Genomic DNA, 72,089 nt, shown 5'->3' on the forward strand with positions numbered 1-72,089 from the left:
TGTATGAGAGAAACGCGCATCGCTCGGCCCCCGACCTCCCACCGTAACCGGGAACTCCCCGAAATTTTCCTCCCCCTCGCTTCTACCATGGTTTTTTCCGTCATGGAAAGCCCAAAGAATGTCATGCAGCTGCGTCTCCGGCCCGCCCAGGACGAAAAGCCCATTTTCTGTCATGATTTTTTGTCATAGAAGTAGGAGCCCACCACATCGATGATGATACCGGGTTTTGTCACAATTATCGTCATAGAAGTGTCATATGTATGACAGAAAAAAAATTCGTTCGGCCCAAAATGTCACGGATGTGTCTTTTTTTTGTAGTGAGGGTCCATGGGCTTTCTACGGGCTGTACGATCCATGGGCCTTCTACGGTCTGTACTATCCATGGGCCTCATATGGGCCATAGGATCCATGGGCCTTCTACGGGGCGTATCATCATTTCGCCAATCATGGGCTGTACTATTCGTGGATCATATCGGGCCGTTAATAGGCCGTATTTGATAACTCTATTAAAATGGCCCAACGAGGTTTTTTGACATGAAAACGGCCCAACGTATTAACGGTCCGCAACGGGCCGACTGTAACGACGGGCTGAATTTGGCCCATAAGCAGAAAATGATAGTAACGGGCCGTATGTAACCGAATGCTGCAAATGAGCCCAAGAATCAATGGGCCCTGAGAAGGCCGAAAGATAACTTGGGCTGGAAACGGCCCAATCGAATAACGGGTCATTAACGGGTATAAAGTGATACACTGTTCATTACGGGCCAGTTTCACCACGGGCCGTTAATGGGCCAAGTGTTACAAAGGTCCTCATATGGTCCGAAAGAAGTCATGGGCCACCCATGGGCCGGAAGTTAAAACGGGCTGAATCATATTGCACGACCCAAAATGACCTCACTGGGCCTAATTCGGGTAGGGCGTAACGGGCCCTGGGTTAGTGGGCTATAAATGGGCTATATGCGAACATGCCGTTAACAGGCTTTCTGTGGGCCGGCCCGCCACCTTTTGACCAAGTCAAACGGGCCGACCTTTTCACAGGAATGGGCCTCTGTTGGGCCGTGCCATGTGTCGCCGTATCATAGGCGCCTTCGGTCCAATGATCAGATGACATCTGTCCCAACGGTGAGACAACACGTGTTTCCTCCGGCCAATGATGATTTTACACATGGAAAATCCCCATTGGTCGGGGCTGTTAACGGGTTATCGGATCCAAAACCCGACCCGATAGCTTAACGGCATTCCATTACGGTGGATGCCATGTGTCGGTCACCCTTGATGAAAGCACTTCTGTGACGCGCAATTTATCGTCATGGAAGTGGACACTTCCGTGATGATAATTTTGGTAATGTCATGGAACACTTCTACGACAGCACAGGTATGACTATCTTGATTCTGTCATAAAATCGTCATGGATGTACATGCATGAAAAAAATGTGACCTACTGTGACAAACACGTATCATCACGGAAGTGTATTTTTTTGTAATGCTGGTGTCCCCTCTGGCAAGTTGCTAAGGTTTCTCGCATCCCACAGAGGGATCGAGGCGAACCCGGAGAAGATCAAGGCCATCAAAGACATGAGCCCGCCACAGACCCTCAAGGAGATGCAAAAGCTGGCAGGACGGGTGACCGCGTTAGGGCGTTTCATCTCGAAGCTAGGCGAGCGCGCCTTACCCTTCTTTAAGCTCATGAAGAAGAAAGGCCCCTTTGAGTGGACCCCGGAGGCCGACCGGGCCTTCCAAGACCTCAAGAAATACCTCACCAGCCCCCCGGTGATGGTGGCGCCACGGCCTCTCGAGCCTCTAGTACTCTACCTCACCGCCACCCTGTATTCCGCCAACGCGGCGCTGGTGGCGGTTTGGGAGGAGCGCAAAGACAAGGGTGTGCCGCACCAAGCCAGAGCTGATGCAGCGCAGGGTCAGGAAGGCACACCGGGGCCATCAGCGGCGGAAGATCAAGCTCGGCAGGGCAACATCGCGGAAACTCCTAAGGATGGCCAAGTCTCAGGAAACCCTCCACCTCAGGATACGCCACAATCTCCGCAAGACCCGAGCCTCATCGGTGTGCCAGCCCTCGCCGAGCACCCGGTGTACTTCGTCAGCATCGTATTGCGGGACGCAAGGGCACTCTACGCCATGCCGCAAAAGCTCCTGCTCGCACTTTTGGTGGCCTCGCGCAAGCTGTGACACTACTTCTAGGGGCACCCCATCAAGGTCATCTCGTCTTACCCATTGGAGAGGGTACTCAGGAGCCCAAACTCAGCCGGAAGGGTCGCTGAATGGAACATCGAGCTGCAAGCATTCCAGCTAGAGTTCAGCACCACCAGGGTCATCAAGGGAGCCTCGCTCGCCGATTTTTGTGGTAGAATGGACAGATGCCTCGGCTCTTGAGGAAGGAGAAGACCGGTCCACCTCCCCAGGAAGTGTGGCGCCAAACAGCTGGGTCATGTATTTTGATGGTGCCTTTGCGCACCAGGGCACAGGGGCTGGAGCAGTGCTCATCTCGCCCACTCAGGACAAGCTTTACTATGCCGTGCAAATCTACTTCCAGCATGGCGAGAAGGTCTCCAACAATATCACAGAATACGAAGGCCTCATAGCCAGCCTAAAGGCTGTGGCGGCTATGGGGGTGAGGCGCCTTACCATCAAGGGCGACTCGCAGCTCCTCGTCAACTTCTCCAACAAAGTGTACGAGCCAAAGGACGAGCACATGGAGGCCTACCTTGCAGAGGTGCACAAAATGGAAAAGCAGTTCGTAGGCTTGGAGCTGCAGCACGTGCCCCGCGGCACCAACAAGGAAGCCAACGACATCGCCAAGAGAGCATCCAAGTGGAAACCGCAAGATCCCGGTGTCTTCGAAGAGCGGCTCTTCAAGACGTCAGCTACGCCACCTCTTTCAAGAATGACTCAGTCTCGGGAGGAGCTCCCACAGCCCCCGGCCATGGGAGCCCCAGCTTGCGGCCCAACCTCAGGAGCTCAGCTACTCTTGGCGCTCGAGCCCCAGGAGGAGTGCTGGACCAAGGGGTTCAAGGAGTACCTGATGCACGGGACACTGCCGGAGAAGGAAGAAGACATGGAGCGCGTGGCCCGACAAGCCATGGCATACTGCATTCAAGACGGCGAGTTGTACAGGAAACGGCCGAACAATGTCACGCTACACTGCATCTCCAGCGATCAAGGGAGGGAGCTGCTGATTGACATACACGGCGGGGACTGTGGACATCACTCATCATCACGGACCCTCGTCGGCAAGGCCTTCCGCAGCGAATTCTATTGGCCCACATCACTCAACGATGCAGCCAAGCTGGTGAAGTCCTGCGAAGCTTGCCAATTCCACGCCAAGCAAATCCATCAGCCTGCTCAGGGCCTCCAAACCATCCCGCTCACGTGGCCTTTTGCGGTCTGGGGGCTAGACATCCTAGGCCCGTTCCCACGAGTGCCAGGGGGCTACCTTATCTCTGAGTCGCCTTCGACAAGTTCACCAAGTGGGCGTAAGTGGAAGCCGTCCGGACCATCCCAGCCGGCTCTGCTGTCAAGTTCATCAAGGGCCTCTTGAGCCGCTTCAGGGTCCCCAACTGCATCATCACAGATAACGCCTCGCAGTTTACTAGTAACCACTTTAAAACCTACTGTGCTAACCTTGGAACGCAGATCTTCTACGCTTCGGTGGCCCACCCCAGGAGCAATGGTCAGGCTGAGCGCGCCAACGCTGAGGTCCTGAGGGGCCTCAAGACCAGGACCTTCAAGAAGAAGCTGGAGGCCTGCGACAGGGGCTGGCACGACGAGCTCCAGTCCGTGCTATGGTCCATCCGCACCACCACTACCAAGCCAACGGGCGAGACTCCGTTCTTACTCGTCTACTAAGCTGAAGCAGTCCTCCCTCACGAGGTCAAGCATCGCTCCGCGCGGGTCCTGGCGTTCGACGAAACGCAGCAGGATGCCATGCGGGGGATGGGTCTCGTGATGGGGGAGGAACATCGTCACGAAGCTGCATTAAGGGCGGCAAGGTACCAGCAAGCGCTGCGGCGTTACCACTGCCGCAACATTCGCTCCAGGATGCTCAAGACGGGTGACCTGGTCCTGAGGCAGGTCCTCTCCAGGGAAGGGTTGCACAAGCTCTCACCCATGTGGGAGGGCCCATTCAGGGTCGTCCACGTCTCCAGGCCTGGCGCCGTCCGCCTGGAGACGCAAGAGGGGACACCTATCCAAAACACCTCGAACATCCAGCACCTCCGGAAGTTCTACCCATGAAGGAAGGCCCAGTGCCTGTGAAGCAAGGCCCTAGAGCCCGTGAAGAAAGGCCCAGAGCCTGTGAAGGAAGGCCTAGAGCCTATGAAGAAGTCCCGGTGCCTGTGAAGAATCGCCGCCCGTGACACTCTCACGTAATAATGAGTTGGGGATGTACACGCCCCGGAGTCTCAGGAGCGCCAACCTCAGGCCCTGGGGCTCCCTCCCACGCCTAGTGGACATCACTTAGCTCCGCGCTGGTGAGAAGACTTGATGACTACATTAGGTGCTGGACGCGGCTTTTCATTTGCTTTCCGCAGTTGGCTCATTTCTCCTTAACCAAAGTTTGCCTTTGGCGTTCCTTGCTGATTTGGTTCCTTCGCCTTTTACCGCGTTTTTCGGCTCTGGTTTGCTCATGATCTCTCTCTCGCATACCTCGCAAGGGGGCTAGGCAGGTGCCCTCATGAGCATTTTTCTTCTCTCTGCCTTCTTGCGAGTCACCCTCATTCGAGCCTGGAAGCTGGCACATCTCTCCTAATCCGTTCCTCTCGGGTATCGCGATGCAAAGCGCCAAGTCAAGGTTCGAGTGAATGACAAATCCTCTAGCGCACCCCTAACAATTTTTTGCAGTTTCTGAGCAAACGCAGTCATCTCGTGAAGGAAACGGCGTCCCAAACGCGCCAGGTTAGGTTATATTTGCACAAAATAACAACACGGCATGGGAATAACACGCACGTTGCATTAACCAAGAACCACAGTTCGATACACGCCCCTCTGGGCCCATACTGGTTTCATTTTCTGATTCAGGAAAAAAAGGAAAAAGCTAAACAAAGTGGCGTTTCAGCAATCCGTGGAGGCAGGCCCTCAGCGACGCCCTGAGCCTAGCCAGACCCCTCCTCGCGCTTCATGGAGGTGCGGCGACGAGATGACCCGCTGCCTCCTTCGAAGCGGGCGCGGCGGCACGGCGGCTGGTCGTAGCCACCGCTGCTGGAGCTTTCACTGGAGGAAGAGCCACCGTAGCTGGAAGAGACACGGTCGCCGCCGAGGGCAGGCTCTCCCTCATCCTCGTCGCGACCGTCACCAAGGCCAAGCACCTCCTCACCGCCGTTCGTCTCGGGGCAGCACCCGACGCGGCGGCCATCTTCCCCGAACACCCTCACATAGAGGGTCGACCCACCGTCATACTTGAAGTGGAGTGTGCACCGCCTGCCCAGGCCGCGCGTGCGGGCAAACGTCTGCCAGCCGCGGCCAAGGCTATGTTGCCCGCGGCGGAAGTCTCGACCGTGACCCAGGAGGCCTTGCTGCAACAACCATCCGCCTGCAACCAGAGGCCGCCTGGACCAGGGGCCGGCAGTTCATCGACAAGGAAGCGCGGAAGCTGGAGCCAGTTGCCGGCCAGGTTGTCCGACCAGACAATGAATTGCGGCAACACCTCCGCTGAATGGAAGCACGGGCGGGGAGGCCGCGCCACCATCGCGCGCCTCCCATCGTCAGCTGGACCGCCATGGTTTGGACGGTCCCCTCCGCATGCCGCGCCGCCGCCTCGACAGTGGGCCACGGCGGGGGTCGCAGCGTGCTTGCGCGGACGGCCGCGACCGCGCTTGGGCGCCGGGGAACCGGGGACCTCGTGAGGGGCCTTCCCCTTCTCGGTAGAGAACTTCCTTCGTGGTGCCATCGGAGGCACTGCAAGCAATGAATCAAAGAAGAAGTGAGCAAGCAAGGAAGAGATGGGCAACGGGGGCTCTGCCCCCTCCCCATTTATAGCAAGAGAAGGCCAACCGGCGTCTCCCACGATCGCAGGTAATGATGGTTTCCCTTGCATGCCGCAGGGATTTGTCAAGTCGTGCAGTCGTCAAGGCAGCGTGGGGAAGCGTAGACGCCCACGTCCAATCAACCGCCACGCATCGACCGAGGCCACAAGCTTTTGGGGACCGCGATGCTCCGAACTTGACCCTTGGCTTCACCATGAAGCCAAGCTCGCGCGCACCTTGGGCCCGGGGGCTACTGTCGACATTCTGGGAACGGGGTTCCCCAGACTTGCCTGCCTGCGGCCTGCGGCGTGGCGGAGCCAGCAGGCCGCACGGCCCATCTTCACCAACAATGCATCCAAGACCCTCGCGAGGGTCCAAGCCTCGCGAGGCGGACGACGCAAGACCTCCTCCCGAGCGGCCTAGTCAGACAGGCTCGCGAGGGGCGGAGATATCAAGGCGAGGCGAACCTCACGAGGCTCTCATGACGTGAGTCATGACGATCGACACCAGGCGAGCGCCAGGCGGACGCCAGCGCGTGCGGCGTCCTTGTTTCCTCTTTGGTGCAAAGGAGGCAAGCGCAGCCGCGGAGTACCGATGCATCATGCAAAGGTTGGCATTTCGGTGCAACAAGACCAAGACCATGGACTGGAAGACGGAGGTCATCGTGGAGCCCAAGACGGCGTCACCACCAGAGCCTTTCACAGGCGAAGACCGCTTTTGTCAGGATAGCTTGTACTTGCTGTCCCCCTTCAAATTGGCCCGCTATTGTTGGCTCCCTTCCTGCTCGATATTTGGGAAGAGTGTTGGAAATATGCCCTAGAGGCAATAATAAATTGATTATTATTATATTTCCTTGTTCATGATAATCGTTTATTATCCATGCTAGAATTGTATTGATAGGAAACTCAGATACATGTGTGGATACATAGACAACAACATGTCCCTAGTAAGCCTCTAGTTGACTAGCTCGTTGATCAATAGATGGTTACGGTTTCCTGACCATGGACATTGGATGTCGTTGATAACGGGATCACATCATTAGGAGAATGATGTGATGGACAAGACCCAATCATAAGCCTAGCACAAAGATAGTGTAGTTCGTATGCTAAAGCTTTTCTAATGTCAAGTGTCATTTCCTTAGACCCTGAGATTGTGCAACTCCCGGATACCGTAGGAGTGTTTTGGGTGTGCCAAACGTCACAACGTAACTGGGTGGCTATAAAGGTACACTACAGGTATCTCCGAAAGTGTCTGTTGGGTTGGCACGAATCGAGACTAGGATTTGTCACTCCGTGTGACGGAGAGGTATCTCTGGGCCCACTCGGTAGGACATCATCATAATGTGCACAATGTGATCAAGGAGTTGATCACGGGATGATGTGTTACGGAACGAGTAAAGAGACTTGTCGGTAACGAGATTGAACAAGGTATCGGGATACCGACGATCGAATCTCGGGCAAGTATCGTACCGCTAGACAAAGGGAATTGTATACGGGATTGATCGAATCCTCGACATCGTGGTTCATCCGATGAGATCATCATGGAACATGTGGGAATCAACATGGGTATCCAGATCCCGCTGTTGGTTATTGACCGGAGAACGTCTCGGTCATGTCTGCATGGTTCCCGAACCCGTAGGGTCTACACACTTAAGGTTCGGTGACACTAGGGTTATAGAGATATTAGTATGCGGTAACCCGAAAGTTGTTCGGAGTCCTAGATGAGATCCCGGACGTCACGAGGAGTTCCAGAATGGTCCGGAGGTAAAGATTTATATATGGGAAGTCTTGTTTTGGTCGCCGGAAAAGTTTCGCGCATTATCGGTATTGTACCGGGAGTGCCGAAAGGGGTCTGGGGGTCCACCAAGGGGGTCCACCTGCCCCGGGGGGGCCACATGGGCTGTAGGGGTGTGCGCCTTGACCTATATGGGCCAAGGGCACCAGCCCCAAGAGGCCCATGCGCCAAGAGATAAGGGAAAGGAAGAGTCCTAAAGGGGGAAGGCACCTCCTAGGTGCCTTGGGGAGGATGGACTCCTCCCTGGCCGCACCCTTCCTTGGAGGAAGGGCCAAGGCTGCGCCCCCCTCTCCCTTGGCCCTATATATAGTGGGGGGGAAGGGAGAGCAGCCATACCTAAGCCCTGGCGCCTCCCTCTCCCTCCCGTGACACATCTCCCTCCTCCCGCAACGCTTGGTGAAGCCCTGTTGGAATCCCGCTACTTCCACCACCACGCCGTCGTGCTGCTGGATCTCCATCAACCTCTCCTCCCCCCTTGCTGGATCAAGAAGGAGGAGACGTCGCTGCTCCGTACGTGTGTTGAACACGGAGGTGCCGTCCGTTCGGCGCTAGGATCATCGGTGATTTGGATCACGACGAGTACGACTCCATCAACCCCGTTCTCTTGAACGCTTCCGCGCGTGATCTACAAGGGTATGTAGATCCACTCCTCCCTCGTTGCTAGATGACTCCATAGATAGATCTTGGTGACACGTAGGAAAATTTTGAATTTATGCTACGTTCCCCATCAGTGGCATCATGAGCTAGGTCTATGCGTAGTTTCTATGCATGAGTAGAACACAAAGTAGTTGTGGGCGTTGATTTTGTTCAATATGCTTACTGTTACTAGTCCAATCTTGATTCGGCGGCATTGTGGGATGAAGCGGCCCGGACCGACCTTACACGTACTCTTACGTGAGACTGGTTCCACCGACTGACATGCACTAGTTGCATAAGGTGGCTAGCGGGTGTCTGTCTCTCCCACTTTAGTCGGATCGGATTCGATGAAAAGGGTCCTTATGAAGGGTAAATAGCAATTGGCATATCACGTTGTGGTTTTCGCGTAGGTAAGAAACATTCTTGCTAGAAACCTATAGCAGCCACGTAAAACATGCAACAACAATTAGAGGACGTCTAACTTGTTTTTGCAGCATATGCCTTGTGATGTGATATGGCCAAAAGGATGTGATGAATGATATATGTGATGTATGAGATTGATCATGTTCTTGTAATAGGAATCACGACTTGCATGTCGATGAGTATGACAACCGGCAGGAGCCATAGGAGTTGTCTTAATTTATTTATGACCTGCGTGTCAACATAAACGTCATGTAATTACTTTACTTTATTGCTAACCGTTAGCTGTAGTAGTAGAAGTAATAGTTGACGAGACAACTTCATGAAGACACGATGATAGAGATCATGATGATGGAGATCATGGTGTCATGCCGGTGACGATGATGATCATGGAGCCCCGAAGATGGAGATCAAGAGGATCAAAGTGATGATGGCCATATCATGTCACTATTTGATTGCATGTGATGTTTATCATGTTTATGCATCTTGTTTGCTTAGAACGACGGTAGTAAATAAGATGATCCCTCATTAAAATTTCAAGAAAGTGTTCCCCCTAACTGTGCACCGTTGCAAAAGTTCGTCGTTTCGAAGCACCACGTGATGATCGGGTGTGATAGATTCTTACGTTCGAATACAACGGGTGTTGACGAGCCTAGTATGTACAGACATGGCCTCGGAACAGATGCGAAACACTTAGGTTGACTTGATGAGCCTAGCATGTACAGACATGGCCTCGGAACACAAGAGACCGAAAGGTCGAGCATGAGTCATATGGTAGATACGATCAACATGAAGATGTTCACCGATGATGACTAGTCCGTCTCACATGATGATCGGACACGGCCTAGTTGACTCGGATCATGTAATCACTTAGATGACTAGAGGGATGTCTATCTGAGTGGGAGTTCATAAGATGAACTTAATTATCCTGAACATAGTCAAAAGGTCTTCGCAAATTATGTCGTGGCTCACGTTTCTATTCTACTGTTTAGATATGTTCCTAGAGAAGATTTAGTTGAAAGTTGATAGTAGTAATTATGCGGACTAGGTTCGTAAACTGAGGTTTGTCCTCATTGCTTCATAGAAGGCTTATGTCCTTAATGCACTGCTCAGTGTGCTGAACCTCGAACGTCGTCTGTGGATGTTGCGAACATCTGACATACACGTTTTGATGACTACATGATAGTTCAGTGCGTAATGCTAAATGGTTTAGAATTGAGGCACCGAAGACGTTTTGAAACGTCGCGAAACATATGAGATGTTTCGAGGGCTGAAATTGGGATTTCAGGCTCGTGCCCACGTCAAGAGGTATAAGACCTCCGACGATTTTCTTAGCCTGCAAACTAAGGGAGAAAAGCTCAATTGTTGAACTTGTGCTCAGATTGTCTGAGTACAACAATCGCTTGAATCGAGTGGGAGTTGATCTTCCAGATGAAATAGTGATGGTTCTCCGAAGTCATTACCACCAAGCTGCTAGAGCTTCGTGATGAACTATAATGTATCGGGGACATATATGATGATCCTTGAGATATTCGCGATGTTTGACACCACAAAAGTAGAAATCAAGAAGGAGCATCAATTGTTGATGGTTTGTGAAACCACTAGTTTCAAGGAGGGAAAGGGCAAAAAGGGATGCTTCATGAAACGGCAAATCAGTTGCTGCTCTAGTGAAGAAACCCAAGGTTGAACCCAAACCCGAGACTAAGTGCTTCTGTAGTAAAGGGAACAGCCACTGGAGCAGAATTACCCTAGATACTTGGTAGATAAGAAGGCTGGCAAGGTCGATAGAAGTATATTGGATGTATTATGTTAATGTGTACTTTACTAGTACTCCTAGTAGCACCAGGGTATTAGATACCGGTTCGGTTGCTAAGTGTTAGTAACTCGAAATAAAAGCTACGGAATAAACGGACACTAGCTAAAGGTGAGATGACGATATGTGTTGGAAGTATTTCCAAGGTTGATCAAATATCGTACGCTCCCTCTACCATCGAGATTGGTGTTTGCGTTGAGCATAGACATGATTGGATTATGTCTATTGCAATACGGTTATTCATTTAAAGAGAATAATGGTTACTCTGTTTATTTGAATAATACCTTCAATGGTCTTACACCTGAAATGAATGGTTTATTGAATCTCGATCGTAGTGATACACATGTTCATGCCAAAAGATAGTAATGATAGTACCACCTACTTGTGGCACTGCCACGTAAGTCATATCGGTATAAAACGCATGAAGAAGCTCCATGTTGATGGATCTTTGGGCTCACTTGTTTTGAAAGGTTTGAGACATGCGAACCATGTCTATTGGTGTATATGCATGAAGAAACTCCATGCAAATGGACCGTTTGGACTCACTTGATTTTGAATCACTTGAGACATGCAAATCATACCACATGGGCAAGATGACTGAAAGCCTCGTTTTCAGTAAAATGGAACTAGAAAGCAACTTGTTGGAAGTAATACATTTTGATGTGTGCAATCCAATGAGTGCTGAGGCATGTAGTGGATATCGTTATGTTCTTACTTCACAGATGATTTGAGTAGATGTTGAGTATATTTACTTGATGAATCACGAGTCTGAATTATTGAAAGGTTCAAGTAATTTCAGGGTGAAGTTGAAAGATCGTCGTGACAGGAGGATAAAATATCTATGATATGATCATAGAGATGAATATCTGAATTACGAGTTTGGCACAGAATTAAGACATTGTGGAAATTGTTTCACAACTAATACAGCCTGGAACACCATAGTGTGATGGTGTGTCCGAACATCATAACTGCACCCTATTGGATATGATGCATACCATGATGTCTCTTATCGAATTACCACGATAGTTTATGGGTTAGGCATTAAAGACAACCACATTCACTTTAAATAGGGCACCACGTAATTCCGATGAGATGACACCATATGAACTATGGTTTAGAGAAACCTAAGCTGTCATTTCTTAGAAGTTTGGGGCTGTGACGCTTATGTGAAAAGTTTCAGGCTGATAAGCTCGAACCCAAAGCGGATAAATGCATCTTCATAGGACACCCAAAACAGTTGGGTATACCTCCTGTCTCAGATCCGAAAGCATTAAGGGATTGTTTCTAGAATCGGGTCCTTTCTCGAGGAAAAGTTTCTCTCAAAGGAATTGAGTGGGAGGATGGTGGAGACTTGATGAGGTTATTGAACCGTCACTTCAACTAGTGTATAGCAGGGCACAAAGAGTTGTTCCTGTGGCACCAACACCAATTGAAGTGGAAGCTTATGATATTGATCATGAGACTTCAGATCAAGTCACTCCCAAACCTCGTAGGATGACAAGGATGCGTACTACTTCAGAGTGGTACGTAATCCTATCTTGGAAGTCATGTTGCTAGACAACAATGAACCTACGAGCTATGGAGAAGTGATGGTGGGCCTGGATTCAAAAATGGCTTGAGGCCATATAATCCGAAAGAGGATCCATATATGAAAACAAAGTGTAGACTTTGGAAGAACTACTTGATGGTCATAAGGCTGTTAGGTACATATGGATTTTAAAAGGAAGACGGACAATGATGGTAAGTATCACCATTAAGAAAGCTCGACTTGTCGTTAAGATGTTTTCCGACAAGTTCAAGGAGTTGACTACGATGAGACTTTCTCACTCGTAGCGATGCTAAGAGTCTGTTGGAATTATATTAGTGATTACTGCATTATTTATGAAATCTTGCAGATAGGATGTCAAAACATTGTTTCCTTGACGATTTTCTTGAGGAAAGGTTGTATGTGATACAACCGGAAGGTTTTGTCAATCCTGAAATATGCTAATAAGTATGCAAAGCTCCAGCAATCCTTCTAAGGACTGGAGTAAGCATCTCGGAGTTGGAATGTATGCATTGATGAGATGATCAAAGATTTTGGCTGTATACAAAGTTTATGAGAAACTTGTATTTCCAAAGAAGTGAGTGGGAGCACTATAGAATTTCTGATGAATATATGTTGATCAAAAATGATGTAGAATTTCTGGAAAGCATATAGGGTTATTTGGAAAGTGTTTTTCAATGGAAAGCCTGGATTAAGCTACTTGAACATTGAGCATCAAGATCTATAAGGATAAGATCAAAACGCTTAATGGTACTTTCAAATGAGCACATACCTTGACATGATCTTGAAGGTGTTCAAGATGGATCAGTCAAAGAAGGAGTTCTTGCCTGAGTTGTAAGGTATGAAGTTAAGACTTAAAGCTCGACCGCGGCAGAAGAAAGAGGAAGGACGAAGGTCGTCCCCTATGCTTTTGTCATAGGCTCTCTATAGTATGCTATGCTGTGTACCGCACCTGAAGTGTGCCTTGCCATGAGTCAGTCAAGGGGTACAAGAGTGATCCAAGAATGGATCACAGGACAGCTGTCAAAGTTATCCTTGGTAACTAGTGGACTAAGGAATTTTCTCGATTATGGAGGTGGTAAAAGAGTTCGTCGTAAAGGGTTACACCGATGCAAACTTTGACACTAATCTAGATTATTCTGAGTAGTAAACTTGATTCGTATAGTAGAACAGTTATTTGGAATAGCTCCAAATAGAACATGGTAGCTGCATCTGGGAGATGACATAGAGATTTGTAAAGCACACACGGATCTGAAAGATTCAGACCCGTTGACTATAACATCTCTCACAAGCATAACATGATCAAACCCAGAACACATCGAGTGTTAATCACATGGTAATGTGAACTAGATTATTGACTCTAGTAAACTCTTTGGGTGTTTGTCACATGGGGATGTGACCTTGAGTGTTAATCACATATCGATGTGAACTGGATTATTGACTCTAGTGCAAGTGGGAGACTGTTGGAAATATGCCCTAGAGGCAATAATAAATTGATTATTATTATATTTCCTTGTTCATGATAATCATTTATTATCCATGCTAGAATTGTATTGATAGGAAACTCAGATACATGTGTGGATACATAGACAACACCATGTCCCTAGTAAGCCTCTAGTTGACTAGCTCGTTGATCAATAGATGGTTACGGTTTCCTGACCATGGACATTGGATGTCGTTGATGATGGGATCACATCATTAGGAGAATGATGTGATGGACAAGACCCAATCCTAAGCATAGCACAAGATCGTGTAGTTCGCATGCTAAAGCTTTTCTAATGTCATGTTATAGAGATATTAGTATGCGGTAACCCGAAAGTTGTTCGGAGTCCCGGATGAGATCCCGGACGTCACGAGGAGTTCCGGAATGGTCCGGAGGTAAAGATTTATATATGGGAAGTCTTGTTTTGGTCGCCGGAAAAGTTTCGCGCATTATCGGTATTGTACCGGGAGTGCCGAAAGGGGTCCGGGGGTCCACCAAGGGGGTCCACCTGCCTCTGGGGGGCCACATGGGCTGTAGGGGTGTGCGCCTTAACCTATATGGGCCAAGGGCACCAGCCCCAAGAGGCCCATGCGCCAAGAGATAAGGGAAAGGAAGAGTCCTAAAGGGGGAAGGCACCTCCTAGGTGCCTTGGGGAGGATGGACTCCTCCCTGGCCGCACCATTCCTTGGAGGAAGGGCCAAGGCTGCGCCCCCCTCTCCCTTGGCCCTATATATAGTGGGGGGAAGGGAGGGCAGCCATACCTAAGCCCTGGCGCCTACCTCTCCCTCCCGTGACACATCTCCCTCCTCCCGCAGCGCTTGGTGAAGCCCTGTTGGAATCCCACTACTTCCACCACCACGCCGTCGTGCTGCTGGATCTCCATCAACCTCTCCTCCCACCTTGCTGGATCAAGAAGGAGGAGACGTCGCTGCTCCATACGTGTGTTGAACGCGGAGGTGCCGTCCGTTCGGCGCTAGGATCATCGGTGATTTGGATCACGACGAGTACGACTCCATCAACCCCGTTCTCTTGAACGCTTCCGCGCGCGATCTACAAGGGTATGTAGATCCACTCCTCCCTCGTTGCTAGATGACTCCATAGATAGATCTTGGTGACACGTAGGAAAATTTTGAATTTATGCCACGTTCCCCATCAAAGAGGACCAGGGCCTCTATAAATAGGACTAGCCACCATAGTAGAGAGAGAGATCATCAGACCTAGAGAGATCATCAGACCCAGAGAGATCATCAGACCCAGAGGGCTCATCAGACCCCGAGATACACACAAGTCCGAAAGCACAAGAACACCTCAACCTCAGGAGGCTGTTCTTCCCCTTGTATTGTTCATCATCAGCCCAAGAGGCAATCCACCACCACCACACTGGAGTAGGGTATTACACCACAACGGTGGCCCGAACCAGTATAAACCCCGTGTCTTTCTGTGTTGCGTGTTGATCGAGTTCGTCCGCAAGATCTTAGCGAGCTAGAGAGTAGATCGGTAGGAGGGAAAGACTTCGCGCGCACCCCAGTGTTCAAACCTTAAGGGTTAGCCGGAGCCCCACATCCGATAGTGATGCAGCAAAGTAGCGTAAGTATTTCCCTCAGTTTTTGAGAACCAAGGTATCAATCCAGTAGGAGACTACACGCAAATCGCCTAGTACCTGCACAAACAAATAAGAACCTTGCAACCAACGCGATAAAGGGGTTGTCAATCCCTTCACGTCCACTTTGCAAAAGTAATATCTGATAAAGATAATAAGATAAATATTTTTGCTATTTTTGTGGTATATAGTGGAAAATAAAGATTGAAAAATAAATAGTAAACTAGAATTGTAGATTGAAAACTTATATGATGTAAAGTTGTCCCGGGGGCCATAGGTTTCACTAGTGGCTTCTCTCAAGATAGCAGATATTACAGTCGGTGAACAAATTACTGTCAAGCAATTGATAGAAAAGCGCATAATTATGAGAATATCTAGGCATGATCATAAACATAGGCATCACGTCTGTGACAACTAGACCGAAACGATTCTGCATCTACTATTATTACTCCACACATAGACCGCTATCCAGCATGCATCTAGAGTATTAAGTTCATAAGAATAGAGTAACGCATTAGGCAAGATGACATGATGTAGAGGGATAAACTCAAGCAATATGATATAAACCCCATCTTTTTATCCCCGATGGCAATAATACAATACGTGCCTTGTTGCCCCTGCTATCACTGGGAAAGGACACCACAAGATTGAACCCAAAGCTAAGCACTTCTCCCATTACAAGAAAGATCAATCTAGTAGGCCAAACCAAACTGATAATTCGAAGAGACTTGCAAAGATATCAAATCATGCATATAGGAATTCAGAGAAGAATCAAATATTGTTCATAGATAATCTTGATCATAAATCCATAATTCATCGGATCTCGACAAACAGACCGCAAAAAGAGTTACATCGAATAGATCTCCAAGAAGATCGAGGAGATCTTTGTATTGAGATCCAAAGAGAGAGAAGAAGCCATCTAGCTAATAACTATGGACCCGAAGGTCTATGGTAAACTACTCACACATCATTGGAGAGGCTATGGTGTTGATGTAGAAGCCCTCCGTGATCGAATCCCCCTCCGGCAGATCGCCGGAAAAGGCCCCAAGATGGGATCTCACGGGTACAGAAGGTTGCGGTAGTGGAAAAGGTGTTTCGTAGCTCTCCCCGAAGGTTTGAAGGTATAAGAGTATATATAGGCGAAAGAAGTAGGTAAGTGGAGCTGCAAGGGGCCCACGAGGGTGGGGTGCGCGCCCTCCTGCCTCGTGGCTTCCTCGCTACTTTCTTGACATCCACTCCAAGTCTCCTGGATTGCGTTTGTTCCAAAAACGATCCTCGCGAAGGTTTCACTCCGTTTGGATTCCGTTTGATATTCCTTTTCTGCGAAACACTAAAATAGGCAAAAACAGCAATTTGCACTCAGCTTTCGGTTAATAGGTTAGTCCCAAAAATAATATAAAAAGGTATAATAAAGCCCGTTAGACATCCAAAACAGGTAATATAATAGCATGGAACAATCAAAAATTATAGATACGTTGGAGACATATCACCATTATTCTCTGATTTAAATGAATAACCGTCTTGCATCAAACAAGATCCAGATATAATGTTCATGCTCAACGTTGGCACCAAATAACAATTATTCAGGTCTAAAACTAATCCCGATGGTAGATGTAGAGGTAGCGTGCCGACGACGACCACATCAACCTTGGAACCATTTCCCACGCGCATCGTCACCTTGTCCTTAGCAAATCTTCATTTAATCCGCAGCCCCTGTTTCGAGTTGCAAATATGAGCAACAGAACGAGTATCAAATACCCAGGCGCTACTACAAGCATTAGTAAGGTAGACATCAATAACATGTATATCAAATATACCTTTCACTATGCCATCCTTCTTATCCGCCAAATACTTGGAGCAGTTCTGCTTCCAGTGACCAATCCATTAGCAGTAGAAGCACTCAGTCTCAGGCTTAGGTCCAGACTTGGGCTTCTTCCCTTGAGCAGCAACTTGCTTGCTATTCTTCTTGAAGTTCCCCTTCTTCCCTTTGCCCCTTTTCTTGAAACTAGTGGCCTTGCTAACCATCAACACTTGATGCTCCTTCTTGATTGCTACCTCCGCAGCCTTTAGCATTGCGAAGAGCTCAGGAATAATCTTTTCCACCCCTTGCATATTATAGTTCATCATGAAGCCTTTATAGCTTGGTGGCAGTGATTGAAGAACTCTGTCAATGACACTATCATCAAGAAGATTAACTCCTAGCGGAGTCAAGTGGTTGTGGTACCCAGACATTCCGAGCATGTGTTCGCTGACAGAACTATTCTCCTCCATTTTGCAGCTATTGAACTTGTTGGAGACTTCCTATCTCTCAACTCGGGCATTTGCTTGAAATATTAACTTCAACCCTTGGAACATCTCATATGCTCCATGATGTTCAAAACGTCTTTGAAGTACCGATTCTAAGCCGTAAAACATGGCACACTGAACTATCGAGTAGTCATCACCACGTGACTACCAGGCATTCACAATGTCTGCAGTTGCTGGCGCAGGTGGTACACCTGGCGGTGCTTCCAGGACGTAAGTCTTCTGTGCAGCAACGCAGATAATCCACAAGTTACGGACCCAGTTCATGTAATTGCTACCATCATCTTTCAACTTAGATTTCTCTAGGAACACATTAAAATTCAAGGGAACGGTAGCACGGGCCATTGATCTACAACAACATAGACATGCAAAAACTATCAGGTACTCAGTTCATGATAAATTAAAGTTCAATTAATCAATTACTTAAGAACTCCCACTTAGATAGACATCCCTCTAGTCATCTAAATGATCATGTGATCCATATCAACTAAACCATGTCCGATCATCACATGAGATGGAGTTGTTTTCAATGGTGAACATCACTATGTTGATCATATCTACTATATGATTCACGTTCGACCTTTCGGTCTCAGTGTTTTGAGGCCGAATCTGCATATGCTAGGCTCGTCAAGTTTAACCCGAGTATTCTGCACATGCAAAACTGGCTTGCACCCGTTGTATGTGAACGTAGAGCTTATCACGCCCGGTCATCACATGGTGTCTCGGCACGACGAACTGTAGCAATGGTGCATACTCAGGGAGAACACTTATACCTTGAAATTTAGTGAGGGATCATCTTATACTGCCACCGCCGTACTAAGCAAAATAAGATGCATAAAGGATAAACATCACATGCAATCAAAATATGTGACATGATATGGCCATCATCATCTTGTGCCTTTGATCTCCATCTCCAAAGCACCATCATGATCTAAATCGTCACCGACTTGGCACCTTGTTCTCTATCATAGCATTGTTGTCGTCTTGCCAACTATTGCTTCTACGACTATCGCTACCGCTTAGTGATAAAGTAAAGCAATTACATGGTGATTGCATTTCATACAATAAAGCAACAACCATAAGGCTCCAGCCAGTTGCCGATAACTTTTACAAAACATGATCATCTCATACAACAATTTATATCTCATAATGTGTTGACCATATCACATCACAACATGCCCTGCAAAAACAAGTTAGACGTCCTCTACTTTGTTGTTGCAATTTTCACGTGGCTGCTACGGGATTCTAGCAAGAACGGTTCATACACCTTCTATCACAGAACCGAAGGCAAGTATTGTTGCTAAGAATGGATCCTTTCTAGAGAAGGAGTTTCTCTCGAAAGAAGTGAGTGGGAGGAAAGTAGAACTTGATGAGGTAATTGTACCTTCTCTTGAATTGGAAAGCAGTTCATCATAGGAAACTGTTCCCATGATGCCTACACCAATTAGTGAGGAAGCTAATGATGATGATCATGAAACTTCAGATCAAGTTACTACCGAACCTCGTAGGTCAACCAGAGTACGTTCCGCACCAGAGTGGTACGGTAATCCTATTCTAGAAGTCATGTTATTATACCATGACAATCCTAGGAACTATGAGGAAGCGACGATGAGCCCAGATTCTGCGAAATGGCCTGAGGCCATGAAATCTGAGATGGGATCCATGCATGAGAACAAAGTATTATCTTTGGTTGACTTTCTCGATGATCGGCAAGCCATAGAGAATAAATGGATCTTCAAGAAGAAGACCGATGTTGACGGTAATGTTACTGTCTACAAAGCTCGACTTGTTGCGAAAGGTTTTCTACAAGTTTTAGGAGTTGACTAGGATGAGACCTTCTCACCCGTAGTGATGCTTAAGTCTGTCCGAATCATGTTAGCAATTGCTGTTGGGGATCGTTGCAGAAATTCAAAAAAATTCTACGCATCACCAAGATCAATCTATGGAGTAATCTAGCAATGAGGGGAAGGAGAGTGCATCTACATACCCTTGTAGGTCGCTAAGCGGAAGCGTTCAAGTGAACGGTGTTGATGGAGTCGTACTCGTCGTGATCCAAATCACTGATGATCCTACTGCCGAACGGACGACACCTCCATGTTCAACACACGTACAGCCCGGTGACGTCTCCTACGCCTTGATCCAGCAAGTGGAGAAGGAGAGGTTGGGGAAGACTCCATCCAGCAGCAGCATGACGGCATGGTGGTGGTGGAGGAGCGTGGTACTCCAGCAAGGCTTCGCCAAGCACCACAAGAGACAAGGAGGGAGAGGGGTAGGGCTGCGCCAAGAAGGAGATGTTCTCGTGTTTCTGGCAGCCCAAAACCCCCACTATATATAGGGGAAAGGGAGGGGCTGTGCCCCCACCTAGGTTTCCACCCCTAGGGGTGGCGGCCAGCCCTAGATCCCATCTAGGGGGCGGCCAAGGGGAGAGATAGGGGGGCGCACCACTAGGTGGGCCTTAGGCCCATCTGAGCCTAGGGTTTCCCACTTTTCCCTTCTCTCTTCGCCTTGGGCCCTGGTGGGGGGGCGCACCAGCCCACCTGGGGCTGGTCCCCTCCCACACTTGGCCCATGCAGCCCTCCGGGGCTGGTGGCCCCACTTGGTGGACCACCGGGACCCTCCCGGTGGTCCCGGTACATTACCGATAAAACCCGGAACTTTTCCGGCGACCAAAACAGGACTTCCCATATATAAATCTTTACCTCCGGACCATTCCGGAACTCCTTGTGACATCCGGGATCTCATCCGGGACTCCGAACAACATTCGTAACCACGTATATCTATTCCCTATAACCCTAGCATCATCGAACCTTAAGTGTGTAGACCCTACGGGTTCGGGAACCATGCAGACATGACCGAGACAACTCTCCGGTCAATAACCAACAGCGGGATCTAGATACCCATGTTGGCTCCCACATGTTCCACGATGATCTCATCAGATGAACCACGATGTCAAGGATTCAATCAATCCCGTATACAATTCCCTTTGTCTAGCGGTACGATACTTGCCCGAGATTCGATCGTCGGTATCCCGATACCTTGTTCAATCTCGTTACCGGCAAGTCTCTTTACTCGTTCCGTAACACATCATCCCGTGATCAACTCCTTGGTCACATTGTGCACATTATGATGATGTCCTACCGAGTGGGCCCAGAGATACCTCTCTGTTACACGGAGTGACAAATCCTAGTCTCGATTCGTGCCAACCCAACAGACACTTTCGGAGATACCTGTAGTGTACCTTTATAGCCACCCAGTTACACTGTGACGTTTGGCACACCCAAAACACTCCTACGGTATCCGGGAGTTGCACAATCTCATGGTCTAAGGAAATGACACTTGACATTAGAAAAGCTTTAGCATACGAACTACACGATCTTTGTGCTAGGCTTATGATTGGGTCTTGTCCATCACATCATTCTCCTAATGATGTGATCCCGTTATCAACGACATCCAATGTCCATGGTCAGGAAACCGTAACCATCTATTGATCAACGAGCTAGTCAACTAGAGGCTTACTAGGGACATGTTGTTGTCTATGTATCCACACATGTATCTAAGTTTCCTATCAATACAATTCTAGCATGGATAATAAACGATTATCATGAACAAGGAAATATAATAATAACAAATTTATTATTGCCTCTAGGGCATATTTCCAACAGTCTCCCACTTGCACTAGAGTCAATAATCTAGTTCACATCGCCACGTGATTAACACTCACAGGTCACATCGCCATGTGACCAACATCCAAGAGTCTACTAGACTCAATGATCTAGTTCACATCACTATGTGATAAACACTCAAAGAGTTCTGGGTTTGATCATGTTGTGCTTGTGAGAGAGGTTGTAGTCAACGGGTCTTTCCATATTCAGATCCCTATGTATTTCGCAAAACTTTATATCGTAGATGCTGCTACCATGTTCCACTTGGAGCTATTCCAAATTGTTGCTCCATTATACGTATTCGATATCTCTACTCAGAGCTATCCGGATAGGTGTTAAGCTTGCATCGACGTAACTCTTTGTGTCGAACTCTTTATCACCTCCATAACCGAGAAACATTTCCTTATTCCTCTTAGGATAATTTTGACCGCTATCTGGTGATCTACTCCTAGATCACCTTTGTACCCTCTTGCCAGACATGTGGCAAGGCACACATCAGGTGTGGTACTCAGCATGGCATACCGTATAGAGCCTATGACAAGATCATAGGGGACGACCTTCGTCCTTCCTCTTTCTTTTGCCATGGTCAATCTTTGAGTCTTACTCAACTTCACACCTTACAACTCAGGTAAGAACCCCTTCCTTGACTGATCTATTTTGAACTCCTTCAAAAACATGTCAAGGTGTGCGTTCTTTGAAAGTATCATCAGGCGTCTTGATCTATCTCTATAGATCTTGATGCCCAATATGTAAGCAGCTTTATCCAGGTCTTCCTTTGAAAATCACTCTTCAAACAAACCGTTTATGCTTTCCAGAAATTCTACATTATTTCGGATCAACAATATGTCATCCACATATACTTATCAGGAATGTTGTAGTGCTCCCACTCACTTTCTTGTAAATACAAGTTTCTAACAAACATTGTATAAACCTAAAAGCATTGATTACTCCATCAAAGCATATATTCCGACTCCGAGATGCTTGCTCTAGTCCATAGAAGGATTGCTGGAGCCAGCATACCTTTTAGCATCCTTAGGATCGTCAAAAACTTTTATTGTATCACATACAACTTTTCTTACGAAAACTTGGTAAGAAAACTTGTTTTGACATCCATCTGTAAGATTTCATAATCGAAAAATACAGCTAATGCTAACATGATTCCGACGGACTTAAGCATCGCTACGGGTGAGAAATTCTCATTGTAGTCAACTCCTTGAACTTGTGAAAAGACTCTTTCCCACAAGTCGAGCTTCATAGACGGTAACATTACCGCCCACGTCCGTCTTCTTCTTAAAGATCCATTTATCTCAATGGCTTACCGATCATCGGGCAAGTCCACCAAAGTCCATACATGGATCCTATCTCGGATTTCATGGCTTCTAACCATTGTCGGAATACGGGCCCACCATCGCTTCTCCATAGCTCGTAGGTTCATTGTTGTCTAACAACATGATATCTAAGACAGGATTACCGTACCACTCAGGAGTAGTACATATCCTTGTCGACCTACGATGTTCGATAGCAACTTGATCTGAAGCTTCATGATCACTATCATTAACTTCCTATTCAATAGACGTGGGCGCCGCAGAAAACATCTTTCTGTGTTGCATCACTCTCTGGTTGAAGTAAAGGTTTGACAACCTCATCAAGTTCTATCTTCCTCCCACTCAATTCTTTCGAGAGAAACTCCTTCTCGAGAAAGGACCCGTTCTTAGCGACAAACAATTTTCCCTCGGATCTGAGATAGAAGGTATACCCAACTGTCACCTTTGGGTATCCTATGAAGATGTGTTTGTCCGCTTTTGGGTTCGAGCTTCTCCTGCTAAAGCCTTAAGCATCACAGCCCCAAACATTAAGAAACGACAACTTTGGTTTCTTGCCAAACCAATGTTCATACGACGTCGTCTCAACGGACTTAGATGGTGTCCTATCTAAAGTGAATGCAGCTGTCTCTAAGGCATAACCTCAAAATGAAAATGGTAGATTGGTAAGAGACATCATAGATCGCACCATATCTCATAAGGTTCGATTACGACGTCCGGACACACCATTACCTTGTGTTGTTCAGGTGGCTTCAACTACGAAACAATTCCACAATGTCTTAAGTGATTGCCAAACTCATAACTCAGAAAATCCCCTTTTGATCAGATCGTAGGAACATGATCTTCTTTGTTATGGTGATTCTTAACTTCACTCTAAAATCGCTTGAACTCTTCAAACGTTTCAGACTTTGTGCTTCATTAAGTAGATATACCTATATCTACTCAAATCATCAGTGAAGATGAGAAAATAGCGATATCCACTGCACGCTTCAATTCTCATTGGATCACACGCATCAGCATGCATGATCTCCAACAAGTCACTTGCCCGTTTCATTGTACCTGAAAACAGGGTCTTAGTCATCCTGCCCATGAGGCATGGCTCGCATGTGTCAAGCGATTCGAAATCAAGTGAATCCAAACATCCATGGAGTTTCTTCATGCATCTTATGCCAATATGACTTAAGTGGCAGTGCTACGAGAAAGTGGTACTATCATTATTAACTCTACATCTTTTGGCGTGAACATGTGTATTACCACGACCGAGATTCAATGAACCATTCACATAGGTGCATGACCATGAAAGGTATCATTCATGTAAATAGAATAACCATTATTCTCTAACTTAAATGAATGACGGTATTGCAATGAACATGATCTAATCATATTCATGCTCAACGTAGACACCTGATAACATTTATCTAGGTTCAATACTAATCCTGAAGGCAGATGGAGCGTGCGATGGTGATCTCATCAACTTTGGAAATACTTCCAACACACATCGTCACCTCGCCCTTAGCCAGTCTCCGTTTAGTCTGTAGCTTTTGCTTCAAGTCACCAGTAATAGCAACTGAACCGGTATCCAATACCCAGGTGCTACCAGGAGTACTAGCGAGGTACACATTAATAACACGTATATACTTTGTTGAAGTTGCCAGCCTTCTTATCTACCATGCATTTGGGGTAATTCCGCTACCAGTGACCGTCCCCTTTACAATAGAAGCACTTAGTCTCGGGTTTGGGTTCAACCTTGGGTTCCTTTACTGGAGCGGCAACTGGTTTGCCATCCATGAAGTTTCCCTTCTAGCCCTTGCCCTTCTTGAAACCACTGGTCTTATTAAACCATCAACACTTGATGCTCCTTCTTGATTTCTACCTTTTGCGGTCTTAAGCACCGCGAACAGCTCCGGGATCAACTCCATCCCTTGCATGTCATAGTTCATCACGAAGATCTAGTAGCTTAGTGATATTGTCTAGAGAACTCTATCAATCACTATCTTATCTGGAAGTTTAACTCCCACTTGATTTAAGTGATTGTAGCACGCAGACATTCTGAGCACATGCTCACTAGCTGAGCTATTCTCCTCCATCTTGTTGGCAAAAGAACTTGTCAGAGGTCTCACACCTCTCAACACGGGCATGAGCCTGAAATCCCAATTTCAGCTCTTGGAACATCTCATATGTTCTATGGCGTTCAAAACGTCATTGGAATCCCGATTCTAAGCCGTAAAGTATGGTGCACTAAACTATCAAGTAGTCATCAGGATGTGTCTGTCAGGTGTTCACAACATCCACAGACGATGTTGTAGGGGTTTGCACATCGAGCGGTGCATCAAAGACGGCAGCCTTCTGTGTAGCAGTGAGGACACTCCTCGGACTACGGACCCAGTCTGCATCATTGCTTACAATATCTTTCAACTTAATATTTCTCTAGGAACGTATTGAAACAGGGAGCTACAACGTGAGCTATTTATCTACAACATATTTGCAAAGACAATTTAGACTATGTTCATGATAATTGAGTTCATCTAATGAACTCGCACTCAGATAGACATCCCTCTAGTCATCTAAGTGAAACATGATCCGAGTCAACTAGGCAGTGTCCGATCATCACGTGAGACGGACTAGTCAACATCGGTGAACATCTTCATGTTGATCATATCTTCTATACGACTCATGCTCGACCTTTCGGTCTTCCATGTTCCGAGGCCATGTCTGTACATGCTAGGCTCGTCAAGTCAACCTAAGTGTTTTTGCTGTGTAAATCTGGCTTACACCCGTTGTATTCGAACTTTAGAATCTATCACACCCGATCATCACGTGGTGCTTCGAAACAACGAACCTTCGCAACGGTGCACAGTTAGGGGGAACACCTTTCTTGAAATTTTAGTGAGGGATCATCTTATTTAAGTTACCGTCGTTCTAAGCAAATAAGATGTAAAACATGATAAACATCACATGCAATCAAATAGTGACATGATATGGCCAATATCATTTTGCTCCTTTTGATCTCCATCTTCGGGGCTCCATGATCATCGTTGTCACCGGTATGACACCATGATCTCCATCATCATGATCTCCATCATCGTGTCTTCTTGAAGTTGTCTCGTCATCTATTACTTCTACTACTATGGCTAACGCTTTAGCAATAAAGTAAAGTAATTACATGACGTTTAAGTTGACACGTAGGTCATAAATAAATTAAGACAACTCCTATGGCACCTGCCGGTTGTCATACTCATCGACATGCAAGTCGTGATTCCTATTACAAGAACATGATCAATCTCATACATCACATATATCATTCATCACATCCTTTTGGCCATATCACATCACAAGGCATATGCTGCAAAAACAAGTTAGACGTCCTCTAATTGTTGTTGCAAGTTTTTACGTGGCTGCTATAGGTTTCTAGCAAGAATGTTTCTTACCTACGCGAAAACCACAACGTGATATGCCAATTTCTATTTACCCTTCATAAGGAACCTTTTCATCGAATCCGATCCGACTAAAGTGGGAGAGACAGACACCCGCTAGCCACCTTATGCAACTAGTGCATGTCAGTCGGTGGAACCAGTCTCATGTAAGAGTACATGTAAGGTCGGTCCGGGCCGCTTCATCCCACGATGCCGCCGAATCAAGGTAAGACTAGTAATGGCAAGCAAATTGACAAAATCGACGCCCACAACAACTTGTGTTCTACTCGTGCATAGAAACTACGCATAGACCTAGCTCATGATGCCACTGTTGGGGATCGTAGCAGAAATTCAAAAAATTTCTACGCATCACCAAGATCAATCTATGGAGTAATCTAGCAACGAGGGGAAGGAGAGTGCATCTACATACCCCTGTAGATCGCTAAGTGGAAGCATTCAAGTGAACGGCGTTGATGGAGTCATACTCGTCGTGATCCAAATCACCGATGATCCTAGTGCCGAACGGACGGCACCTCCGTGTTCAACACACGTATAGCCCGGTGACGTCTCCTACGCCTTGATCCAACAAGGGGAGAAGGAGAGGTTGGGGAAGACTCCATCCAGCAGCAGCACGACGGCGTGGTGGTGGTGGAGGAGCGTGGTACTCCAGCAGGGCTTCGCCAAGCACCGCAAGAGACGAGGAGGGAGAGGGGTAGGGCTGCGCCAAGAAGGAGATGTTCTCGTGTTTCTGGCAGCCCAAAACCCCCACTATATATAGGGGAAAGGGAGGGGCTGCGCCCCCACCTAGGTTTCCACCCCTAGGGGTGGCGGCCAGCCCTAGATCCCATCTAGGGGGCGGCCAAGGGGGGAGAGAGGGGGGCGCACCACTAGGTGGGCCTTGGGCCCATCTGAGCCTAGGGTTTCCCCCTTTTCCCTTCTCTCTTCGCCTTGGGCCCTGGTGGGGGGCGCACCAGCCCACCTGGGGCTGGTCCCCTCCCACACTTGGCCCATGCAGCCCTCCAGGGCAGGTGGCCCCACTTGGTGGACCACCGGGACCCTCCTGGTGGTCCCGGTACATTACCAATAAAACCCGAAACCTTTCCGGCGACCAAAACAGGACTTCCCATATATAAATCTTTACCTCCGGACCATTCCGGAACTCCTCGTGACATCCGGGATCTCATCCGGGACTCCAAACAACATTCGCTAACCACGTATATCTATTCCCTATAACCCTAGCATCATCGAACCTTAAGTGTGTAGACCCTACGGGTTCGGGAACAATGCAGACATGACCGAGACAACTCTCCGGTCAATAACCAACAGCGGGATCTGGATACCCATGTTGGCTCCCACATGTTCCACGATGATCTCATTGGATGAACCACGATGTCAAGGATTCAATCAATCCCGTATACAATTCCCTTTGTCTAGCGGTACGATACTTGCCCGAGATTCGATCGTCGGTATCCTGATACCTTGTTCAATCTCGTTACCAGCAAGTATCTTTACTCATTCCGTAACACATCATCCCATGATCAACTCCTTGGTCACATTGTGCACATTATGATGATGTCCTACCGAGTGGGCCCAGAGATACCTCTCCGTTACACGGAGTGACAAATCCTAGTCTCGATTCGTGCCAACCCGACAGACATTTTTGGAGATACCTGTAGTGTACCTTTATAGCCACCCAGTTACGTTGTGACGTTTGGCACACCCAAAACACTCCTATGGTATCCGGGAGTTGCACAATCTCATGGTCTAAGGAAATGACACTTGACATTAGAAAATCTTTAGCATACGAACTACACGATCTTTGTGCTAGGCTTAGGATTGGGTCTTTTCCATCACATCATTCTCCTAATGATGTGATCCCGTTATCAATGACATCCAATGTCCATGGTTAGGAAACCGTAACCATCTATTAATCAACGAGCTAGTCAACTAGAGGCTTACTAGGGACATGTTGTTGTCTATGTATCCACACATGTATCTGAGTTTCCTATCATACAATTCTAGCATGGATAATAAACGATTATCATGAACAAGGAAATATAATAATAACCAATTTATTATTGCCTCTAGGGCATATTTCCAACAATTGCCACATTTTATGATTATGAAATTTGGCAAATGGACGTCAAAACTGCATTCCTTAATGGATTTCTTAAAGAAGAGTTGTATATGATGAAACCAGAAGGTTTTGTCGATCCTAAAGGTTCTAACAAAGTGTGCAAGCTCTAGCGATCCATTTACGGACTGGTCCAAGCATCTCGGAGTTGGAATATACGCTTTGATAGTGTGATCAAAGCATATGGTTTTATATAGACTTTTGGAGAAGCCTGTATTTACAAGAAAGTGAGTGGGAGCTCTGTAGCATTTCTAATATTATATGTGGATGGCATATTGTTGATTGGAAATGATATAGAATTTCTAGATAGCATAAAATGATACTTGAATAAGAATTTTTCAATGAAAGACCTCGGTGAAGCTGCTTATATATTGGGCATCAAGATCTATAGAGATAGATCAAGTCGCTTAATTGGAATTTCATAAAGCACATACCTTGATAAAGTTTTGAAGAAGTTCAAAATGGCTCAGTCAAAGAAAGGGTTCTTGCCTGTGTTACAAGGTGTGAAGTTGAGTCAGACTCAATACCCGACCACTTCAGAAGATAAAGAGAAAATGAAAGTCATTCCCTATGCCTCAGCCAGAGGTTCTATCATGTATGCAATACTGTGTACCAGACCTGATGTGTGCCTTGCTATAAGTTTAGCAGGGAGGTACCAAAGTAATCCAGGAGTGGATCATTGGACAACGGTAAATAACATGCTGAAGTACCTGAAGAGGACTAAGGATATGTTTCTCGTTTATGGGGGTGACAAAGAGCTCGTCCTAAATGGTTACATCGATGCTAGCTTTGACACTGATCCGGATGACTCTAAGTCACAAACCGGATACATATTTATATTGAATGGTGGACCTGTTAGTTGGTGGAGTTCCAAGAAAAGCGTCGTGGCCGGATCTACGTGTGAAGTGGAGTACATAGCTGCTTCGGAAGCAGCAAATGAAGGAGTCTGGATGAACAAGTTCACATCCGATCTAGGTGTAATACCTACTGCATCAGGTCCAATGAAAATCTTTTGTGACAATACTGGAGCAATTGTCTTAGCGAAGGAATCCAGATTTCCAAGAGAACCAAACACATGAAGAGATGCTTCAACTCCATCCGCGATCAAGTCAATGAGGGAGACATAGATATTTGCAAAATACATAAGGATCTAAATGTTGCAGACCCATTGACTAAGCCTCTTCGACGAGAAAAACATGATCAGCACAAAGACTCCATGGGTGTTAGAATCATTACAATGTAATCTAGATTAATGACTCTAGTGCAAGTGGAAGACTGAAGGAAATATGCCCTACATGCAATAATAAAGTTGTTATTTATATTTTCTTATATCTTGATAAATGTTTATTATTCATGCTAGAATTGTATTAACCGGAAACTTGATACATGTGTGAATACATAGACAAAATAGAGTGTCCCTAGTATGCCTCTACTTGACTAGCTCGTTAATCAAAGATGGTTAAGTTTCCTGACCATAGACATGTGTTGTCATTTGATGAACAAGATCACATCATTAGGAGAATGATGTGGTGGACAAGACCCACCCGTTAGCTTAGCATAATGATCGCTAAGTTTTATTGCTATTTCTTTCTTGGTGACTTATACATATTCCTTTGACTATGAGATTATGTAACTTTCGAATACCGGAGGAATACCTTATGTGCTATCAAACGTCACAATGTAACTGGGTGGTTATAAAGATGCCCCACAGGTGTCTCCGAAGGTGTTTGTTGGGTTGGCATACATCGAGATTAGGATTTGTCACTCTGAGTATCGGAGAGGTATCTCTGGGCCCTCTCGGTAATGCACATCATGATAAGCCTTGCAAGCAATGTGACTAATGAGTTAGTTGCAGGATGATGCATTACAAAATGAGTAAAGAAACTTGCCGGTAACGAGACTGAACTAGGTGTGAAGATATCGACGATCGAATCTCGGGCAAGTAACATACCGATGACAAAGGGAATGACGTATGTTGTCATTGCGGTTTGACCGATAAAGATCTTCGTAGAATATGTAGGAACCAATATGAGCATCCAGGTTCCATTGTTGGTTATTGATCGGAGATGTGTCTCGGTCATGTCTACATAGTTCTCGAACCCGTAGGGTCCGCATGCTTAATGTTTGATGACGATTTGTATTATGAGTTATGTTTTTTGGTGACCGAAGATTGTTCGGAGTCCTGGATGAGATCACGGACATGAAGAGGAGTCTCGAAATGGTCGACAGGTAAAGATTTATATATTGGACGATAGTATTCGGACACCGAAATTGTTCTGGAGCATTTCAGGATTTTATCGGAGTACCGAGGGGTTACCGGAACCCCCGGGGGAAAGATATGGGCCATATGGGCCATAGAGGGATGGGAAGGCAGCCCACAAGGGGTGGCGCCCCCCCCCATGGGGAGTCCGAATTGGACAAGGGGTGGGGGCGCGGCCCCCCTTTCCTCCTCCTCCTCCTACTGCTTCCCCCTTTCCCCTTCCAGTAAAAGCGAAGGGGGGCGAATTGGACTAGGGTTCCACGTCGGACTCCTCCCACTTGGCGCGCCCTAGGCCAGCCTCCTCCCCTCTCCCTCCTTTCTATACAGGGGGGCAGGGGGGCACCTCTAAGTACATCAATTGTTTCTTAGCCGTGTGCGGTGCCCCCCTCCACCGTTTACTCCTCCGGTCATATTGTGGTAGTGCTTAGGCGAAGCCCTGCACGGATTACATCACCATCACCGTCACCATGCTGTCGTGCTAACGAAACTCTGCCTCGACACTTTGCTGGATCAAGAGTTCGAGGGACGTCATCGAGCTGAATGTGTGCTGAACTCAAAGGTGCCTATAGGATCTAGAAGTAGATGTGTCTAGAGGGGGGGTGATTAGACACTTAGTGCTAAAGTTGCAATTTTTAAGCTTTTTCGGTTTAAGTGGAGTTTAGGCACAATTTCAACACACACAATACATATCAAGCAAGCATGCAAAGAGTATATGAGCAGCGGAATGTAAAGCATGCAACTTGCAAGAATGTAAAGAGAAGGGTTTGGAGAATTCGAACGCAATTGAAGACACGGATGTTTTTCCCGTGGTTCGGATAGGTGGTGCTATCCTACATCCACGTTGATGGAGACTTCAACCCACGAAGGGTAACGGTTGCGCGAGTCCACACAGGGCTCCACCCAAGGGCAACGGTTGCGCGAGTCCACATAGGGCTCCACCCACGAAGGGTCCACGAAGAAGCAACCACCCACAAAGGGTCCACGAAGAAGCAACCTTGTCTATCCCACCATGGCCAACGCCCACACAGGACTTGCCTCACTAGCGGTAGATCTTCACGAAGTAGGCGATCTCCTTGCCCTTACAAACTCCTTGGTTCAACTCCACAATCTTGTCGGAGGCTCCCAAGTGACACCTAGACAATCTAGGAGACACCACTCTCCAAGAAGTAACAAATGGTGTGTAGGTAATGAACTCCTTGCTCTTGTGCTTCAAATGATAGTCTCCCCAACACTCAACTCTCTCTCATAGGATTTGGATTTGATGGAAAGAAGGTTTGAGTGGAAAGCAACTTGGGAAGGCTAGAGATCAAGATTCATATGGTAGGAATGGAATGTCTTGGTCTCAACACATGAGTAGGTGGTTCTTTCTCAGAATATATGAGTTGGAATGATGTGTGTGTTCTGATGGCTCTCTCATCGAATGAGAAGGAGGTGGAGGGGTATATATAGCCTCCACACAAAATCCAACCATTACACAGTTTTCCAATCTCGGTGGGACCGAATCAATAAACTCGGTCGGACCAAAAATGTAAACCTAGTGACCATTAGTGATTTCGGTGGGACCGACTGGATCAACTCGGTGGGACCAATGTGCTAGGGTTAGGGTAAATCCAAAACTCGGTTTGACCGATTACTCAAACTCGGTGGGACCGATTTGGGTAATAAGTGAAACTGAGATTTGGTCAAGCAAACTCGGTGGGACCGATTGCATATCTCGGTGGGACCGAGAATATTGCAATGGGTAACAGAGAGTTTGCAAGCCCATCTCGGTGAGACCGAGATCCCATCGGTGAGACCGAACTGATTAGGGTTTGGCAATGGCTTATGACAAGTGAAACTCGGTGGCGCCGGGTAGGAAGAATCGGTAGGACCGAGTTTGGCTTAGGGTTTAGGTCATATGTGGAAGTGGGAAAGTAGCTGAGGATTTTGGAGCATATCATTAAGCACATGAAGCAAGAGGCTCATTAAGCAACACCTCATCCCTCCTTGATAGTATTGGCTTTTCCTATGGACTCAATGTGATCTTGGATCACTAAAATGTAAAATGAAGAGTCTTGAGCTTGAAGCTTTAGCCAATCCTTTGTCCTTAGCATCTTGAAGGAGTTCCCACAACCTTTAGTCCATGCCACTCCATTGTTGAACTTATCTAAAAACATACTAGATCGAAATGTTAGTCCAACAAGAGATATGTTGTCATCAATTATCAAAACCACCTAGGGAGCACTTGTGCTTTCAATCTCCCCCTTTTTGGTAATTGATGGCAACATACATCAAAGCTTTGGATAAAGATATAAAGAACAGCAAGTAAAGCTTTGGAAGGACATGTAACAAGCATAGGCTCCCCCTTCATGTATGCACTCATGTAAATATGAAATATAGAGACATGTGAGAGCATAACCATGACAGAGTGGGCAATGTGTTACATGCATCTTGGCCATATGCATCAGAGCAAAAGATTTTCAAGGAAAATACCTTCATACTCATGAGTCCTTCTTGCAAATAGTATGTACATAAGCAAGAGCTCCTCATACTCATGATTTTGATGCATATACTTACCTTGTGGTCTTGAGTTGGCTTATGATGGAATGAACCTGCACAAACAAGGTTAGATAACACAGGTACGTCCACTAGCCAGAGCAGACCAAAGAAGCCACAAGAATACCAAGACTGGGATGACATGTAGAGAGTGAGTACTAGGTACCACATTGGATTCAACATGTCCCCAAGAATAAAGATATGCAATGAATTTGACTGATTTATTTCCCTTAGGTGTCTTGCTCCCCCTGAATCTTACATGGGATATTGGGAGAAGATAGGAAACAGAAAATCAGAGCTGAAAGATATGAACAGAACTTAATTCAAGTGAGTTCATATGAACATGTCTTTCCCCCCCAAAAAAAGACACGTGGCATCTCTCCTCTTGAGCATCAAGCATTTGGGATCCTTGAGTATTTTCTCTCCCTGGAAATCTCTCTCTCCCCCTTAACAACATCTGGGATCCTTGAGACTTTCTCTCCCCCTTGAGGTCTCTCTCTCCCCCTTAATACTTTCTCTCTTGTAGGTTTGGTCCTTGAGACTGTTTCTCTCCCTTGATGTAATCTCTCTCTCCTACAAGCTTTGATGTGATCTCTCTCTCCCCCTTTGACATCAATTTTCAAGAAGGTTTTTCCTGGAATCCGTCGAATAGGTTTGGTCCTTGAGATTCAGCACAAAGCAAAGGATAAAATTGTGATGCTTGTGGAGGACAAAATTCATTGAGTGGAGCTGGATCAGAAGAAATGTAGAACAAGTGGCAAACTGTTTTTCTGATTGCAAAGTCGGTGGCACCGAGTGGCATATTTCGGTGGTACCGAAAAGATTCGGTTGGACCGAAATTTGCAAGTCGGTGAAACCGAGTTTACACAGAGAAAAACACTTGTCACCTGAGCTCACTAGTCAAGTAAGATCTCACAAAGATTTGCAATGAATTAGCTGAAAGATTTGCAAGGAATTTGATGCAGAAATATGCAGAACAAAAATCAAAAAGAAAAGAGTGAAAGTTTCTAGATGAAGTTTTTTTTGTTTGAAAGAGAAGGAAACAAATATGCAAGGGACAAATGCAATAACTCAGAAAAGAACACAAGAGAACTTCATCTAGAATTGGGCGGTGACATAGTCACCTATGTTAGAGTATATTGACTTAGGAGTCAAGTGAGAAAACTTGATCATAGGTCATACTCATCGTTTAAGCTCAAAATGGGGTTACCATTTTTCGTTTAAGAATCTTGATGTATTCACATCTTGTTGAGTTGCTTTGACTCATGTCTTGGAGTAAAGCTTCTCTAAGATGGAATGACATACCTTGGGTGGTGATGTGGTTCTTGCTCATGTAGTTGAACTTGTGTGGGTGCTCAAGGTTGATGTAGCTCATCAAGAGTTGGGAGCACCACTTGGAGTTTGAGTTCATCTACCTACATGGGTTAGTTCTTGCAAGGAAGAGCACTTGTGTATCCAAAAATGACAATCATGAAGCTTAACATAGAATTTGTCAAAGGATATGTTTGAATGGTTTTGTGCTTCCTCGTCTTCAACCACTATTGTGTAGAGTCTTGGTCTTGTAGAGATTGCTCAAGGTATGAGTGAGTCGCAATCTCATGGAATTAGATTCAACCAAGCACCTACATGGGTTAGACAACATGCAAGGTGCAAATATATCCAAGACATAAGATAGTTATCATAAGAGATATATCATGGATTAGTCATAAGCTCATGTCTTGCATGTATCCAATGGAGTTTCTACTCCAAGTTCGAAGCATCAATGATGTTCAATTCTCCTCTCAACCTGCAAAACACTTTCTCATCAAGTGGTTTAGTGAATATATCCGCTAATTGCTTGTCGGTGCGAACATGCTTAAGATTGATGTCACCCTTAGCAACATGATCTCGAATGAAATGATGACGAACTTCAATATGCTTAGTTCGAGAATGTTGTACAGGATTATGACCAATTTTGATAGAACTGTCATTGTCACAAAGCAGTGGAACATGTTTCACATAAATCCCATAATCTTTAAGAGTTTGGGTCATCCAAAGTAATTGAGCACAACATGAACCAGCGGCAATGTATTCCGCTTCGGCGGTGGATAAGGATACCGAGTTTTGTTTCTTGGAAGACCAAGACACAAGAGATCTACCAAGAAATTGACAAGTACCCGAAGTGGACTTTCTATCAACCTTGTCTCCGGCATAATCCGAGTCAGAATAGCCAACAAGATCAAAAGAAGACCTCTTAGGATACCAAATGCCAAAATTTGGTGTATGGATTAAATATCTCACTATCCTTTTCACAGCCTTAAGATGACAATCTTTAGGAGCAGCTTGATATTGTGCACACATGCACACACTTAACATAATATCGGGACGTGAAGCACATAGGTATAACAATGAACCAATCATAGAGCGATAAACCTTTTGATCAACAGGTTCACCATCTTTGGTCAAATCATTATGTCCACTAGTAGGCATGGGTGTAGACATACCTTTGCATTCTTGCATATTGAACTTCTTGAATAAGTCCTTGGTATACTTTGTTTGAGAGACAAATGTACCTTCCTTAGTTTGCTTGATTTGCAACCCGAGAAAGAATTTGAGTTCACTCATCATAGACATCTCAAACTTCTCTGACATTAGCTTTCCAAACTTTTCACTAAAGAGAGGGTTAGTTGAACCAAATATGATATCATCAACATAAATTTGGCATACAAATAGTTCTCCATTAACCCTTTTAGTAAAAAGAGTAGAATCAATTTTACCAATTTCAAAACCACTTGTAGTAAGGAACTTGGTCAAGCATTTATACCACGCTCTAGGAGCTTGTTTAAGACCATAAAGAGCTTTGTGAAGTTTGTAAACATGATTTGGTTTCTTAGGATTGATAAAGCCGGGAGGTTGTTTGACATAAACTTCCTCCTCTATTTCACCATTTAGAAAAGCACTTTTAATGTCCATTTGGTACAAGGTGATATTATGGTGATTAGCATAGGCAAGTAAGATGCGAATGGACTCAAGCCTAGCAACGGGAGCATACGTCTCACCATAGTCCATACCTTCAACTTGTGTGTAACCTTGGGCGACGAGACGTGCTTTGTTGCGAACCACTTGTCCATCTTCATCTTGCTTGTTACGAAACACCCATTTGGTACCAATGATGTTGTGGTTGTTGTCGGGCTTCTCGACCAATGTCCAAACTTGGTTTCTCTCAAAATTATGTAGCTCTTCATGCATAGCGTTTATCCAATCCGGATCTTCCAATGCTTCTTCAACCTTCATAGGTTCAATGCTAGAGATAAATGAATAGTTTTCACAAAAGTTAGCTAAACGAGTTTTTGAGCGAGTGATTCTCCCGGTTTGTATATCATTGAGGATTTGCTCGACGGGATAATCTTTGGCAATTCTTGCTTGAACTCGTGAGAGCTTTTGCTTGGGTCTTCGTTGAACATCTTCTTCATCTTGTTCTTCTTCTTGGCCTTCTTCATTGTTGACGTCGTCGTTCTCTTGTCGTGGTGGAGAAGGAGGTTGTTGATGTTCGTCTTGACGTATTTCCTCGTTTTCTTCATCTTGTTGTGTCCCACTTGTGGATGCTTCCGTGTCGATTCTTGGTTCACCTTGTCGTGAAGTAGAAGCTTCCACTTGGATGGATGAAGTACTTTCCTTCACCTCCGTTGGACGAATTTTGCCAATGGACAAGTCTTGAATTGCTTCTGAAGGGTCTTTATCTCCTACATCAATTGGCAATTGCTCTACTTGCGAGACATTAGATTCATCAAACTTCACATCTACCGTCTCTTCAACCTTTCGGGTGAAATTGTTGTAGACACGGTAAGTGTGAGAGTTTGAGCCATAACCAAGTAGAAAACCTTCATGAGATTTAGGAGCAAACTTTGAACGACGATGCTTATCAAGAATGTAGCACTTTGAGCCGAATACTCGAAAGTATCCAACTTGAGGCTTGTTATCGGTGAGGAGCTCGTATGCCGTCTTGCCGAGTAGCTTGTGAAGATATAAGCGATTTGTTGCGTGACAAGCTGTCTCAACCGCTTCTGCCCAAAAGTGCTTTGGCGTCTTGTATTCATCAAGCATCGTTCTTGCCATTTCGATGAGCGTCCGGTTCTTCCTCTCAACAACTCCATTTTGTTGAGGTGTGTACGTAACCGAGAACTCGTGTGAAATCCCTTCTTCGTCAAGAAAGGTGTCCACATTTGCGTTCTTAAACTCCGTTCCGTTGTCACTCCGAACCTTCTTGATCTTCACATCAAACTGATTTTGGGCTTTCCTAGCGAAGTTTCTGAAGATCTTCTGGACCTGCGACTTGTCATTAAGAAAGAATACCCACATAAACCTTGTAAAGTCATCAACTATAACTAGACCAAAAGAATTTCTACCGAGACTCTTGTAGGCGTTGGGACCAAAAAGATCCATGTGAAGTAGCTCGAGTGGCCTCCTTGTGGTCATGATGTTCTTCACGGGATGTCTTCCTCCAACCTGTTTACCTGCTTGACAAGCACTGCAAAGTCTATCCTTATCAAATATGACATCGTTGACTCCAAGGATATGATTTCCTTTAATAAGCTTGTCAAGGTTTCTCATGCCAACGTGACCTAGTCGTCTATGCCACAACCAACCTTTTGAGGATTTAGCAACAAAGCAAGTTTTAGGTTGTGCCTTTTTAGAGAAATCGACAATGTAAAGATCTCCTCTACGCATACCCATAAAGACCATTTTATGATTGTCTCGACGAAATACTTGGCAATCTACCTCAGTAAATAGGACATTCAAACCGAAATCAGCAAGTCTAGATACTGAAAGTAAGTTGTAGCCAAGAGATTCAACGAGCATGACATTTTGAATGGAACTATCATGTGAGATGGCCACCTTACCAAGGCCAACCACTTTACCCTTTGAATTATCACCAAAGGTGACATATTTTCGAGGGCCGTTGTTTTCAGCGAGCTCACGAAACATCTCTTCATCTCCGGTCATATGATCAGCACATCCACTATCAAGAACCCATTCCTTTCCTCCTGATTCATATCCCCGAAGATTTGCCATAAGAGCAAAATGTCTCATTGCATCATCAAGATCGAAGTCACTATCATCATCATCATCATAATATTCATGTTCATCATGATCTTGTGACTCATCATTTCCTAGAGAGGGTAATTCATTAGATAAATGATCAAAGTGGTTACTTTTATGAATTCTTATAGCTTTGAGTATGATATCATTAATGATTCCAACATCTCCTTTAGCATGCTTAAGATTGGCAAGTTCAAAAAGACATTTACCAAAACTAGGATCACTAGAGTTCATCTTACTCAAGGCAATAGATTTATGGAGAATTTCATCCAAAGTTTTCAAGGAATAATCAGGAAATCGTTCCTCAAGAAATTTCCATATGGTATAGGCACAATTGTGAGTAGGCAAACTAGCAATCAAATTTTTGGACAATCCTCTAATGATGAGCTCAATAGTTCTAAGATTGCGAATCATGTCAATATCTTCATCTAGGGTAGGATGCAAGGGATCAATATGGGGTGCACAAGGGCTAGCAATATACTTGTTGAAATGATATTGATTGAATATTACAAGCATCTCATTTTCCACTCATGAAAATACTCTCCCTCAAGAATAGGCACTCTATGTCTAAGACTCCCTAATGTAGACACATCCATCTTCCTCCAATGGTGATTAAACCAAGGCAATGGAGACCAAAGCTCTGATACCACTTGTAGGATCTAGAAGTAGATGTTTCTAGAGGGGGGTGATTAGACACTTAGTGCTAAAGTTGCAATTTTTAAGCTTTTTCGGTTCAAGTGGAGTTTAGGCACAATTTCAACACACACAATACATATCAAGCAACCATGCAAAGAGTAGATGAGCAGCGGAATGTAAAGCATGCAACTTGCAAGAATGTAAAGAGAAGGGTTTGGAGAATTCGAACGCAATTGAAGACACGGATGTTTTTCCCGTGGTTCGGATAGGTGGTGCTATCCTACATCCACGTTGATGGAGACTTCAACCCACGAAGGGTAACAGTTGCGCGAGTCCACACAGGGCTCCACCCAAGGGCAACGGTTGCGCGAGTCCACACAGGGCTCCACCCACGAAGGGTCCACGAAGAAGCAACCACCCACAAAGGGTCCACGAAGAAGCAACCACCCACAAAGGGTCCACGAAGAAGCAACCTTGTCTATCCCACCATGGCCAACGCCCACACAGGACTTGCCTCACTAGCGGTAGATATTCAGGAAGTAGGCGATCTCCTTGCCCTTACAAACTCCTTGGTTCAACTCCACAATCTTGTCAGAGGCTCCCAAGTGACACCTAGCCAATCTAGGAGACACCACTCTCCAAGAAGTAACAAATGGTGTGTAGGTAATGAACTCCTTGCTCTTGTGCTTCAAATGATAGTCTCCCCAACACTTAACTCTCTCTCATAGGATTTGGATTTGATGGAAAGAAGGTTTGAGTGGAAAGCAACTTGGGAAGGCTAGAGATCAAGATTCATATGGTAGGAATGGAATGTCTTGGTCTCAACACATGAGTAGGTGGTTCTTTCTCAGAACATATGAGTTGGAATGATGTGTGTGTTCTGATGGCTCTCTCATCGAATGAGAAGGAGGTGGAGGGGTATATATAGCCTCCACAGAAAATCCAACCGTTACACAGTTTTCCAATCTCGGTGGGACCGAATCAATAAACTCGGTCGGACCGAAAATGTAAACCTAGTGACCGTTAGTGATTTCGGTGGGACCGACTGGATAAACTCGATGGGACCGATGTGCTAGGGTTAGGGTAAATCCAAAACTCGGTTTGACCGATTACTCAAACTCGGTGGGACCGATTTGGGTAATAAGTGAAACTGAGATTTGGTCAAGCAAACTCGGTGGGACCGATTGCATATCTCGGTGGGACCGAGAATATTGCAATGCGTAACAGAGAGTTTGCAAGCCCATCTCGGTGAGACCGAGATCCCATCGGTGAGACCGAACTGATTAGGGTTTGGCAGTGGCTTATGACAAGTGAAACTCGGTGCCGGGTAGGAAGAATCGGTAGGACCGAGTTTGTCTTAGGGTTTAGGTCATATGTGGAAGTGGGAAAGTAGCTGAGGATTTTGGAGCATATCATTAAGCACATGAAGCAAGAGGCTCATTAAGCAACACCTCATCTCTCCTTGATAGTATTGGCTTTTCCTATGGACTCAATGTGATCTTGGATCACTAAAATGTAAAATGAAGAGTCTTGAGCTTGAAGCTTTAGCCAATCCTTTGTCCTTAGCATCTTGAAGGAGTTCCCACAACCTTTAGTCCATGCCACTCCATTGTTGAACTTATCTGAAAACATACTAGATCGAAATGTTAGTCCAACAAGAGATATGTTGTCATCAATTATCAAAACCACCTAGGGAGCACTTGTGCTTTCAGTGCCGTACGTTCGGTACTTGATTGGTTGAATCGAGAAGACGTTCGACTACATCAACCGCGTTATCCGCTTTGGGTCTACGAGGGTACGTGGACATGCTCTCCCCCTCCCGTTGCTATGCATCACCTAAATAGATCTTGCATGATCGTAGGAATTTTTTTGAAATTGCATGCTGCGTTCCCCAACAGAACCACCAAAGAGCGTTTTTGAGCGGGCGATCTCTTCATGATAACTTCATGCTTGTGCAGTGCACGACCTGCCGCCTGCATGCATTTCGGGACCCCATAGTTCTAGTGAAACTAGACATCTCCAAAGCGTTCGACACCATCCAGTGGTTGTTCCTTCTAGATGATCGTAGGAATTTTTTTGAAATTGCATGCTGCGTTCCCCAACAGAACCACCAAAGAGCGTTTCTGAGCGGGCGATCTCTTCATGATAACTTCATGCTTGTGCAGTGCACGACCTGCCGCCTGCATGCATTTCGGGACCCCATAGTTCTATGAAACTAGACATCTCCAAAGTGTTCGACACCATCCAGTGGTTGTTCCTTCTAGATGATCGTAGGAATTTTTTTGAAATTGCATGCTGCGTTCCCCAACAGAACCACCAAAGAGCGTTTCTGAGCGGGCGATCTCTTCATGATAACTTCATGCTTGTGCAGTGCACGACCTGCCGCCTGCATGCATTTCGGGACCCCATAGTTCTAGTGAAACTAGACATCTCCAAAGCGTTCGACACCATCCAGTGGTTGTTCCTTCTAGATGTCCTTAGAACAAATGGGCTTTGGGGCACGATGGAGAGCTTGGATCTGTGGCATCCTATCAACATCAGCAACCAGGATCGCGGTCAATGGGGTGCTTGGGGAGACAATCTTCAATTGTTGTGGCCTAAGACAGGGGGATCAATCTCCCCTATGCTATTCATCTTGTGCATGGTGCCGCTCCACAGATTATTCCATAAGGCAATGGCCGCCGGCATCCTCGCACCCCTCGCATGCTCGGGTGTCATGTAGCGGGTATCGATGTTTGTGGACGATGTCACAATCTTCCTCAAGCCGAAAAGGACAGATTGGTCACATGCAATTCCATTCTACGCATCTTTGGTCGGGCTTCTGGACTACAAGTCAACATGTCAAAGAGTGCCGCATTACCGATACGCTGCTCCCAGGATGAGATGGCCCTAGTGCGCGCCACTCTCGGCTGTTCGAGCACTACCTTCTCGTGCAAGTATCTGGGTCTTCCATTGTCCATCAGGAAACACATGGTGGCGTAGTTCCAGGGACTCGTGGACCAGCTCGCTGATAAGTCTCCGTCGTATCGATAATTTTTTATTGTTCCATGCCAATATTCTACAACTTTCATATACTTTTGGCAACTTTTTATACTATTTTTTGAGACTAACATATTGATCCAGTGCCCAGTGCTAGTTCCTGTTTGTTGCATGTTTTTTATTTCGCAGAAAATCCATATCATATGGAGTCCAAACGGGATAAAACTTACAGAGGTTATTTTTGGAATATATATGATTTTTGGGAAAAAGAATCAACGCGAGACGATGCCCGAGGGGCCAACAAGGATGGAGGCCGCGCCCCTGGTCCTTGTGGCCACTCCTTAAGGAGGTTGGTGCCCTTCTTGTGGCGCAAGAGAGATAATATCCGGATAAAAACCGTGTTAAAATTTCAGCCCAATCGGAGTTAGGGATCTCCGAGAATTTAAGAAACAGTGAAAGGCTAGAATCTGAGAACGCAGAAACAAAAGGAAATAGAGAGAGAGAGAGAGAGAGATCGAATCTGGGAGGGGCTCCCACCCCTCCGCCACCACGGAAGCCAAGGACCAGAGGGGAAATCCTTCTCCCATCTAGGGGGAAGGTCAAGGAAGAAGAAGGAGAAGGGGGGCTCACCCCCCTCTCTCACGGTGGCGCCGGAACACCACCGGGGCCATCATCATGACCGCGATCTACACCAACAACTTCACCACCTTCATCACCAACTCTCTCCCCCTCTATGCAGTGATGTAACACCTCTTCTCCCTGCTGTAATCTCCACTTAAACATGGTGCTCAACGCTATATATTATTTCCCAATGATGTATGGCTATCCTATGATGTTTGAGTAGATCCGTTTTGTCTTATGGGTTGATTGATGATCGTGATTGGTTTGAGTTGCATGTTTTATTATTGGTGTTGTCCTATGGTGCTCTCCATGTCATGCAAGCGTGAGGGATCCCCGTTGTATGGCTTGCAATATGTTCATGGTTTGCTTATTGTCTATGTTGCGTGAGTGATAGAAACACAAACACGGATAAGTGGGTCATGGCGTATCAAAAGAAAGAGGACTTGATACTTTAATGCTATGGTTGGGTTTTACCTTAATGATCTTTGTAGTTACGGATGTTTGCTAGAGTTCCAATCAAAAGTGCATATGATCCAAGAAGATAAAGTATGTTAGCTTATGCCTCTCCCTCATATAAAATTGCAATAGTGATTACGGTCTAGTTATCGATTGCCTAAGGACAAATAACTTTCTCGTGACAAAAAGCTCTCTACTAAAACTAACTTAGTTGTGTATTTATCTAAACAACCTCTAGATTTTATTTATGTGATATTTATTATTTTGCAAACCTATCCAACAACACCCACAAAGTACTTCTAGTTTTTTTGACTGTAAGTACTTCTAGTTTCATAGTTGTTCTAGGTAAAGAGAAAGTAGAGCGTGCGTAGAGTTGTATCAGTGGTCGATAGAACTTGAGGGAATATTTGTTCTACCTTTAGCTCCTCATTGGGTTTGACACTCTTACTTATTCAAAGGGGCTACAACTGATCCCCTATACTTGTAGGTTATCAAGAACTTTTTCTGGCGCCATTGCCGGGGAGCAATAGCGTGGGGTGAATATTCTCGCATGTGCTTGTTTGCTTTATCACTAAGTAGTTTTTATTTTCTGTTCTAAGTTGTCTTCTATCTTCAGTTATGGGTAGGAAACGCAAAAATACCCAAAAAAAATAGTTGTAGCTACTAAACCAATGGTTGAAGAACCACCCAAAATCTATCATACTACTGAAGCTTTCTACTTGGATCATCTTTGATCCCTATGTGCTCGTGTTGAAACCCCAACTGGCTTAGTTCAGGGAAAATCTTTAGATGAGCATGCTTGTTATGTGCGACACTGCTTATCTCAAAAGGGAAACTTTTACGGGATCAAATTCACCGTTTGCAATGCTATGCTTGGAATTTATGTGAAATATATGATGTTACTTGTTGTTCTGAAGACCCTAAGAAACACCTTCCCTACCAATGTGAGTTTAGTGATAATGGAATTGTATCTTCGTATGCTAAGGGTGTTTATAATTACTATGATGTTCAACAAATTGAAGAATTTGTTGCTTTTAAGGGTGCTTATGAAATTGCTTCTTTGATTGAAACGTATGATGCTACTCTTTACAAATCTGAAATTTTTTCCATACTTAAATATTGTTATGATAATTATGCTTCTAATGCCTATGTTAAACCATATATCGAGGACTCCTCCGGTTTCCAAGAAGAGGCTAACATTTTGCAGGAGTCTATGGAAGAAGAAATTGATGAAACTATGAGCTCATTGGATGAAAGCGATGATGAGGAGAGCGAAGAACAAAAGGAGGAAGAACAGATTAGCTACCCGTGCCCACCTTCTCATGAGAGTAACCCTCCAACTCATACATGGTTCAATGTCCCTTCCTTCTTACCGAAGGATGAGTGCTATGATAATTGCTATCATCCCGTTGATTCATTTGAAACATCCCTTTTTGATGAACTTGATAATTGCTATGCTTGTGGCCAAGATGCCAATATGAATTATGCTTATGAAGATGAACTTGCTATAGTTCCTTATGTTAAGAATGAAATTGTTGTTATTGCACCCACACATGATAGTCCTATTATCTTTTTGAATTCTCCAAAACTACACTATATCGGAGAAGTTTGTTCTTGTAAGGATTATATTGATGGGTTGCCTTTTAATGTTGCACATGATAATTTTGATGAATTTTATATGCATGTGTTTGCTGCTCCTACTTGCAATTATTATGAGAGAGGAACTACAGCTCCACCTCTCTATGTTTCCAACACGATAAAATTGCAAGAAATTGCTTATACTATGCATTGGCCTTTACTTGATATGCATGAATTGTTCTTGTATGACATGCCGATGCATAAGAAGAGAGTTAGACTTCGTCATTGCATGATATATGTTGCTTTTTGCTCATTACTAAATGCCAAATCATTTTTAATTAAAATTAGCTTTTGATATACCTTGGGATCCAGATGGATTCATTACTTGAGCACTTTATGCCTAGCTTAATGGCTTTAAAGAAAGCGTTGCCAGGGAGACAACCCGGAAGTTTAGAGAGTCATTTCTTTCTTTTGAGTGCATTTATAAAGTTTAAAAACAAAAAATATAGAGGGGAACTTAAAAACGTTTTCATAAAAGAGAAGCGATTGGAAGTTATGCATTGGAGAAGTGAGGGTCGACCTTGAACACTTGTGTTCATGCTCATGGAAACAATGTAGAATTTTTCATGAAGATTCTCACAAAAATAATTATCCCCTTGTATAAATCCATTGTATAATCTTTACCTAATATTAAAGGGAGGATTGTTTCTCCACTTTTTTGGTCAAGCGCGGTTTTGTACGTCGAGTCACAAATTTCGTACGTCGCTCCTGAGTTTTTTTTGAAAACCATCCACACACCCTTCCTTAGTTTTTAATTTTAGTAGAAAAATGTAAAAAAAAGGACCCAAAGGAGGATCGAACAGAGGACCTCCAGGTTTAGGGCTAAGGTCCTAGCGACTCACCCTTACAGTGTTTGGTGTTGAAAAGTAGCGCTACACTATAAATATACACTGAACATTTTTTTAGTATATAGTGAATATTTTTTTCAAATGTAATTTTTTAACTAGCAACAAAATTCGGAAATGTTTGAAAAAAGTGATTTTAAAATACACACTGAAGTTTTTTTATTATACAGTGCACGTTTTTCAAATACACACTAAATAATTTTCTAATATATGGTGATTTTTTTAAATGCACACCGAACAAATTTTCTATATACAATGAACTTTTCTTATATACAGTGAAGAGTTTTCAAATGTATACGGTGAACTCTTTTTATTACGTAAATTTTTTCTATACGGTGAACTCTTTTTATTACGTAAATTCTTTAAGAACATGAATAAATTTTGGAATTACGTACTTCTATTGAAAAAAGATACGAACATTTTCTAAAAAATTGAACAAATTTTGAAATTCTGATTGAAAGGTCCGAAAAAGTCGGCCGTCCAAACACCACCTTCAGCGAAGCGACAATGTTTTGACGCTCACAAGGATCAAATAGAATCGGCGGTGTTTCGTACACCGAGTCACAATTTGTGTACGTCATTCCTTCTGCAAACAAGCCTTGGCGAATACTCTTCTCTCATGGACCCGGGCCTACTTGAGTTCCATTCTTTTTTTGGAAAATCAGCAAAAATATGTGCATTAGTGGGATTCAAACTGGCTACATGAGGTGCAAATCCCACCACATTAACCAACTACGCCAGCCGACTCTCATGGAATACTCCCGCAAAAAAAGACTCTCATGGAATAAAATGAGCTATATCGTATTTATACACCACAACAGATGACATTCTTTTCGTCCCAATCCCAAACGATTCACACTCACACTTGCACTTGCAATACTGCATCTTTTTGTTATTTTCTTCAAGTAATTGTCGGTTCAATTCAGATTACAAGCTGAAAGTACTATGAGATCTAACTATAGCTTCACCAATCAACCATTACTAATGGATTCAAACAACAATGTTGGCGCCACATATCCAAATTGAGACCAGAGCACACACAAGTTGATAGTGTGCCTATTCATTTACTGAACCTTGTGCAGTCTAAGTTCATATATATTTCACTGGTGCAGCTAGAAGAGAGAAGTAGGCAACTACTGATTTGGCTGATTTGGTAGAGCCAATCAAGGCAAGCAAGCGTGGTTTCCACGCAACTAGCAAACGATAGATCTTGATGTGGTAGTTGGCGCATGCAACGAAGCGAACATGCATGTCATGGGAGTGGGCGCATCCCCTAGAATCATCAATTGATATTAGTTGCTTGGAGCCGTAAGCGAGTTGCCTTGGCGGCGACTTGCTGGCATGCTACCGAGTTAGCGCTCAATGTGGTAGGGGTTAAGTGTCCAACATTGTCGTTAGCCGCACATTATCATGTCCAATGTTCTGAATTGGCCCTAAAGAACCCAACCACGAAGCGACCGATCATTTTATACATTGGCGACCTGGACTATAACCCAGTTCCTCGATCTGGACAACTTTCGTACAGGGACACATATGTTTTCTCCAGAACGAAGCACGAGGGTTGTGCATGAGACATTGTATGGAGCATGTGCCCGAGGGACACAGAGGGCAACCCTCAACCCCAGCTCAAGAGATTAGTTTAAACATTCCCTTGCACTGACGTCGTTTAATCCATTGGGCTGGTGCGATTCAATGACAGGTGTGTCATGTGATGGTCAATCTCATTGCCTTGGGGTTGACCACGTCTAGATGCATTATGATCAGGTGGACACCGGGGTCACCGTCAGTCGGGCCGAAAATCAAGAAAAGGGGTGATAGATGGATGCCGTGTTAAAATAGAGGACATGGACGTGCACGGCACGCTAGGTTGAGTCTTTGAGTCATGCTTATTAGGCTAGATGTATGCGATATAATTATTATTCTCCCGTTGCAACGCACGGGCCTTTGTGATAGTAAAAATAATGTACCAAGATTTTCCTTTAGGATGATTAGATTGCTTGTTTGGTTTGTGCGGTGCAAAAACAGAAACCATGGCTGTAGTGTGCGATTTTACATTTTTACTGGAAAGTCAAACGGCTATGAAACTTTTTGCAAAGTACTTATGTACAATTTTTTTACGGTTTCCTATTTTTTCAGAATTTTTGGAGTTACATAAGTGTGGTTGATATTCAGATTACTACAGACTGTCATGTTTAAGACATATTCTGTTTTTGATGCATTGTTTTACACGTTTTGATGAAACTATCGATTTTATCGGTGGTATAAGCCATGGAAAAGTTATATTACAGTAGCTACAATGCAAAAATAAAATATGAATGAGTTTGTAACAACACTTAAAGTGGTAATTTGCTTTATTATACTAACGGATCTCACGAGGGTTTTGTTAAGTTCTGTGTGATTGAAGTTTTCAAGTTTTGGGTGAGATCACGATGGATGAAGGAATAAGGAGTGGCAAGAGCCTAAGCTTGGGGATGGCCGAGGCACCCCAAGGTAATATTCAAGTACTCCCAAGCAACTAAGCTTGGGGATGCCCCGGAAGACATCCCCTCTTTCTTCTAACGATCATCAGTAATTTTACTTAGAGCTATATTTTTATTCTTCACATGATATGCGTAAATCTTGGAGCGTCGTGTGCCTTTTATTTTTCTTTTAATAATGCACCATGCTGGTATGAGATAGTCCTTGGTTGATTTATATAATGCTCTTTGCACTTCACTTATATCTTTTGAGTATGGCTTTATAGAATTCTTCATGTGTTTCACTTATATCATTTGAAGTTTGGATTGCCTGTTTCTCTACACATAGAAAACCGCCATTTGTAGAATGCTCTTTTGCTTAAGTTATATTTGTTAGAGAGTAGCATATCTTTTGTAGAAAGAATTAAACTCTCTTGCGTCACTTATATCTATTTAGAGAGTTGACAGGAATTGGTCATTCACATGGTTAGTCATAAAATACTACATAAAACTTGTAGATCACTAAATATGATATGTTTGATTCCTTGCGATAGTTTTGCGATATAAAGATGGTGATATTAGAGTCATGCTAGTGGGTAATTGTGGACTGTAGAAATACTTGTGTTGAAGTTTGTGATTCCCGTAGCATGCACGTATGGTGAACCATTATGTAACGAAGTTGGAGCATGATTTATTTACTGATTGTCTTCCTTATGAGTGGCGGTCGGGGACGAGCGATGGTCTTTTCCTACCAATATATCCCCCTAGGAGCATGCGTCTAATGCTTTGTTTCGATAGCTTCTAGACTTTTGCAATAAGTATGTGAGTTATTTATGACTAATGTTGAGTCCATGGATTATACGCACTTTCACCCTTCCACCATTGCTAGCCTTTCTAGTACCGTGCAACTTTCGCCGGTACCATAAACCCACCATATACCTTCCTCAAAACAGCCACCATACCTACCTATTATAGCATTTCATAACCATTCTGAGATATATTGCCATGCAACTTTCCACGTTATTTATGACACGCATCATCATTGTCATATTGCTTTGCATGATCATGTAGTTGACATCGTATTTGTGGCAAAGCCATCGTTCATCCTTTTTTATACATGTCGCTCTTGATTCATTGCACATTCCGGTACACCGCCGGAGGCATTCATATAGAGTAATATCTTGTTCTAGTATCGAGTTGTAATTTTTGAGTTGTAAGTAAATAGAAGTATGATGGTCTTCCTTTTTAGAGCATTGTCCGATGTGAGAAAATAAAAGAAAGAAAAAAAAGAGGAGAGAAAGAAAAAAAGAGAGAAAGAAAAAAAGAAAAAAATAAAAAAATGAGAGAAAAAGAGAGAAGGGGCAATGTTACTATCCTTTTCCATACCTGTGCTTCAAAGTAGCACCATGATCTTCATGATAGAGAGTCTCCTATGTTATCACTTTCATATACTAGTGGGAATTTTCGTTATAGAACTTGGCTTGTATATTCCAATGATGGGCTTCCTCAAATTTCCCTAGGTCTTCATGAGCAAGCAGGTTGGATGCACACCCACTTAATTTTATTTTTGAGCTTTCATAAACTTATAGTACTAGTGCATCCGTTGCATGGCAATCCCTACTCACTCACATTGATATCTACTGATGGGCATCTCCATAGCCCGATAGTACACCTAGTTGATGTGAGACTATCTCCTTTTTGTCTTCTCCACAACCACCATCTACTCCGCCTATAGTGTTATGTCCATGGCTCATGCTCATGTATTACGTGAAAGTTGAAAAGGTTTGAGAACATCAAAAATATGAAACAATTGCTTGGCTTGTCATCGGGGTTGTGCATGATTTGAATATTTTGTGTGATGAAGATGGAGCATAGCCACACTATATGATTTTGTAGGGATAAGCTTTCTGTAGCACCCCGGATGTAACTTGCCATATTTGTAACTCCGACTCTTGCCATTTCCGGCTTTAAGTTATGAGATTTCCCTTCGTGGTTGGGTTTTTGTCTTTGTTTTGCATTTTGTTCATGTCATGCATTTCATATCATGTCATCATGTGCATCTGATTTTGCATACATGTTCATCTCATGCATCTGAGCATTTTCCCCGTTGCCCGTTTTGCAATCTGACACTCCTACTTGCACCAGCGTACCCCTTTTGTCTCTTTTCATGAGCAGGTGTTAAACATTCTCTGAATGGACCCAGATTTGCCAAGTGGCCTTGGTACACCACTGGTAGACCTCCTATCAAATTTCGTGCCATTTGGAGTCCATTTCATACTCCAACGGTTAACCGGGAAGGCCTCTTGTGTGTTGCAGCCCAAGACCCCTCCAAAACGGCCCAATAACCCATCCAAACCACTCTCATGTCCTCCGCCGTCGGATCACGACCGTGTGGGCAAAAACTACACTCCATTTGGACACTCCTATCTCCTCCTAGCTATAAATATGTGCCCCTCCCTGATTTTTCACGGATGAAACCCTAGCCCCGCTCCCTCTCCGCCGCCGGACACATCCGGATTGAGACAGACGCGTCTACCGCCGCGCCCCATCCACTTGCGCACTGACATGTGGCACCCTACTGCCGCCGCCGCCGAAGCCCGCCAAGCCCATCGTCGGCCCCCGCGGGCCCGTACCCTACCGCCGCCCGCTGGCGACCGCGCCCGAGCACGCCCCGGCTCCGCCGTGCCGTTCTCTGCCTCCGGCCGCCGCCCCCATCGCCAACCGTCGACCGCCATTGCTCCGCAACCTCGCCAGCCGCCGCTCCTCGTCGTCCGCGCCCGCGCCGCTGCAACTCCAGTGACCGCGTCGCGGCAACCCCCTCCTCCTCTCCTCCGGCGGACCTCCTCCTCGGATCCGGCAAGTCTCGCACGCCACCGGACCTCTAAACTTCGTCCAGCTCCTTCTAGCGAACCTCGGTTCGCGTGCAAGACGTAACCCTAGATCTGTTCCGGAGGGGTATATTTTCTCTAAGTCCTTTTTCTGCAACGTTTTCATGCCCTGTTCATTGCATCGTATCTCCGTGACCGTAGCTCCATTTCATGCATATGAGATATCAAAATGTTCATTGGGAGATGATATTCATTTCATTCCATTGTGACATGCTTGTTTGAGTTCATATTGATGCCCAAATCATTGATGCAAGAGTTCTATAAAATGTTTACTGATGCTACTTATCAGATTATCATGTTTTGTCATTTTTGCCACATTTGATGTGTGCTTCATATGAGGATGAGCTCTACATGTGTTTTGGTCTATGTCATGCCATCTTTATAGGGGTGCTTGCCTTATATTTTTGTGATCAATGTGGTGACTAGCACAAGCATGCAAACTAGGCCTCGTGATATTGCTGTTTTCAGGGACTTGGGATTTTTACTATCATTTTCCTGCTGTTATTTTGGTGCCATGTAAACATGATGCTACAGTGAGATCCATGATTTTTTGAGATACTTCAGTAAGGATGTTTTGAATATATGGTTATGCTCTATCCATCTATGCCCCTGTTTGCAATTATGGAATGCCCTAACATGTCTTAATCTTACTCTACTTTTGCTATAAAACGTTCCTGGCACATTGTTTACATGTTAATCAATTTTTCCATGGTTGTTGTTAGTGATCCATGTACGCTAAGAACTTGCTCTTTCCATGGTTAGCTTCATGAACATGTCTTATTGCTGTTAGTATGCTTATCTTGTTATGCAATGCCTTGTGGTGAGTGATTTGAGCTCGCAAAGATGCCTTCATAATTCTGTTTATGCCATGCTCTGTTTTCTACTAAGCCTGAAACTGTTAATAAAACTTTTTATGTTTACATGGGTGCCATCATATCTTCTGTGCCTTTTTGGCTCATGATCAGTAAGAGACTTTTGTTCTATTCATTTAGTATATTCATTCCATGCCTTGTATTGCTATGATATGTTCCTGTAGCATGTTGTGTTCTTGCCCTAAACATTGCTTCCTGATGTTATTTCTGGCTTGTTAGTATTTTCACTAAGTCTGTGAAGCTGATATCTTTGCACTTTTGCCATGCTTGTTTGAACCTGCTCTTGTGTGATTTAGCCATAGCTCAGTGTTCATGTTTTGCCAAGAATCTTGTGTACATTACTTCCATATGCTTTTTTGCTATGTTGGAGTGTAGTAGCTTAGTTTCTTGTTGCATTCTAGATGGCATCGTGCTGTTAAATGCAGAATTGTGCCATCCTTTTTTGCTTGCCATTTGCAAACCGTGCATCCGTTTCCGGCGATCTTTATATCGATTTCGACCGAAATCATCTCATCTTTCCAGCGGCACACTTGGTTTGCCAAGTTGATGCCTTGATCATTCTTTCCCTTCCGTAGCACGCATATGCATTGCATATCATGTCTTGAATATAATGCCATGTTTTGCATCATGTTACTTGTGCATTGCACCGTGATTGATTGTTGGTCCTTTGCTTGTGTTCTTGCTTTGGGTAGAGCCGGGAGATGAGTGCGTGATCGAGGAACCTGTTGAGTACGCTAACGAGGATCAAGCTTTCGTCAACTCTGAGAACTTTGCAGGCAAGATGACCATACCCTCGAAATCACTTCTATCTTTGCTTGCTAGTTGTTCGCTCTGTTGCTATGTCGCGTTACCTACCACTTGCTATATCATGCCTCCCATATTGCCATGTCAAGCCTCTAACCCACCTTTCCTAGCAAACCATTGTTTGGCTATGTTACCGCTTTTGCTCAGCCCCTCTTATAGCATTGCTAGTTGCAGGTGAAGATGAAGTTTGTTCCATGTTGGAACATGGATATTTTTGGGATATCATTACTATATCTTATTTACTTTAATGCATCTATATACTTGGTAAAGGGTGGAAGGCTTGGCCTTTTGCCTGGTGTTTTGTTCCACTCTTTCCGCCCTAGTTTCCGTCATACTGGTGTTATGTTCCTTGATTTTGCGTTCCTTATGCGGTTGGGTTTTATGGGAACCCCTTGACAGTTCGCTTTGAATAAAACTCCTCCAGCAAGGCCCAACCTTGGTTTTACCATTTGCCTACCTACCACCATATACCTTCCCTTGGGTTTTGCAGACTCAAGGGTCATCTTTATTTTAACCCCCCCGGGCCAGTGCTCCTCTGAGTGTTGGTCCGAACCGAGCCGCCTGCGGGGCCACCTCAGGGAAACTCGAGGGTTGGTTTTACTCATAGCCTGTCTCATCTGGTGTTGCCCTGAGAACGAGATACGTGTGACTCCTATCGGGATTTGTCGGCACATCGGGTAGCTTTGCTGGTCTTGTTTTACCATTGTCGAAATGTCTTGTAACCGGGATTCCGAGGCTGATCGAGTCTTCCCGGGAGAAGGAATATCCTTCGTTGACCGTGAGAGCTTGTGATGGGCTAAGTTGGGACACCCTGCAGGGTATAAACTTTTGAGAGCCATGCCCGCGGTTATGAGCAGATGGCAATTTGTTAATATCCGGTTGTAGAGAACTTGACACTTAATTTAATTAAAATGAGTCAACCGCATGTGTAGCCGTGATGGTCTCTTTTCGGCGGAATCCGGGAAGAGAACACAGTCTCGTGTTATGCTTGAGCGTAAGTAGCTTCAGGATCACTTCTTGATCACTATTAGCTTCTCGACCCTGCATTGCTTCTCTTCTCGCTCTATTTTGCGTAAGTTAGCCACCATATATGCTAGTGCTTGCTGCTGCTCCACCTCACTACCCTTTCCTACCCTTAAGCTTAAATAGTCTTCTTCTCGCGGGTGTAAGATTGCTGAGTCCCCGTGACTCGCAGATACTTCCAAACAGATGCAGGTGCCGATGATTCCAGTGTAGGGGACGCTACCGAACTCAAGTGGGAGTTCGACGAAGATTCGAGCCGTTACTATGTGTCTTTTCCGGATGATCAGTAGAGGAGCCCAGTTGGGACGATCGGGGATCTAGCATTTGGGGTTGTCTTTCTTTATTTTGGTTCCGTAGTTGGGCCTTTGATTGTATTCTGGATGATGTATGATTATTTATGTATTGTGTGAAGTGGCGATTGTAAGTCGACTCTTTATCCCATTCTTATTCAGTACATGGGATGTATAAAGATTACCCCTCTTGCGACATGCCTACCATGCGGCTATGCCTCTAAGTCGTGCCCCGACACGTGGGAGATATAGCCACATTGTGGGTGTTACACTTTCTTTGTCCATGTTATTTTGAGAAGACATAATTATCTTATTAGTATACTTGAAGTATTGTTGTCTTAATGTCAAACGACAGACTATTGCTTTGAATCACTCGTGTCTTAATATTCATGCCATGATTAGATTATATGATCAAGATTATGTTAGGTAGCATTCCACATCAAAAATTATCTTTTTTATCATTTACGTACTCGAGGACGACATGAATTAACATTGGGGATGCTGATACATCTCCATCATATCTATAATTTTTGATTGTCCCATGCCAATATTCTACAACTTTCATATACTTTTGGCAACTTTTTATATTATTTTTTGGGACTAACATACTGATCCAGTGCCGAGTGTCAGTTCCTGTTTGTTGCATGTTTTTTGTTTAGCAGAAAATCCATATCAGGCGGATTCCAAACGGGATAAAAACTTACGGAGATTATTTTTGGAATATATGTGATTTTTGGGAAAAAGAATCAATGCGAGATGATGCCGGAGGGCCCCCCAAGGACGGAGGGCGCACCCTAGGGGGTAGGGCGCGCCCCTGGTCCTTGTGGCCACTGCTTACGGTGGTTGGTGCCCTTCTTCTGGCGCAATAAAGCTAATATCCGGGTAAAATCGTGTTAAAATTTCAGCCCAATCAGAGTTACGGATCTCCGGGAATTTAAGAGACGGTGAAAGGCCAGAATCTGGGAACGCAGAAAAACAAGGAAACAGAGAGAGAGAGAGAGATCCAATCTCAGAGGGGCTCTAGCCCCTCCGCCGCCATGGAAGCCAAGGAGCAGAGGGGAAACCCTTCTCCCATCTAGAGGGAAGGTCAAGGAAGAAGAAGGAGAAGGGGGGATCTCACTTCTTCTCTCTCAGTGGCGCCGGAACACCGGGACCATCATCATGACCGCGATCTACACCAACAACTTCACCACCGTCATCACCAACTCTCTCCCCCTCTATGCAGCGGTCTAACACCTCTTCTCCCCACTATAATATCTACTTAAACATGGTGCTCAACGCTATATATTATTTCCCAATGATGTATGGCTATCCTATGATGTTTGAGTAGATCCGTTTTGTCCTATGGGTTGATTGATGATCATGATTGGTTTGAGTTGCATGTTTTATTATTGGTGCTGTCCTATGGTGCTCTCCGTCTCGCGCAAGCATGAGGAATCCCCGCAGTAGGGTTTGCAATATGTTTGTGGTTTGCTTATTGTCTGCATTGCATGAGTGATCGAAATACAAACACGGATAAGTGGGTCATGGCGTATGGGAATAAAGAGGACTTGATACTTTAATGCTATGGTTGGGTTTTACCTTAATGATCTTTAGTAGTTACAGATGTTTGCTAGAGTTCCAATCATAAATGCATATGATCCAAGAAGAGAAAGTATGTTAGCTTATGCCTCTCCCTCATATAAAATTGCAATAGTGATTACTGGTCTAGTTAATGGTTGCCTAAGGACAAATAACTTTCTCTTGAAAAAAAGCTCTCTACTAAAACTAACTTAGTTTTGTCTTTATCTAAACAGCCCCTAGATTTCATTTACGTGCTCTTTATTATCTTGCAAACCTATCCAACAACACCCACAAAGTACTTCTAGTTTCATACTTATTCTAGGTAAAGCGAACGTAGATAATGCATAGAGTTGTATCGGTGGTCGATAGAACTTGAGGGAATATTTGTTCTACCTTTAGCTCCTCGTTGGGTTCGACACTCTTACTTATCAAAATAGGCTACAACTGATCCCCTAAACTTGTGGGTTATCACTCGCGGTGCGTCTACCCCATTTGAAGGCGGCAATTTATACGTACATTTTGCATCATGCTTTTATATTGATATTTATTGCATTTTGGGCTGTTATTACACATTACGTCACAATACTTATGTCTATTCTCTCTTATTTACAAGGTTTACATGAAGAGGGGGAATGCCGGCAGCTGAAATTTTGGGCTGCAAATGGAGCAAATATTAGAGACCTATTCTGCACAAGTCCAAAAGTCCTGAAACTTCACGGGAGCACGTTTCAGAATATAAAAAATATTGGGCGAAAGAAGTACCAAAGGGGGCCACCCACCATCCACGAGGGTGGGGGGCGCGCCCTACCCCCTGGGAGCGCCCCCTGCCTCGTGGGACCCCTGGCAGCCCTCTGATGCCCATCTTTGGCTATATGGAGTCTTTCGTCCAGGAAAAAAAATCATAAGCTAACTCACGGGACGAAACTCTGCCGCCACGAGGCGGAACCTTGGCGGAACCAATCTAGGGCTCCGGCAGAGCTGTTCTGCCGGGGAAACTTCCATCCAAGAGGGGGAAATCATCACCATCATCATCATCATCGATCCTCTCATCGGGAGGGGGTCAATCTCCATCAACATATTCATCACCACCATCTCATCTCAAACCCTAGTTCAGCTCTTGTATCCAATCTTTGTCCCAAAGCCTCAGATTGGTACCCGTGGGTTGCTAGTAGTGTTGATTACTCCTTGTAGTTGATGCTAGTTGGTTTTTTCGGTGGAAGATCATATGTTCAGATCCTTTATGCATATTAACACCCCTCTGATTATGAACATGAATATGATTTGTGAGTAGTTACGTTTGTTCCTGAGGACATGGGAGAAGCCTTGCTATAAGTAGTCATGTGAATTTGGTATTCGTCCGATATTTTGATGAGATGTGTGTTGTCTTTCCTCTAGTGGTGTCATGTGAACGTCGACTATATGAAACTTCACCATTGCTTCGGCCTAGGGGAAGGCATTGGGAACTAATAAGTAGATGATGGGTTGCTAGAGTGACAGAAGCTTAAACCGTAGTTTATGAGTTGCTTCGTAATGGGCTGATTTGGATCCATATGTTTCATGCTATGGTTAGGTTTACCTTAATACTTTTGTTGTAGTTGTGGATGCTTGCAATAGGGGTTAATCATAAGTGGGATGCTTGTCCAAGGAAGGACAATACCCAAGCACCGGTCCACCCTATCGGTGTCAAAACCAGCGGATCTCGGGTAGGGGGTCCCGAACTGTGCGTCTAAGGCGGATGGTAACAGGAGGCGGGGGACACAATGTTTACCCAGGTTCGGGCCCTCTCGATGGAGGTAATACCCTACTTCCTGCTTGATTGATCTTGATGATATGAGTATTACAAGAGTTGATCTACCACGAGATCGAAGAGGCTAAACCCTAGAAGCTAGCCTATGATTATGATTGTTGTTGTCCTACGGACTAAACCCTCTGGTTTATATAGACACCGGAGGGGGCTAGGGTTACACAGAGTCGGTTACAAGGGAGGAGATCTACATATCCAAAATGCCGAGCTTTCCTTCCACGCAAAGGAGAGTCCCACCCGGACATGGGACGAAGTCTTCAATCTTGTATCTTCATAGTCCAACAGTCCGGCCAAAGTATATAGTCCGGCTGTCCGAGGGCCCCCTAATCCAGGACTCCCTCCGTAGCCCCTGAACCAGGCTTCAATGACGATGAGTCCGGTGCGCAGATTGTCTTCGGCATTGCAAGGCGGGTTCATTCTCTGAGTACTCCATAGAAGATTTTGAACACAAGGATCGTGTCCGGCTCTGCAAAACAAATTCCACATACCACCGTAGAGAGTATAATGTTTCCACAAATCTAATCCGCTGACAACTTTTCATTACGTGACATCACGCCATGGCCCGATCATTATTAGAACCGTTTTTCTCAACTAGCTACTACACATATTGCAAGGCGGTTTTCTTGGCACGTCTTGTCGAAGCAGAGATCGTGTGCCCTTATTATGGTATTCTCATCAATACGGGTGTGGGTAACCCAACCGTGCCATCAATCATGACGCTTGGGGAATAAGCGAGTTACTAGGCAGGTGGGGAGGCGCATGGTTTATTCCACCCTTATAAAGGGACAAGGACTCCACCTTTTTACCAGCGCCTTCTTCTTCCCTACCCATCCATTCTCGCGCACTCGAGCTCCAGCGCCCAAGTTCGCATTTCCTCCATAGAACCACTCCAAACATGTCCGGAGTGGGACGCAAGTGGATGGTCTCCTCGGTTATGGAGGATTACATTACGAAGCTCCGGGAAGCCGGATACCTGGCCGCAGATATCGCGCACCGGCTCCCAGACGCAGGGCAGATCATCCCTACCCCGGAACCCTACGAAAGGGTTGTATTCATTACCCATTTCGTCCATGGGCTGGGGTTTCCCCTCCACCCATTTGTTCGCGGGCTCATGTTCTACTATGGGCTCGACTTCCATGATTTGGCCCCCAATTTCATCCTCAACATCTTGGCGTTTATCGTCGTGTGCGAGGCCTTCATCCGCATCAAGCCCAACTTCGGTCTGTGGCTCAAGACCTTTAATGTTAAACCGAAGGTGGTGGTCGGCCAGCAAGCGGAATGCAAAGGCGCCATGGTGGGAAAAATGCCCAACGTCACCTGGCTCGAAGGCTCCTATGTGGAGACAGTGAAGGGGTGGCAATCGGGGTAGTTCTACATCACCGAGCCGCGTGACACCAACTGGGTGGCGGCCCCTGAATTTCGACCCGTCATCCCCACGCGGCTCACCTCCTGGAAAGAGAAGCGCCTATCCTGGGGTTCATCGGTGGAGCTGACCAGACTCCAGAACTGTGTTAAAAACATGATAAGCAAGAAAATCAAACTTGTCAACGTGGTCTAGGTCATGCTCTTCCGCCGGATCCTCCCGTATCAAAGACGGGCCTTCAATATGTGGGAGTTCGACCCGGCTAAGCACCAGACTCTACGAGAGCTCTTCGACACGACACACCAGCACATCTAGAGGGTGCTGTTTAAGTCCGCCGAGGTACCTCCTCCCCTTACCGAGGATCGCGGACTCAGCGCAAAGCGCCCTGCCAATCCGGTAAGCTCCTTATATCTCATAAGATGTTTCTTTCCCCAGTACAATCATCTGGGGGATCTAAGCCTCCACGCCGTTTAACAGGAATGGGTCGTGACAGCGGAGCGGATCGATTGTCTGGCCCCACTACCCGAGGATCCAGCAAGTTCTCTCTTAACGGAGATGCTGGTTCCGACGCCCTATGAGGCGCCGGAGAAGAAGGCCAAGGAGAAGGCCGCAGGGACCAGGAAAGGTCTCCGGCGCAAGGTCGTATCGGACTCATCGTGCGATAACACCGAGGCGCCCTCCTCCCATGAAAACGAGGAGGAGGAAGAGGAAAGTTCTCCCCCCCCAGCCGGGGGAGACAAGAAAAGGAAGGCCGCCCCGTCCGGGGAGGCCGAAGGGTCCAAGAAGGGAAGGACTCTTCTTCCGGACTGCTCCACGGCAGCCGCTTTTAGCGACAAGGAGTGGTTACCCAAGGACAAGCCCCTGGCGAAGTCGTAAGTATCCGGATACCATAATAGTTCTTGTTATGTTTTATTTTATTGCTTCTTATCATGACGAACATGATCATGAAGCCCATCCAAAGCCCATATCGATGTATCCTCATCGGATGAGTATTTGGGACCGTCGGAGATGAACAACGATTCACTCCCGACCGCCTCCTCCCCCCGCCCTACGGATGACATCGAGGTGTTGTCTCAGAGGGTGCTGAGCCAAGGGGAGACAGTTCCGGGGGCGCCCCAAGGCGACATTCCGGACACTGGGCGCACGAGGGGCAAGACTCCCATGGGCTCTAATGCTGGGGGAAGCAAGTCTAAGAGGGACAAGCTGTCTGTGTCGATGGCCTCTGTCCATCCAGAGGCATCGGACAATTTGCTGGAAGTGCTTCGCGGCGCTTCCATTGACGAAGAGCACCGCACTATCATGAGTGCGGTGGTCAAGAAGGTTCGGTCCGCCAAAAGCGGACTGACTGAAGCTTGTGCCAGCCTCCTAATAGGCTTCGAGGTAAGTAATCAAATTATGAGAAAATGTTACAGCATAGACAGTAGCCCTTGATGCTCTATTTGGTGTTCAGAAGAAAGGCCGAACAGAGGATCAAATAAAAATCACAGGAGTCTAATCAGAATATGTCTATGTGAATAAGCAGGCTTCACTGGTGGCCGCTGCCGCTCACACGGCGGAGGTCTCCGCACTGAAGCGAGACCTTGAGCGATCCGAAGAAGAGCTCGGCCTTACCAAGAGGCGGCTCAAAGAAAACAAAGGTAAGTGATACCTCAGCTGCTTATTGATAAAGAAAAAGGAAACTGGTTGTTAGATCACAGGATCGTCATGAATTTTGCTAGGGGCCACGACCAAAGTGGCGACCCTGAAGAAGGCGCTGTCCGAGGCCGAAGGCAAAGCGGCCAAGGGGCGCGTCGAGCGTGAGAAGCAAGAGGCCCGAGTCGGCGAGGTTCAGCAAGAGCTCCAGGAGTTTGTCAAGAAGTACGAGTCCTTGGAGCGTGACTCTAAGACGCAAGGGTTCGAGCTTGCAAAGGCCCTCGAGAACGCACAAAATGCCAAGGCAGAAGCCCAAAAGGCCCTCCAGGAAATTGAGGCGGTCAGGAAGATAGCGGCGGGTAAGGCATTCTTTATGCAAAGCAAGCATGTGAAGGAAACTTTCCTTTTACTTACCCGAATTCGGAGCTCTCCAGGAGCGTTCGCAGATCTACCGAGCAGTGTGTCGGATGTCGCGGAGTTCTACCGGGCCGAGGAAGGGAGCTCGACGAAGAGGTTGTTCTGGTCTCTGTATACTGGGACCGGACATCCGATGCCCTTGAGCGACCAGTTGAAGCAACTGGTCGAGCTTCACAAGGCAGCCGAACTGGCCTTGAAGGGCCTCATAGTCTGGACGTGGCCTGGCGAGCCCCTGCCCGGCAGCTATTTCGGCCTGGTAAGGCGGCTTGTGAATGCTTGCCCCCAGCTTGAAGTCATAAAGCGGTCCATCTGCATTGAGGGTGCGCGCAGGGCTTTTGCCCGGGCGAAAGTGCACTGGGCGAAGATGGACGCCGAAAAGCTGGTGAAGGAGGGGCCGCCGGAGGGCAAGGAGCATCGCCACCCCGAAAAGTATTATGACAGTGTCCTGAAGGGTGCTCGCCTTGTGGCAGAGGAATGTGCTAAGGTTGTAATATTTGAATAAATGTACTCATGTGATCCTGTAATGTGAAACGAGTTCATGGTAGCTATGTAACGCTTGTTAATTTAAAATATTACCTTCTTTGCGGCCGTTTATAAAATTTGAGAGTTGGCCAGTCATCGGCTTCTGCCCCCGATGTAACTAGTACTGAGGTGTTTGGGATAGGGACAATTCCATTTATCCCCCTAACTTGAGCCACCACCTGGCATTTGCCCCTAATTTTCAGGTATGCTCAAAAATACCCCTCTTCCGTTAAGTCACCTTACAGAAATGCCCTTTTCTGCCGTTACCGTCCGGTCAAAGGGGTTTGACCGTCCGATGAACAGTAACATGGTGAACAGTAAATTCGAAAAAAATAGAAAAAAAATCAAAAAAAATCTGAAATTTTGTGGGATCGAAGATACTCAAGGGAGCAAGGTGCGTACAAATTTTGGCACAGTTTGAACATTCCAGGAGATCGTGTCAAAGGAAAAACTTTAAAATGTACGCTGTAAATAGTAAATTCAAAAAAAATAGTAAGAAATTTCAAAAAAATATGAAAAAATTTGGCATCAAAGAGGCTGGGGTGCGCAAGGTGCGTGCAAATTTTTGTTGTGTTTTGACACTGTAGGAGCTCATGGAGGAAAAAAAAACTGTATTTGGCGCAGAAAAAAACTCTGAAAAATGCACTATTTTGTTTTTTTGCTAGAGCACCTCGCATGTCATTTGATCAAAAAAAATTGCAAGCGCCTTGCGCACGCAAGCCTCTTTGATGCCAAAAAAATTCATACTTTTTAAATTTTTCTTGCTATTTTTTTCTAATTTACTGTTCACAGCGTATAGATTTACATTTTTTCCTTTTCCACGAGTTCCTGGAATGTCCAAATAGCTTGAAAATTTGCACGCACCTTGCGCCCTTGAGTATCTTCGAGCCGACAAAATTTCAGATTTTTTTGATTTTTTTTTGCTTTTTTTCGAATTTACTGTTCACCATGTTACTGTTCATCGGACGGTCAAACCCCTTTGACTGGACGGCAAGGGCATTTCTATAAGGTGACTTGACGGAAGAGGGGTATTTTTGAGCATACCTGAAAATTAGGGGCAAATGCCAGGTGGTGGCTCAAGTTGGGGGGAGAAATGGAATTGTCCCTTTGGGATAAACCTGATCACTCTTTATCCCAGTTTTGGGTCCTTCGAAGGAGGTGTTCAGCACAACGAACCAGGCAATCAGACTATAAAGCTTTATCACTCTCACTTAGCCATAGAAGTCTACAATTTTAAATTTTGGCGAAGCCCCTAGTATTCGGAAGGCCGAACTTGGGGCGCTATGTACGCCTAAATCGAACAAGGCCGACTCCTTGCCCGAAGCGGAAAAAACCTTTAAGGATTTGAGACCTCTCGAACAGCGACCAACTCTCGCCGCATCATGACAGTCAGTTTTTGGCTTTCTCTACTGAGGTGCTCGTCCGGAAGAATTGGGACACAATCGCAGTAGTTCTCCCAGTGCTACCTTAGCCGATATAGCGGAACGTAAGGTAGCAAAACATGGGAGCCAGGCAAACCCAAATATTGACCCAAGACATGATTCAGAGCTGATGCATATAATGCTATAAGTTCGGGGTGCCGCACTATCGAAAGTGTTTGGACTTTTCATGCCGTGTTATGGGGTAAACTGAAGCCCCTGGCGCACTAGCCGTATCAAAATGTACGGGTGCGATTTGTCGTAAATAAGCAGAAAGGGAAAAAAAGGTAAAGGAATGCAATAATGAGCTAATGTTGTACATTGTTATTTAAATGATACGTCAAAGCGTATGCATACATGTAGTGCAGTAAGTAAAAGATAGGACTATTTGACATGTCCTATCCAAGGTCAAGCTGCGTGTGGGTATGCAAAACAGGTATATCGATCGTTATCAGAGACCGCCTGAGGATTCCCTTGTACGTAAAAGCTTCTTGCTTCCTTGGTGTTTCCTTCCCGTGATGGGTCTGATAATCAGACGATCGGAGAGGGCCTTCAGAGAATAGGGGCCTGAAAGGAAGAAAATGTTAAAGGTATATGGGTCCTGAAGCGGTTAAGCCGCATTGTGGGCTGTGCCATGGTCGTGCCTCCACCTATGCCCATGGTATCTTGAGTGCGTAATTATGTACGCGGGGCACAAATTTCGCTGCTTGACTAGGACTAGGACGGAGGCCGAATTGCTAGGCGAGCTCTAAACGTGACTGGCCATCCTCTTCCAGGATACTCAGGACTCGCTTGAAGGTGTTCGAGGTCTTTTTCGCCGAATTGGCGGTTTGCCTCATAAGGCTGCTTTGCGCTTCTACTGCGAGGGCCGCAGTGTGCTCCTCCATGCGGAGAGAGCTTTCTGTGTTTCCATTAACTATTATAACCCCGCGAGGTCCTAACATTTTGAGCTTGAGGTATGCATAATGCGGTACCGCATTGAATCTGGCAAATGCGGTTCGTCCAAGCAGTGCATGATAGCCACTGCGGAAGGGGACGATATTGAAGATTAACTCCTCGCTTCGGAAGTTGTCCGGAGATCCGAAGACTACTTCCAATTTTATTGAGCCCTTGCAACAGGCCTCTACACCTGGGATGACACCTTTAAAGGTGGTTTTGGTGGGTTTGATCCTCGAGGGGTGTATTCCCATTTTACGCACTGTATCCTAATATAGCAGGTTCAGGCTACTGCACAGTCCATAAGGACTCGAGTGAGGTGAAATCTATCAATGATGGGGTCAATGACCAATGCGGCAGAACCGCCATGACGGATACTGGTGGGGTGGTCCCTGCGATCGAAGGTGATCGGACAAGAAGACCATGGGTTGAACTTTGGGGCGACTGGCTCCATCGCATAGACGCCCCTCTGTGCACGCTTCCGTTCCCTCTTGGGAATATGGGTTGCATATATCATGTTTACCGTTTTCACTTGGGGAGGGAATTTCTTCTGTCCTCCTGTGTTCGGCGGCCGGGGCTCCTCCTTGTCGTCGCTATGCGGCACCTTTTCCTTGTTTTCGGCATTTAACTTGCCGGCCTATTTGAAGACCCAGCATTCTCTGTTGGTGTGGTTGGCTGGTTTATCGAGGGTGCCGTGAATTTGACACGAACGATCAAGTATGCGGTCCAAGATGGACGGGCCCGGATTGCTTCTTTAGAACGGCTTTTTCCGCTGATCGGATTTAGAGCCACTGAATCCGGCATTAACTGCCGTGTCTTCGGCGTTGTCGCCGTTGTTGCGGCGCTTGTGTCTGTTGCGACATGGCCTGCCGTTGCTATCTTTGGCATCTGAATTGCCAGGGTTTCTTGAAGTGTTGTTGCTGCGAGCCAGCCAGCTATCCTCGCCCGCACAAAAGCGGGTCATGAGTGTCATGAGGGCTGCCATGGATTCGGCTTTTCTTGGCTGAGGTGTCGGGCGAGCCACTCGTCTCGGATGTTATGCTTAAACGCCGCTAAGGCCTCGGCATCCGGACAATCGACGATTTGGTTCTTTTTACTTAGGAACCGAGTCCAAAATTTCCTGGCTGATTCCCCTGGCTGCTGGGTTATGTGACTCAAGTCATCGGCATCCGGTGGTCGCACATAAGTGCCCTAGAAGTTTGCCGGCAGGCTATTGAGCCAATGCCGAGCAGGTCCTTTGAGTTTTAATGGGAGGTACTTGATGGCATGTAGATCGTCACCGTGGGCCATGTGGATGTGGAGGAGGAAATCTTCGATCCATACCGCGGGGTCTGTTGTGCCATCATATGATTCAATATTCACGTGTTTAAAACCTTCTGGGAATTCATGATCCATTACTTCATCAGTGAAGCATAGGGGGTGTGCGGCGCCTCTGTGCTGGGCTATATCATGACGCAGTTCATACGAGTCTTGTATGCTATATTCGGCCCGACCGGATTTGTTTTTAGTATATCCGGCGTGACGGTCGTCGTCACTCGTTGGGGCGCGCCCCCGTGATCCGTAGATCAATCTTGTATGTCCTGCTTTGTTTTCCAATACGTCTCGCAGGTCCTGCGTGTTGCCCCGGGCCTTGGTGTTTTTGTTTGACTGGCGACGGGGTGCGGGCTGGACTTCGGGCTGATACGCCGCTTTGTCCCGGCCATGAGGTGGCCGGTCCGCCGCATCATACGCTGGTAGTGTAGGCTTTAATGCTTCCTCCTCGAGTTGGGGTAGCAACCTGCGCTTTGGGTAACTTTTGGTTGGGTGCTCGAGTCCGTATTCCTCAGCTGCCAGTACCTCGGTCCATCTATCCGCTAGCAGATCTTGATCAGCTTGAAGCTACTGCTGCTTTTTCTTCAGACTTTTTGCTGTGGCTATAAGCCGGCGCTTGAAGCATTCCTCCTCGACGGGATCCTCATGCACGATAAATTCTTCGTCGCCGAGGCTCACCTCGTCATCGGAGAGAGGCATGTAATTGTCATCCTCTGATTCTTCATCTACCGCCTGTTCCTTAGGGCTAGCTTGCCCATCCTCCCGCTCGAAACCTGGCTGGAGGGGATTGTCTTCGGCACTGTCCGCAGCGTTATTGTCTTTTGTGCCGGTATCGCTGCTTTTGCTATGGCGGGGCTTAGAGTGGCGCCGATGACACCGGTGCTTAGATTGCTTCTCGAGGGGATTATCCTCCGTTGCCTTATTGCCATCGCTTTCTTTGGGGGTGTCCACCATGTATATGTCATATGATGAGGTTGATGTCCAACGCCCTGTGGGCGGTGGTTCCTGTTCTTCTCCCGCATCGTCGTCCATACCGTCGATGTCTTCGGAGCCAAAATCAAGCATGTCGGTTAAGTCGTCGACAGTGGATATTAAGTGGGTGGTGGGTGGGGGACGAATTTATTCGCCGTCCGCTTCCCACTCGAGCCGGACACAGTTCGGCCAAGGGCCTCCTAACAAGGAGAGAGACCTTAATGAACTTAGCACTCACCCTTGATATCCACGGAGGTGAACTCCATGATCGGTGCCCAATCAGATTCGATAGGCACGAACGCAGGCGGTTCGGAGCCTGTGGACAGGGACGAATCCAAGGGTCCGGCAACACAGGTCTCAAAGGAGGTGAAGTCAGTATTCGGCTCTATTTCCGCTGGGTGTGCGGCCTCCATGGCGGGGTCCATCCACCCGTCCTCGGACGGCACAATCTACTGCGGATTGAGGGCCGGAGTAGCCACATGTGTGATCTCCCGAACACCGTCCGGCGGCAGAGCTAAGTCATGCTCGTCGCAACCGTGCGGGGCACCTGACATGGGCTCGAATCCGTTGAAGATCAAGTCTCCGCGGATGTCGGTAGTATACTTCAAGCTTCCAAACCTGACCTGATGGCCAGGGGCGTAGCTCTCGATCTGCTCCAGATGGCCAAGCAAGTTGGCCCACAGTACGAAGCCGCCGAATACGAAGATTTGTATGGGGAGAAAAACCTCACCCTGGATCGCATCGTTGACGATGATCGAAGGAGCCATCAAGCCTTATGGCGATGACACCGTGGAACTCTCAGTGAAAGCACCAATGTCGGTGTCAAAACCGGTGGATCTCGGGTAGGGGGTCCCGAACTGTGCATCTAAGGCGGATGGTAACAGGAGGCAGGGGACACAACATTTACCTAGGTTCGGGCCCTCTCGATGGAGGTAATACCCTACTTCCTGCCTGATTGATCTTAATGAAATGAGTATTACAAGAGTTGATCTACCACGAGATCAAAGAGGCTAAACCCTAGAAGCTAGCCTATGATTATGATTGTTGTTGTCCTACGGACTAAACCCTCCGGTTTATATAGACACCAGAGGGGGCTAGGGTTACACAGATTCGGTTACAAGGGAGGAGATCTACATATCCGAATTGCCAAGCTTGCCTTCCACGCAAAGGAGAGTCCCACCCGAACACGGGACAAAATCTTCAATCTTGTATCTTCATAGTCCAAGAGTCTCGCCAAAGTATATAGTCCAGCTGTCCGAGGACCCCCTAATCCAGGACTCCCTCACACCCACATATCAAATTATCAAAGTACACAATGCGAATCATATGAACATGATGAAAACAAGCTTGACGATAATTCCCATGTGTCCTCGGGAGCGCTTTCCTTTCTATAAGAGTTTGTCCAGGCTTGTCCTTTGATACAAAAAGGATTGGGCCATCTTGTTGCACCTTATTTACTTTTATTACGTGTTACCTGTTACAAATTACCTTATCACAAAACTATCTATTATCGATAATTTGAGTGCTTGCAGAAAATACCTTACCGAAAACTGCTTATCATTTCCTTCTGCTCCTCGTTGGGTTCGATACTCTTACTTATCAGAAGGACTATGATAGATCCCCTATACTTGTGGGTCATCAAGACTCTTCTATGGCGCCGTTGCCGGGTAGTGAAGCGCCTTTGGTAGGAGGAATTTGGTAAGGAAAAATTTATATAGTGTGCTGAAATTTACTGTCACTTGTTACTATGGAACATAATCCTTTGAGAGGCTTTTTCGGGGTATCTTCACCCCGACCAGTAGAGCAAAGAGTTTCTCCTCAACCTACTGAAAATGTTTACTGTAACGCCCGGGTAATTAAGCTACAGTAATCCCACTATAATGGTGCCACGTTACCTCCGTTACTGTTGCTAATCATCGTTAGATCAAAACCGGTCCAAAATTCAAATTCAAAGTTTGGTAAATAATAAATGTTTTCAAACATTAGAATAAAAATGTTCGGTTGGTACTAAATATTACATAGATAATTATGGTGTAGAAGATACAGTTTTATAAAGTGCATAAATATTTTAAATTGAATTAAAACAGAAAAGAAAATAAATAAAAGAAAAATAAAATACAAAACAAAAAAAGGAAAGAAACCCCCCCGGGGCTCCGGCCCAACTGGGCCACGACCCACCAGGCCGGCCCATCGTCTATCCATAACCCCCACTTCCCCCCAGTCCACCGACACCCCCACTCCCCCCAAAATATCTTCCCCCCTCTTTGCCCCAATTAGATCGGGATCGGAGGAGGAGGCCGCCACGCCGACCATCGCCTTGCCGGCCTGCCTCCCCCTACGCACGACGTCCCTGCCCCCTCCTCGACACCCGCTGCCCCGAACCCTACTCCCCCCGTGAGCCGCAACTCTCCTCTTCTCCCCTGCTCGCCCGCGCGCGCGCCCGCGGCGGCCACCACGCCCACGTACTCCGCCGGCAGTTGCCGCGCTCGGCCTCCCCAAGCCGCGCCCGCGACCCCTGCTACTGGTCGCTGCTGCTCGCTGCCTAGGGCCGCGTCGCCCCTGCCGGCCGACGCCGCCCTAGCTCATTGAGCTGCTGTTGTTGCTGTTGCTGCTGTTGCTACTAGCCATCGCTGCTGCTGCTCGCTCTGCCGCTGGCCCATATAGCTCATTGAGCTAATACTATTCCAAGATAATTATTTCAGGAAAGCTCAATGATTGGCATGGCATGGATGTGAAAGTGGAACCCTCAAAATGCTAAGGACAAAGGATTGGCTCAAGCTCAAAAGCTCAAGACTCTTCATTTTATATTTTAGTGATCCAAGATCACATTGAGTCTTTAGGAAAAGCCAATACTATTAAGGAGGGATGAGGTGTTGCTTAATGAGCCTCTTGCTTCATGTGCTTAATGATATGCTCCAAAATCCTCAACTACTTTCCCATATCCACATATGACCTAAACCCCAAGCCAAACTCGGTCCTACCGATTCTTCCTATCCGGCGCCACCGAGTTTCACTTGTCATTAGCCACTGCCAAACCCTAGCAATTCGGTTCTACCGATAAGGATCTCGGTCTCACCGAGATGGGGTTGCAAACTCTCTGTTTCCCTTTCGTAACTTTTCGGTCCCACCGAAAGAGCGAATCGGTCCCACCGAGATTGCAATGTAAACTCAGTGTTTCCCCTTTGTAACTTTTCGGTCTCACCGAGTTCCACTCGGTCTCACCGAAAGAGCAAATCGGTCCCACCGAGTTTGCCTGACCAACTCTCTGGTTAGCTAATTACCAAATTCGGTCTCACCGAGTTTGTGTAATCGGTCTCACCGAGATTACGTTATGCCCAAACCCTAACCATATCGGTCCTACCGAGTTGCATATCAGTCCCACCGAAAATCACTAACGGTCACTAGGTTTACATTTTCGGTCCGACTGAGTTTATTGATTCGGTCCCACCGAGATTGGAAAACTGTGTAATGGTTGGATTTTGTGTGGAGGCTATATATACCCCTCCACCTCCTTCTCATTTGATGAGAGATCCATCAGAACACACACATCATTCCAACTCATATGTTCTGAGAGAGAACCACCTACTCATGTGTTGAGACCAAGACATTCCATTCCTACTATATGAATCTTGATCTCTAGCCTTCCCAAGTTGCTTTCCACTCAAATCTTCTTTCCACCAAATCCAAATCCTATGAGAGAGAGTTGAGTGTTGGGGAGACTATCATTTGAAGCACAAGAGCAAGGAGTTCATTACCTACACACCATTTGTTACTTCTTGGAGAGTGGTGTCTCCTAGATTGGCGAGGTGTCACTTGGGAGCCTCCGACAAGATTGTGGAGTTGAACCAAGGAGTTTGTAAGGGCAAGGAGATCGCCTACTTCGTGAAGATCTACCGCTAGTGAGGCAAGTCCTTCGTGGGCGATGGCCATGGTGGGATAGACAAGGTTGCTTCTTCGTGGACCCTTTGTGGGTGGTTGCTTCTTCGTGGACCCTTCGTGGGTGGAGCCCTGTGTGGACTCGCGCAACCGTTACCCTTCGTGGGTTGAAGTCTCCATCAACGTGGATGTAGGATAGCACCACCTATCCGAACCACGGGAAAAACATCCGTGTCTCCAATAGCGTTTGAATTCTCCAAACCCTTCCCTTTACATTCTCGCAAGTTGCATGCTTTACTTTCCGCTGCCCATAAACTCTTTGCATGCTTGCTTGAGTGATGTGATGATTGCTTGACTTGTCCAAAATTAGCTAAAATCTGCCAAGAACTAAAATTGGGAAAAGGTTAAGTTTTATTTGGTCAAGTAGTCTAATCACCCCCCCTCTAGACATACTTTCGATCCTACACCCGCCCTCTGACTCGTGGCCGCACCTCCATGCTCGTCGTTCCGGGAGTGCCCGCTCGCCGCCCTCGCCCTCCCCGACTGGACCCGAGCCCTTTTCCTCTCACCCCGCGCCCCCACGCGCCGCCCTGCCCGGCGCGCCCCTGCCGGCACCCTCACGCGCACGCGCACCCGCTGCTCCCACCGCCTCTGCTTGCGTTGCCGCCTCCCTGCTACGACCCCGCGTCGGCGCTCGTCGCCGCCCTCGCGTGCGTTCGCCTCGCCGTTGCCATTCCATCGCCGCGGCCACGCCTCCCTGTAGTCGCTACTGCTGCTGCCGCTCTCCGACTCCTCCCGTGTTGTTCCCCGCCTCCCCTGACCTCTCCTACGTCCACTCGCCGCCGCCGCTGGCTGCCTCGCCGTGGCACAGGCACGCTGAGCTCGACCCAGCCCGGCACCCACGGCCCCCGCCGTCTCGCACCCCCCCTCCCGCGCGCGCAGCCCTCTGCTGGCGCCGCTCTTCGCCGGCGGCCTCGACACGCCCGTGGCTGGCGCGCCCTCCCCTACCTCTCAATCTGGGCGCTCGCCTAGTCGGGCACCGACGCCCGCGCCCGCACCCGTTTGGCCTATAGGCCTATGGCAAACGGGGCCCAACCCCTGAAAACGTTAAAAAAGAAAAAAAAATTAAAAAAACAAATAATACTTAAATTAATTAATTAATTAATTAAGTTATTTAATCTTGTTTAATTAATCCGTAATTAGATTAGTTAAACCCTAATTAGACTAAACAGTCAATGACGAACGGGACCCACACGTGAGTTGACCAGTCAACTCCTCTGTTTACTGCTGACGTCATGCTGACGTCAGCGTGCACTGTTCTGGATAATGTAGAATTTAAATAATTAAATAAATACTAAAAATGATTTAAATCTTTTAAAACTAATATAAAATAAACCGTAGCTCGGATGGAAAACTTTGTACATGAAAGTTGCTCAGAACAACGAGACAAACCCGGATCCGCTGCCCGTTCGTCCGCCACGCGTCCCTAGCATAGTGAACAAGCAACTTTCCCCCTCCATTTCATCTATCCAAAAAAGCAAAACACTGGGGATATTTTCCCGGATGTTTCCCCCCTTCACCGGCATCACATCATACCGCGTTAGGGCACACCTAACACCGCTACTTAACATGTCTTGCATCGTTATGCATCTGTTTGCATTGTATTCATTGTTTCTCCCCCCCTCTTCTCTCCTGTAGACTACGAGACTGACGCTACTGCTGGTGCCCCGTCAAACTACGTTGTTGACGACCCCTACTTGCCAGAGCAACCAGGCAAGCCCCCCCTTGATCACCAAATATCACCTAATCTCTCTCTACTGCTTTCATTAGAGTAGTGTAGCATGTTACTGCTTTCCGTTAATCCTATTCTAATGCATAGCATGTCATTGTTGCTACAACTATTGATACCTTACCTGCAATCCTAAATGCTTAGTATAGGATGCTAGTTTATAATCAGTGGCCCTACATTCTTGTCTGTCTGCCATGCTATACTATCGGGCCATGATCACTCGGGAGGTGATCACGGGTATATATTATATACTTTATACATGTTTTGAATAAAGTCGTGTCGGCTCGTGGAGTACCCGCAAGTGATTCCGATGTTAGGGGTTGAAGGGGCAGGTGGTTCCACCCAGGTAGTGGTGGGCCTGGGTTCCCGACGGCCCCCGACTGTTACTTTGAGGCGGAGCGACAGGGCAGGTTGAGACCACCTAGGAGAGAGGTGGGCCTGGACCTAGTCGGCGTTCACGGTTACTTCAAAATAACACGCTTAACAAGATCTGTGTATTTGATCTGAGTCTGGCTACTGGCCTATACGCACTAACCAACTACGCGGGAACAATTATGGGCACTCGACGTCGTGGTATCAGCTGAAGCCTTCGTGACGTCAGCGACTGAGCGGCGCGCGCTGGGTTGGACTGGAATGCCTGCTCCTGTATAAGGGAGGCTAGGTCTGATCACCGGCCGTGTACGAAACATGCAGGTGTGCAATGGGCGATGGGCCCAGACCCCTGCGCCATAGGATTTGGACCGTCGTGCTGACCTCTCTGTTGTGCCTAGCTTGGGCTACGACGTGTTGATCTTCCGAGGCCGGGCATGACCCAGAAAAGTGTGTCCGGACAAAGTGGATCGAGCGTGTTGGGAAATGTGGTGCACCCCTGCAGGGAAGTTAATCTATTCGAATAGCCGTGATCTTCAGTAACAGGACGACTTGGAGTTGTACCTTGACCTTATGACAAATAGAACCAGATAATTAATAAAACACACCCTTCCAAGTGCCAGATACAACCGA

The sequence above is a fragment of the Triticum urartu genome, chromosome 6, assembly GCF_003073215.2.
Source record: "Triticum urartu cultivar G1812 chromosome 6, Tu2.1, whole genome shotgun sequence".
In the NCBI taxonomy this organism is placed as follows: Eukaryota; Viridiplantae; Streptophyta; class Magnoliopsida; order Poales; family Poaceae; genus Triticum; species Triticum urartu.